The sequence below is a fragment of the Pipra filicauda genome, unplaced genomic scaffold (assembly GCF_003945595.2).
Source record: "Pipra filicauda isolate LSUMZ 115617 unplaced genomic scaffold, ASM394559v2 scaffold238_size1193820_pilon, whole genome shotgun sequence".
Lineage (NCBI taxonomy): Eukaryota > Metazoa > Chordata > Aves > Passeriformes > Pipridae > Pipra > Pipra filicauda.
This window is the reverse complement of record NW_024104352.1, coordinates 213,945-286,033: the sequence shown is the minus strand read 5'-3', so window position 1 is coordinate 286,033 and position 72,089 is coordinate 213,945. Positions and strand designations below refer to the sequence as shown.

The following is a 72,089-nucleotide window of genomic DNA, read 5'->3' as shown; positions in this document are numbered from 1 at the left end:
TGATATATATATATATATGCTCATTTCCCTGGCAGTCAGTCCTAACATGTGTTTGATGTGCAGAAAGTTGTTCTTTCAAGCTGGCCCTGTCTTTTTTGCAACCAGGAGCAACCAGCTTTTGGTCACTGCCAGCTTTCACATGTCAGAATTTGGGGTTGCCCAGCTGGAGGTGCTGAGGCCAGCTCTCAGCACAGACCTATGGTCACCATAGCCCAGTGATCCCAGGACCAGCACCACAAAGCCCTAAGTGAAAGGGGCCAAGCACAGCCACGCCTGGCCAAAGTCGGTGGGAGGGTCAATGCCTGCATAGATCAGCCCCAGGGGGTCTCCAGCAAGAATAACAAAGGCAATTTTTCTTAAATTTATCCACTTAACACTTGTTCTTTTCCCTCTGATGACAGGAACAGGTGACAGGGAAAGCACCTGCAATTTTCACCTGGAAATGTTTGCAAAACCTTCTCCAACCTGGGCAGAGCAGCTGAGACCTGAGCATGCAGTGCAGTTCAGGTTTCTGCTTTTATGACCCAGATTTGCCCACTCTGAAGGCTGGACCTTGTGTTGAGTTAGGTCTGGTGTGCGCCTTCGCCTTCCCTCATCAGTGCTCAACAGCCTGTGAAGAGGAAAAGGCTTTGTTTTAGTGGGAGCAGGTGTTTGATTACCTCGCCTCTCTCTTTTCATATTAAACTTATCCCCGGTTCACCTCTCCAGGAGGGATAAACTCGTGTTTGCAAAAGTGGCGAGGGAAATCACTTGAAATGCGCCATCGGAGGTCGGCTGCCTGTGCTGATGGCTTGATGAAACAAAAGAGCAAATGAGCGAATGAAAAGCGTTCAGAGTATTTTCTGCCTGCGGAGCGCTGCTCAGAGCAGTGCTGCAGGGCTGCCTGCCTCTGCCTCAGGGGGCTGCCTGGGGCTGCACCCTTGGAGATTTACCCAGACAAGGAGAGAAATGCAGCCCTCTTCCCCCTCCATCCCCAGTGCTGTCTCCCTGCTCGGAGGCTGCACTGGTGGCAGGTGCTCTCCTACCCTGGACAAAAGAGCTGTGGCATCCCCTCACAGGACAGCATCCAAGGACAGCAAAGGCATCCCCAAAGGGAATATAAGCTCTGTTACTGCCCGAGCCAGGCTGCAATCAGGCAGAGGTGCCATGCCCAGGCACAATCACATGCCCAGCACCTGAGCTGCCCTTGGCCTGAGCTCTGGGCTCATGGTGCCAACACCTAAAGGGATGGTGGGCTGGAAAGAGCAAATCGCTTGAGATGGATACATGGACCGGGATGGACACATTTTTGGATGCAGAGAAATAACTGATGGGACACAGCCTGATTTCAGTGCACGCCATGTGAACATCCATCCACTTGACTTGGGCCCCATCAACTGAACGAGCAGAGAAATGATAACTAGGTTACATTTTTGTTTCCAACCTGAATAGAAGGCAGCCATGTCTGGGTGAATAAAAGCCCACTGCTCTGCTCTAACCATCTGTCAGGCTCCCTGCCACAGTGTCTGTGTGTTTGTTCAGGCGTGGATAGGGAATTACCCACCTCATATCATGGCAGATTGTCTTTCGCCTTCTCACTACTCCATTCCCCTTTTGAATACTTTGGATCTTTGCCTCCAGTGGCTCAAATGCAGGTGTTGAGTTATAGCCATGGAGAGCCAGGGACAGAGGATAAAGAAATTCTTGGGTGCCTTTGGATGAAGATGAGTTTGGAAGGAATTTAAGTCAGCTCTTCCAGAGTTTTCAGATCCCAGGGCAGCACCAGGATCAAAAGAACCATTGTTCTCTTTGGCATGATGCTGGAGGATGTTATCTAGAGACTGGTCTGGAGTACAGACTCATGGCCAAACTGGAAACATTTGCCTGTTAGAAACATCTGCTATTATCCTCTGCTTCTCATATGATTTGCCAAAATATATGTCTTATACTTGTGCAGCTCAGAACAGCTTGTTATGAGGTTTAATTCGTGATGTGTAATCCTGTGACACATTGCTGCCTGACGAGGTAGGACCTGGAGATAATGAAGGAGGATGACTGGAGTGTAAAAGCATCAGAAAGAGAGCAGTGCCCAGCTTGGAAGTGGTACAAAGTATTTTCATAAGCTTATCTAGCTTTTCTGTCATTAGTCCTAAGAACCAGAGAGAGAGAGAGAGAGAGAGAAAGTTATTGCAGTCAAAGATAAAAGATCTGTCAACAAACATGCCTCAGAATTGAGTGTCCTGCTGAAATTTCAAGAGTTCCTCTGACCTCTTGATATGAAAAATAGGAGTGTAATACACTGGTATCTAAGCTACTCACTCCATATGTGGACATCTAAATACCATCAGCCTCTCTGTGCACTTAGATGCCCTTCAAACCACACTGCTCCCTTCAGAATTCTCCCTTGCAGAGAGTGGTGTACCTTCCCTGCCCTGTCTAAATCCTACAGCTCCTTCAACTCTTCAGTTTAAGCATATTCTCAACTGTTCTGTTAAATCAGAGCAGCCATCAGTGCCACGAATGGTGGGGATGCTCTCACTTTACCCCAGCTCTTTGGAGTTCTCCAGGTTGTCCACCTCCAGAGGTAGAGAGAGATTTAACTCATCCTGAGCCTGAATCTGAAATAGATGGATTCGATCTATTTTGCTCTGTTAGTGTCATGGTGTCTCCTCTACCAGGAGAGGGTACACAGGAGAACAACTTGGAAAGACATACAGTGTTTAGACAGAGGAAGTCTCCCCATCCAAATGCATCTGGGACTTGGTGCAGACTTTCTGCACTTTCAGCCAAAGTGATGTGAATGCTCCAAAAACTTGTTTCTTACTGATTTTTGTGATTGGTTAAATTTAAAGGTCAAATACTAGACATTAACATTACAGTCTTGCTTTATATGAAAGATGAGTATATAAATAGTTTATAAAGGGCAAATGAACAATTAATAGTTATTTCAGGAAACGGATAACCAAATGTTATGGATTGTTATACAGTTCGACAGGTCAATATGTTGCTTATGACCACAGCTGATTGCTACCTTGAGTGACATGATTTTGACCAGCTTTAATACAAGATGTTTGTGCTAAAAGCTGTGTGTGCAACAGCTATTAACTCTTTCTCCACTCTTCTAGAAATAGAACACCCCCCGCATGCCCAGGATTAATGGGTTATGATACGAACATAAGGCTGTGGGTTGTTGAGTAACACATTTGTAGCTCAAGAACTTGATTATAGATGAGCAGAAAAAAGTAGAGACAGATGAATGCAGACTGCAAACAATGAACAACATCTGCTGACTGCACAGGGAAAGCTCTGAGTGCCAGAATTGCACATCCAGAAATCCACAAGCAATGGGGCTTTTTAATATGTACTGGGGGGGCTTTGGGAGGATCCTAGAAATTCCTTCAAGGTTTAGTTGCATGCTTAGCTGTCTATTGCACTGTTTTAAAATTACAGCTCACAGAGCAGGTCATCTACCTACCCCAGATGGGTCTGTGCAAGAGAAATTGTTCCTTCATGATCTCACCTCACTGCTATACAATAAATTCTGCTTTTAAGTAGTAAAGAAGCTCACTGAAGTTGCCAGTTCTGATCACAGTGTGAAATGTCTAACTCTGGTTTACAGCAACCAAAATTGTGTCTTTGCAGACTGAGATTTACTTGGGCTGAGACAGTGTTGGATGAAGGGGGAAAACCAATTGTGCTGAAACCTTCCCGAAGGCACAGACTCCTGCCACGAGACAAAAACACAGCTGGTGTAAGAGTGGCAAGGGCTCACTCTACAACTGGCCTCCTGAAATGCAGCCCCTCACACTGAATGCTGCAAGGAACGCTAAGGCAGGTGCTGCTTATTTGTCCTTGGAGCCGTGAGGACCGAGGTGCGGCCGAGGCATTTCACACCCCAGCGAGCACATCCTCCTCCCCAGGTATTTCTGATCACTGTACATTTTGTTTGCTGACAGGTTTGTGGCAATGTGCTCACTCCAGTTAAAAATCACACACACTGGCTAACAGAGGAACAGACCTTGTTCTCCTCACTTTTACACTGGTTTTGCAATCAGTGTAACTTCAGTGACCCTGTGCTTTGATACCAGAAATACCACCAATGAAATCACATTTAAGAGGAGAGAGACGTTCGGTGTAGCTATTGTAGGAAGGCAAAGATAGGCAGAGACATTTTCCAGTCTCTGATTCTTGCATGGGCCAAAGGCCAAACCTGCCACTAGTACAAAGTGAAACATCTATCAGACTGCTTTAAATGGCCTTGGTTTGTAAAAGCTCCTAGAGACTTATGGTACCCATGGTTTTCTCATCACCATGTGCATCCTCCTCCAAAACACGAGTAGAGATGCTGTTTGAGTGGTGTACAGGCGGGTCATGTTCTCTGTGGGGCTGGTTTAAAGCTTCTTCCACATTGCTCATTTGAAGCCCAACCATGTCAGTCTATCCTCAGAGAGACATTAATATGAGCCACACTCTGTCCCAAAGTACATCAAAGAGTCACTGTTTTCAGGTCTCAGAGTCAATTTTTTCTGTCCTCTCTCATTTATTCTTCCACATGCTGAGTGTTTGATGCCTGATCAGTCTGGTAGAACATGCAAATATTAACATCTTTCTCCAGAAGTGCTGACATGGACAGCACATGTATTTTGTCAGTGGGTGCAACAAGCAGGAGATGTTGCTGGAACCGGCGCTGGGACACTGTCCCAGGGAGCCAACATGACCCCCCTGGTGTCTGTGACTTCAGAGGCAGCTGGAGCAGCTTCCCCTCCCCTTGCATTTATTTGCTGAAGGACAGCCCACAGGGAAAGGACAAGGCCAGGGGGGAGCCGAGGGTGGGAATTGGCTGCATTCCTGAAAGCATTTCAAAGTATCTTGAGCATTCAGGAGAAAATGCTTTGCAGCAAATGAATACCCCTCAGGTGCTTGTGGAGAAAAAAAAACATTCCAACCAACACTTGTCCACAACAGCAGTGGCCAAGTCATTACTGTTTTGGGGGTTTTTTTCTCAATTTTTTTAAAATACTGATGTCGTCCTTGCTTATTTTGCCGTGGACATTTGGGGTTTGTCCCCTTCTTGCACGTGAATGTGGGTAGGAATGGGCTAGGAAAGGAAAACTTTTCACTTCTGTGGGTGATACAGAAATTTCTACATCTCTGCTGTGTTAGCATGTCCGTAGGAAGCTTCTGGCTTCCTTATCCCTACAACTATCTCTCAAGTCAAGGGCTGGTAGTTGCTGTGGATTCCCACCCTCACTCCGTTCCGAGGACATCTTCCCAACTGGCTGAAGCTTATCTAGTGTGGAACGGTGATAAATAAACCCTGTTAGCCTGTCAGTGCCTTCTGGACAGGCTGTGCAGCCCAGAGAGAGCAAGGTGTCTGCCATGCTTGTCCTGGACAATGAAAGGAATAAATCAATTCATGTCTGAAAAGTGGGAACTTCTGAGTTGATGGATGGCACACAGTGATTATTAAACTCCTTTTTTTGTGGATGGATGTTCTCCAGCCAGACAAATTTTGTCCTTTCACACTTCAGGTGAGGGAGCTGCAGCAAGCTATGGCAGTTGGTGAGGACTGGAAGAGATAGCACCTGCCTGAGGCAAGTTTCTGTAGCACTTCCAGAAGCAGCAATCTCTGCTTTAAGAGAGGCTTCAATACAACTTAAGGCTGAAATCAGTTAACTCTGAAAGATCTGTAAATGGCTGCCTTCAGCAGGGATCTCACTATGAGGTTTTATTTAGCTATCCCTTGAAATTCATAAAAAAGGAAATAAACTTAGTCTGTTGTATCCCCCTGTCTAACAGCTCACATGATGTAGGTTCTGCTATTGTGTTTCCCAGGAGATCATGTTCCAGACCTCCTCCTCTCTTCCTGTGACAGGTGATAATATCAGCTTTTATCTGTTAATAAGATAGCATGGGAATTCCTGTACAATTCTTAAATAGAAAAGAGAAAAGCATGTGATTTGTTTCAGCCTCTCAGCTTACACTGTTCCCTCTCAGTTGTGAGGAGGAGAGGTTCTTCTCCAGGGCAGGATGATTCATGTGCCTGCCTGGTCCAAAGGGCTGCAGGACCATGCATGGAGCAAAGAGGGGGTCCCAAGGATGCTGTGAGATCAGATATTAATTTCTAAAGCTGGCATGGTTGAGAAGAAGAAAGCACAAAGCCACCATGACCAAGGCAAGAAATTTAAGGTGAACGATAGAAAGGATAGTGGACCTGCTCTGAGGTCCCTTAGTCCAGCAGGCTGCACCACAGCAGAGGCAGCTCTACCAACACTACTCCAACAAAAATTTCTCAAGCTATTTCCTAAAAATCTCCCTGGGCAATCAGTGCCAGCACTTCATTACCCAGGCATCCAGAAAGCTTTTGTGGGTGTCTCACCACAGAGCTCATTGCACAATCTCTCCTCCAGAAGCAGTAGGCATTAGCAGGTTAGAGCTGAGGATTCAGCCTTTCGAGTGTAAAATTGAAAAAAAAAATCTTAAATATCGGCATATTATACACTCCATGCAGTAGCCCTGGAAAGGCTCTGGGAAGGATGGAGCATTTATAGTTTTCACAGAAAGAACTTAAAGGAGATGAAGACAAGTATTAACTGCTGAAATAAGGGCTGTTATTTTGAATAACTTTCATTATCTGTCGCTGCTGGCCCGAGTTGTGTTAGTCAAGTGGATTTGTGGACTTCTAATCTGAACTGTTCTGCTTGTTATTACCGTGCTGTTACCAAAGGACTCTTCTGTCAGTTGTAAAATAGGAAAGGCTCAATTCTTTCCAAGCCTCCAGGAGCCTTTGGGGATCCAGGGAGGTCTGACTCAAAGACAGATGCAGTCCAAGGAAAGTTTTCCAGCAAAGAGAAAAACCCTGGGGAGAAGATACCAAGCTTCACTTCCTTAAGAGCAGCTGGTTTTGTGGCCAGTGGTGACACAACTGGAGAACACCAGGACTGGACTTTCAATACTCAGAAACTGTACTTTTCAACTTACTTCCACTTCTGTATATTTTCAATATAGGAGAAGAATCAGAGAGGAAAAAAAATTGCTGTCCTAAGACCCAGTTTCCTTAGTTTGCCTTTTTGTGTCACTCTGGGAAGAGAGGGACTTTTTTGGCCTGCGGGGAGCGGTACAGACAAGACAGTGCTAATTATTCCCCAGAATTTGTGTTTGTTTTGTAATTTATGGGCAAATTCTGCTTTGTTGTAGTCACATCAGGCAGCCAGGACCTCAGCTGGCTTCACCAGAGAGACAGAGGACAATGACTTCATACATTGATTACCTTCTTCCCACTCTTGTCAGACTTCAGTATTTGCGATGCATTGAATTACACTGAATGCGTTTTCCAGGGGTTCATTGTAGCACTTACTCAATTGAGAGGTTCTTATTCTACTAATATATTAGTAGGAGCATAAGAGAAGAGTTTCAAAAGCATACAATCAACTTTTCTTTCTCTCCTGAAAAGATGCAATAACATAAATAGTGTAATATCTTGCACATTTTGAAGTATTTGCGATGCAACAGATCTTCCCTGAGTTTTTCAGAGCTGTTTCTAAATGGCCTTGTTGTTATTCTGAGTACTAAATGTTGTTTTACTACCATGTGGAATTTGGGCAGTCATCAATATTTAATCTGTGTTCTGATACTACACATTTGTTTTCACTGATATCCGATTCTTTCTGTGTAATAGATTTGACTTGTGTAAACTTTCTGTAAACTAGAGTTCTATAACTTAATCAGGTTGTGCTTGTAAGGATCTAATGCAGAGAAAACTACAGCTGTAGTACACTACTACAGAAAGCTTAAACCAAACACCACAACAGAATAATTTTTAATTTTTTTTTTCAAAAGAAATAATTTAGATTGTTTCACTGTGCCCACAGCCTGAGTTACTTTATTTCTGTCTAGAATATCATCAGACTGGTGTTTTTCATGTGATTTTGAAAGATACCTGCATGTTCTCACACGTGTTGGCTTTATACCGTCAGTTCAGCATTACAACAATCTAATCCTAATCCACATCACCTCTGCTGCTTCATGGAAAGGATGGAATATTTGGAGCTGATGTTGTTTTGATTCTTAGATCCTTACTGTCCGTTTAAAGAAGTCCTTTTATTCCACTCCATCATTATAGTGTCTGAAGCCCTCAAAAATATTAATGTTCTTGTTGAACCTGTGAGATCAAGAATTTAGGACTAGAAGGATGTTGCAGGTCACACAGTCAAGTTCTCTCTTACTGCAATGGTCTCATACAGCCCTTTTCATGAACTGCCTCAGGGCACTTCTAATTCCTCAGCTGTAAAATGCAAACTATTACATAAGGATTGCTTAAGCACACACAATATGCACCAGAGCTGCACAGTTAAGCAGATGTGCAGACATGTCACCAGAAACCAAGCTTCCTTCCATGCATTTGGATATGCACAACTAGTTTAGGCACATACCTGGTACAAGATGAAGACAGTTGTAACAAGAAAATTTTCTAATTTATTATTCTGTTGTTTAAAGGAAAACAGAAACCACTTCACGGTAAAAGTCTGCGTAGTTCAACTTTCCCTCTGCTGCCTTCCTTCTCAGTCTTAATGTAGAGGAGTATCCAAGAAGCATATGCTTTTTTATTAGCAGAAGAGACAGACTAAATTTGGATATGATTCATGCTTCCAGTTTATGCTTTCTCTTCCTGTATTGTCAATGGCTAATGAGAGGTAATTGCAAAAGCTCTCAGAGGGAGGCACTTTTGGAAGGAGAGAGAAGAATTAGAGGAGGTGCGAGCAAGGTTGGATTTACTATTCAGAGGTTTTTCATGCCACTGCTGGTCTTTTTGTGACTTTCCAAAGTTGCTTCTGTCAGAGCTTGATATGATTTCCAAAAGTTAGACATTGCTGGGATGTATCAATACAAAGATGGTCTCAGTCAAACTTACCTGGGCACAGTTCACCATAGGCACAAAATGGCATCTATAGATGAAAGCCTTGCCCCCTTTTTTTTCAGAGAAGAGTTGGCAAGATTGGGTACCTGAAAAATCTTGGAAGCTGACAGCTATTTCCCAGCACTGGGCTCTGAATTTCATTGTATTACACTGTTCTTAGTTTGATAATATTTATTATTAAAAAACTTTTGTTGAGAAGGGAGACTGGGTTCAGTACACGCCTGTGAGGCAGCTGAGATCAGTTGCCAAGAACCATTAGAAGAAAGTGCTGACTGGGATCATTCTTCATCCTTTATTACTCATTTTACCCAGGGACTTCCCTAAGCAGGAGCTGAGGACCGCCATGCAGGGGTAGCCCCAGTGCAAAACTTTTCCAGGGAACACAGTTTAAGTCTTCAGGAAGCTCACAGGAGCACCGGTCCATGAAATCTCAGAATTCATCAGCTCCCTATGCCAGTATATCTCCTCTCTCCTTGGCTGAGAAAGGAGGGAGTAAGTGCCAAGGATAGGCTCAGATTCCCCAAATCCCTCACTGCAGCGCAATGTTGCATTCAGTTACATAAAAGAACTGAGTTAAAGGATACTGCCATGTGTCCTGGTTGTTTCTGGCAATTTAAATGAGGAAACATCATCACTGCAGGAGGAAATATTTACATGACCAGGCACAGTCAGCTTTTAGCCTTGGACAGCTCCTATATCCGTGCTGTGATACCTCATCCTTTGGAAAGCTGCAGCTCCACGTTGTGTTGTAGCTGCACAAAGGGTTAATGGCTCCTTTGACATGTGATAAGCCAATCTTTAGCCTGACAAACTATGGACAGCTAAACTGAGAACAGTAAAGAACAATTACCGATCAGTGATAAAAATTACTCACTGATTAAAATTATCTTCCTTAGTATCAAAGGTAATATTTTATCATAGTATGTCACATGCATCTCATGAGACTCGTCTTTAACACTTTTCTGCCACAATCCTTTGCCACTACGTTAGTGCACAAAGGTCACAGCCAGTTGCACTGATGGATTCAGTCTAATTATCTCCTTGTACTACTTTGTCTCTCTGGCTCCATCTGTCGTCTCTTGCCTCAGAGTTAAACTGCCAGCTCTGGGACATGGACATTGGGGCTGTGCCTGATGCATCACGGCAGGAACTTCAGGCGTTGGAGAGATGTGAATAATAAATAAAGGGAAGGTGAAATACAACGTTTGTCCAGTATAATCCAGCACAGCAAGATTGGGTTCCCAGGGAATGGCAGTTTATTTGTTTTCCAGATCGTTAGCTAATGCAAAGGAAAGTGAGAACATTTATTAGCCTCCCTCAGAATCACCTTTAACAAGAATGAATATTCACTGCTATAAATAAGACTGTTTCAATTAAGTCTGCACATAAAAATGCTCCATGGTGTTACAGAAGGCTGTGCTATTCAAAAAGAAGTGCCCAGATGAAAGTATTTAAGACTATATTCGAGGACAAATTCACTTGTGAACACTCATTTCCAGTGTTTCGCAGTTAATCACTGTAAGTTATGATGTTTTCATCTTATCTGAATGTCAGCCCACAAGCTGAGATGCAGAAGAAGCCTTGGGCTTGTTTTTTTTTCTACCTGTTAATGGCAATCTGGTACCATAATTGCTTTCTTGTTCAACTTCAGATAATATATTGTGTTGGTGATAAGTTTAGTATTTCCCTGAGTATCACTAACAAAGAGCAGCCACAGTACTGAGCTGCTCATTACAACCTCTGGAGAATGTCACCCAGGATGTACCACAGGGACCTGCCATTCTGTCCTACTACACAGTCTCAGCACACCCCTCTTTTGCAAAAACACACCCATGTTCAATGCTGCCTTCAAAAATCTTTATGAGTCAACACTTTTCAGGATGAAGATCTCTTGCAACAACCCATCTGGACAAGGTAAGAAAATATATTTTAGGCTGTTGAAGACCAGTACAGTGTGTTTCCACTGAAAATGAAATAAAGAGAAAACAGTGGCTCTAAAGTAAAACATTTGCCACAGAAAAACTAAAGATAGACAACAATGTTGTAAATGGGAATACCACTGTTCTTTAATGTACATCCACTCCTTGAAGGACATGCATAGATCCCCCTCTCTTCTTCACATGTGTGAATTTATCCTTTGTAATAATACTCATACTGTTAAGAACTCCAGAGGAGTTTATTATATACCACTGAAAAACATGACACCGGCAATTATAGGGAATCAATGAGGATATTTGCTGAAGTCAATAACCTAAATTAATGACAAAAAAAGTAGCCAGTATAAGCAGTTCATCTATACTTCTCTTAGGATAAAAATTAGACCCTGCATCTAAATACGGTATCAGTGGCCACAGTAAATGTTTCCAAAAGGATTTAGCCAGCAAGACTGCCATAATACAGAACAGTGGTAATCTACTCTGAAATTACAAATTAAATTCAGTTCATGCAATTCAACTAACTTCAGGAAAAGCTATATCAAAACTGGAAACCATGACAGCTGTGTCACCCCAAGTAACAAACACAATGAGGCTTTGAGATGAACACCTACTATTAAGCCAAAGAGAATAATCTATGGGCAGTCACGGTTCAGACATCCTGATTAGCCTTAATTAAAATTCTGATGATCAGGTGGCTATGAAAGGGACAAAACTTTTAAAGAATTTAGGCAAGTGCAAAAGGCTGGAGATAGGGTAATAATTAGGAATAACATCTCTTGTTAAATTTAATTCCTTTAGCCTTGAAATTACCATGACAGGTTTCAAATTTAGTGGCAGTTTTCCAGTCACTAAAAAGAGCTTAATTATATAGTTTAAGACTTTGGGAGAACTGATTCAGATAAAGCTACATGGTGCCCATATCAACTGTGTGCTATGCTTGAATGGACTCAGATAAAGAAGGAATAGATATCCACTTGTTCAAGAAGCTTGAGACATCACGTACCTGAAAGAGGTTTTTTTTGAGACACAGAAAAATTTGAATAACTTTTTAACTTTCTCTTTTAATTAATAACAACCACTCTTGTTCAATATGCCTTTCTACTTCCTGATTTCAGCTGGGACTAAAAGCAACACAGAGATAAAGCAGCCAAAACTCTGAATAGTGCTGATACTAACAGAACTTCTTAATCATTGGAATTGGCCTCTCTCTAGAGCCCAGGAAAGGCATCTAGAAAGACGAGCAAAGTTCACATCTGCAAAGTATTCCTCTGAGTTACAGGACACCTTGTAAAAATCATCACTGTATTCTATTAACTGCTGTTAGTTTAGGAGAAAATATAAGATACTTAAGAAAATGTCAGCTCCAGAAGTTTTGTCAAATGGAGGAAACATTTTTTCTAATATGCAGTTCATCACAAAGCTCTTTTGGGTATTCAGGGACAGGGAACGTTTTGAACGATGGATGGATCAGCAAGATGATGAATGGCCTGAAATACAGATTAAGAACATTTTCTCCTCATTGGATCAAACTCAAGAAGATAGATGTTAATATTATTTTAAAGCCACCTTCATTGGATTCTGCCATCTCTGTGCAGTATGCTTATATGATCTCATTGTCAGGTTAACTGAACACTTTACAGATTTAAAGACATTCATTCTCCCAAGAGCCACATGAAGTAAGAAAGTACAGTTGTCCCATTTTATAGACTTGGAGCTGTGGGACAAGGTGCAACGCAGGGAGTTGAACAGAGCTTTCCCAAATCCCAGGTTATCACCCTAACTACTGTTCCTACATACTTTACATCAAAATGAGTGGTTAAGCCAGAGTCCCTGCACCGTGTTTCCTTCTGTCCACATTAATCTCCACGCACTTTAGCAAACCTGCAAGAGTGCTACATCAATAGGATAGAGTGGGTCAGTGAAAGAAGTGCCTCTTTTTTACAGCTTTTTGATCATGACTGAATGGATCATATGCCTTAGGATCCACTGGCAAAAGGCAAATATTTCCCAGAGCTAATCTTTCAACTGATAAGAATGGGATACAATACCTTTTAAGAGTACAAATGAGCTCTCAGAGATGATAAAAGCAGGTACAGACTGGACTCAATGAGCAGAAAAGGTTCATATTTCAGAAGTTAAATTCAAAAAGGGTTCAAATTAAAAACAAATAAACAACAATATATAAGAAAAAAAAACTACAAAAAGGACAAAACCAAATAACCCAACTCTGGTCATATGTCATCACCGTGGAACAGCAAGGAACTCCAATGTACTTTTTCTAACACTGCTGAGTACCAAAGAGCTCTGGGAAGCCCACAGCTGCCAACCACTCAAAGGAGGGCCCAGACTCCCTTAACTCAGTGGATCACGTTCTAGAAAAGATAATTATTTAAGACAATTCATTCTGGCTGCCATCAACCTCTCAAGCTTTGAGCCATGTGAGTTTCTGTGCCTGTGGGCATTGGAAAGGGGCAAATGTTTCCCTTGAATGTTCTTTGGACCTGATGGTCAAATAGGTACCATTTCTAAGCATCTTTGTGCACCTTAACAAAGTAGGAATGGGAATATCTTGGAGGTTCTCATCTGTCTCCAAGGTGGGACCAACTCCGCTTACGTCATTCCTGAAGGACCTTTTTTCTGTCCTGTATGGTTGCACATTCTTAGCTGATTTTCTTTTCCATCTTTTCAACAGGATCCAAACCAGGGGATGTCTCCTGCACTTACTCAGTGTTGAAACAGGGCTCACAGTCACGGAGCAGCAGTTTTATGGAAGTTTCTGTATATTTTCACCTCAGATTACTGCAAGACTGTCCGCTGCAGACGATTCTTAGCTCTGAGCTGTTTTAAACTTGCTTAAAAATTAACACCTCATCAGGGTCTAAACCTAATTTTTCCTAATACGGATGTGAATCCACCATCTGGAGCTTGGCACAACCACACACCCAACCACTTTTAGGGAATAGATCAAATGTGGAAGTATTGCCAACATGCTGCTACACAAACAGTTTTGTCTTTCCTCCTGGATGATACAAACATTTCACAAACACATACTGCAACATATCCTCTCTTCATGCTAACTCTGCCAGGACAGATTCACTTCATTATGCATGGAAATTGAAGAATTATTCCAGTTACATGCTCCTAATTGCCACCCCATTCCTCTCCTAGGTTTTCTCTCTTCTGTGACCTTTTCTAAGTCAGATTTAAATTTGAGGTTATAAAGTCCTTGGAGAAAATTAAGGTGGCCCAACTATCTTATTTACTAAGGCTGAATGTCTTCATTAATCTCACAGCAATTTCTGCTATGTGATGCTGGAGAGGAAATGATGGGATATTTTTGAGGTACAGTGACCGAAGGAAGATGTGGTAGAAATGATGGGTTTCTCTGTCTCCTCTGACTGCAGTAAACGTAGGATTGCCAGATTGAAAGCCTCTAAAGTGTGGGATAGACCACTGATAAACATGATATCACAAGAACCAGGAAGGAGGTGAGAGACCCAGGCAGGGGGGCAGATGGGCCGAGGAGCCGCAGAGGTGATGATGATGAGTCCTACAGTCCAGTGAGGCTTTTATAGAGTAACATTACCTACTGCCACCACATGTAACAGACTGGGACTAGTTCTGAACATTGCTTCTGCTGAAACCTTTGTCCAAGTAACACCATTTTAACAAGGGGTGCAAGATTTGTGAATGTACTACAGGAAATCCCATTGCATGGGACAGCTGGTGTCGCAGCATGTGAGAGACTGGAGCCAACATGCTGTTTTCCCACCTGGTAGTTTGTCCCATCTCCTTTTACAAGACACCTGTGGCAAATTCACCCCTAGCACAAGTCTTTTCTGCTCCCTGAAAGATGAAGGTCCCAGTCTGTATTTTTATTTGTGTTTAATCAAATCGCTGAACTTTGTGCTCCTCCACTTCCATTGCAGAGCTTAGCCTTCCTGTACCCCATATTTCCTCTCATGGTTAAACTAAGAAGTCTTTATTTTTCTCTGATGCCTTCACTTTCTTAAAAAAAAATCACAGCACCCATTTTCTCATGTGTTGTTCTAGTAAAATCTTTTTCAGTCAGAAATTGGTGCATGACACAGGATGCCAGTAGAGCAAGATCCCAGCCTGATCCAGCCTTTCCATACTACAGGGGTAATGAGACCTTTACACAGTTCTCTGTGCCACCATTAGGAAATAAAAGTAAAGGCTGAACTAAGTTTTAGTGAATATGCACGGTTTAGATCTCTGCCAGACTGAAATATTGTACCCTGGGCTCATGATTAATTATAGGCACACCAAGAGACTTCTCATCCACTAAGATGAAGGAAAACTAAAGCTAAAGCAGTTTAATTCAGAAAAAAGTGCTATAAAGGTATGATGTAGCTTCATTAAATATAGATGTTGATTCTTCTACTCTGCCACTATTAACCACAATGCAGAAATCTCAGCCCTTTTCCTTCACATATACTCACCTATGTGATAATAGCAATAGCAAAACAATTAATGGCACGCTCCCGGAACACAGCTCACTCTCTATCTTTCTTACATAAATACATATGTCTGTACAAGTTTGCTTATTCCAACTTTAATGTAAAATTCACTTCAGTAACCCTTGAATTTATATTTCCATGTTGCTGCAAATTGAGACAGGTCGGTACTCTGCCTTCGCTCCAAACCAGCCCCACACGCAGGGTAGTCCCAGAAATACCAAACAATTCACTGAACATCAAAGATGAGCAGCAATTCCTAATTGTTATCACTTGCTTTCATGCCTCTGACTCATTCCTGAATTTTTGTTCTTAAACAATATAGTTCATCTGTAGTGCTTATAGCAAAAGGAAAGCAGCACTTCTGGCCATCTTTGAAGACTTAGTGGCTGGAACATGTTGACAAAGACCAGAGGCTAAATTGCCATTTGTAAACAGTTCAGGAGAGGAAGAAAAACATTAAACAGAAATATAGACTCCCTTTGATGAAACAGGTCTTAGGTCCTTGATTTCTGCTGTGCTAAAACTCAGCTATTCAAGACAGATGCTGGCAGAGTTATCCTGCAGCCTCTTTATAGAAAAATACTTAGAAGTATAATAACAGCATGATTTTAATATTGACATATTTATACTAGAGAGTACAAGCATGAGAGTTTTTCAACATGAGCTTGTAAGCAATTTATTAAAAAAAAAGGTTGAAACATTATGCCATCTCGCCGCTACGTATTCTGGATGTGCAGCAGTTTGTGGACAAGCTGCTTCAGAGAGCTATTAAATGAATATTTCCAATCTATTCGCTTTCCCCCCTTGCTGGTGCAGAAAGCTGTATCAAAGTCATGAATCCAGCTACTCCAGCTTCAGAGGGAGAGCTAAATTCTCACTGGCACATCACCAAATAAAACCCAAACCTACGAGGACTGCAAACTAGAGCCTGATCCCACCAGAGAATAATTTGATTTTCTAGATTCCTAGAGCACTGAAGAGCCCTAATGGTTCAATTCCCCCTTGCCCAGCACCCATCTGATCCCCAGTAGAGCACAACTGCTTCTGCAGGAGGAAAAGGGGGAGACCAGCAGAGCCCAGGGAGGTGAGAGCAGGAGCCACCAACCCTACAGCAGGGTCTGAGCGAAGACAGCTCTGCCCAAAGCAGAGAAGGACCAGTCTGGCCATAGTACCTGCTGTGTGGACCTGACAAGCCTGAAAGTGCCAAAGCAAAGTGTTGGAAGCCTGTTTACCTCTCCTGCCTTTTCTTCTAAAGCCTTGAGCTTGAGCAGGCTCAGCTTTGTCTTATAAACTCTCAGCTGGTAGCATTTCCCTGAACTGCCTTTGAACCTTGAGCAGAGTATTAACCCCTGAAATCCTTGGCTTTGCCTGGCTCAGCAGGGTTGTCAAAGGACACTGTGAGTGAGATGGGGAAGCCTGGTCAGCAGGTGGGGTGCTGCAAATACCAGGCACACAGGGAGAGCACAGAGCACTCCTGGGCTGGGATGCTTTCGTCTGTCTTCTCCCTTTGCTTGCTCCACAAATGGTAGAGAAATTGCTGGCAGAGGAAGACTGGTGCCCTATGGAGCGTGTTTGCAGGGGCTTGGAGGGTGCTGACCCAGCCCTCAGAGCTTGGCAGGACTTTGACTGCTGCAGTGCTCAGGGCAGAGAGCTGTGTAAGTCTTTCTGCTGCTCGGAAAGGGGAATTTTAACTTCACTTGCTATATTATGGAGCTAGTCTTTGGGAACTTATGGAGTCTCTTTCAATGGCATGTGTTTTAACCTTTAAAAATGTAGAAAACTTAAAAAAAAAAAAAACCTGCATGAATTGAATGTGTTAGGTGAAGTATAAAACTGTAATCTGTGTTCTTATTTGAGCTCTAATTTTATGCCTGCTGGTACTCACTTATTCAGAACTTCAGTAAACATTTATATCTCTCTTAATTATCCCTTTTCCCTATTAATTTCTCTTATGTTCAATAAATGGTCCTTATGCCTGTTGGTTTAAGACTTCCTTACAAAGTTGTTTTTCCTTGCTTTTCCATAAGCCAGATATTTTAATTTCTTGCACTATGCCTCATTTGCCAGTAACAATGATGTATATTCCCCTTCCCCATGTATTTATTTTTACTGAGAGATGCAGCCGTTCATCACATTCAAATGAAGAATTATTACTTAGTTATTATTATTATTGCTAGTGATGGTATGTAAACAACCATAATGATGTGTGGGCTTGTGTAGGAGCAAAGACCACAATAAAGATGTTGCCTCAGGGGGAATGAATGAGGGAAACATGCAAAGATTTAACCAGTGCACCCTCTCCTTGCTGGTTTTGTCTCCAACTGCACTTCAGCTCCATGACCTATTTCCTTTGGTCTTGTTCTCACACTAGATGGGAGCAACTGGTCAATGTGGAGCCCTCCTCAAAATACACTTAGATACTGCCAAGGCAGATACACAAGGACACATGCCAAGGCACTTGAGAACATGAATGACGTGGGAAAAGGAGTTTCACTAATATTGTTTGCATTGTGATGAAAAAGGGGTGATTTGAGTGTGTGAGAAAGAGAAAAAGAGGAGCAGAGATGCATTACAAAGATGGTAGCCCAAGCAAGGCTGCAGGACAGCCTGGAATGAAGCTTTCAGAGGCCACTTCTGGGTCAGTTTGGGTGCTGGGCATAGCAACAGCACTTCTTACTTTGCTTTCCTTGTCTGTGAAATTAGTATTTTTCATATAAATTCCTAATACATAAGCAGGATTGCTCTGAAGGTGTGAGGCTCTGATGTTCAATTCTCTCCTAACTGGAAACAACCAACAATAAATTGTGTATTTGCTCAGCTGCTCAGTGGCTGTTATGTTGCTGCCAGGTGCCAATGACTTTGTCTGGAGTAAGAAGGTAGGTGACAGGGAGAAACAAGCCCCAACTAATTTTTAAGGATTTTAGTTATGTTTGCAGGAAAAAAAAATCAGCAGAAAGCAGGGAGGGATCATGAAGAGAGCCAGAACTGAATGGAAAAAACCCAGCTCTTTGGCAGACCCATAAAGAAAATTCAGGCTAATAAAGAAAGTTGAGTCTTTTTATTCTCTGCTGCCAGCAATTTACTGCCCTAAAAATGAAAGCAGTTGGCTTTAGAAGGAACAGCCTTGAAGACAGTAAAATTTCAGTATCATGTATTAGCCTGGCTTCCCTTTGCACAAGTGGGAGTGTGAGCAGAAGAAAAAGGCATCAACCCGGTCATCCCTGGTCCCCCTGGGGAATCCTGAGGGTGGGTCTGTCCCAGAGCTGCTGTGAGCTTGAAAAAGCTGTTTTCCCAGTTGAAGATCCAGCCTTGCTGCTGTTGGAGCCTTGTTACATTTTCAGTATATTTCTTAATGCTAACCCTTTCCTGGTTCTGTATGGGTTTACTTTCTGAGTTTCTCTTTCTAAAAGCTTATGGGTTTTTTTGTTTGGTTTTGTTGTTTGTTTTTCTTTTCTAACACCAATAATTTTCAACAATGAGCACTGTGAGCAAACCAGCAGAGGAAAATCCACTTAGAATCTCCAAAGAGCTTACCAAGCAGTTTTTGCAAAGAGCTGACAAAAGTGGAGAAATAACTTAAAATATATTTTATGAATTCAGAAGCCTGTTCTGAGATAAATATTTTAGCCTTTCTTCTCTAAAAAGAGGGATTGAAAGTGTAAGTAAGATGGAGAAATGAAAAAATCATCTGTGTCGGGGATATGGCAGATCACTAACCAAACACTTTCAAGATTTAATGTATACCAGAGCCCTAAAAGCTTTCATATTTATTACAGCTATTTTGCATTCCCTACTGTATTTTGAAAGAACTTCCCTAGTTTAAAACACTATTCAGATCTTCTGTCACTTTTGTTCCCATTTGCCTCTGACTAGCTGGAATAATATACATAAAATAACATATACCCACTACAGTTCCTTAGTGCCACCAAGGCACAGACCAGGTCCAATATTATTAATAATGCTAATGGTGCTGCTACTGGATGTTGGCTTCTGTCAGTTATCACTTAGCCAACGTTATCAGGGCAAAGGAAGCAACTCACTCCAGGCTAAAGAAACTCAGTGAAATATTTGGTTTCCTGTGGCTTTCAGGGGACTGGGAGCAAAAGCAACAGTCCCCACTGGCCCTACCCGGCAGGAGGCCAGAACAAACTGCTGCCTCTTGCTGCACATTCCAAGAGCAAACAACAAAATGCAGAGGAATGGGGAGAGAAAAATAGCTGTGTCTAAAGGCTGCAGATGATGGGAGTTGGGGGACACAGATTGGTTCTCCTTTGGTAACTATACCTCCAGAAATTGTCCTAGTTTGGTGATATTTCATATAATATTCCCCACGTTCTTCTGTTGTAGCTTTGCTACTTTTATTTAACTTTTTGGCACTGGTTCATGGTTTTTAACTCTCCATCCCTGCCTCCTAGAAAGACCTTTCTCAGTTTGTTTGTTTGTTTGCTTGTTCCCTTCTGCAAGATCCTTCAACAAAATCACAGCCTGTCAAAAGCAAGGCGCTTTCATTTCTGAGCCCTCACTGCTTTGCCGGGTAATTTATGAAAATGGAAGAGCCTGTTTCAGGCGTAATCCAATTTGTTCTCTCTCAGCATCATAAGCACATTTGGAGCCAGATAAGACAATTATCACATGGATCTTTAATACCTGCAATTTATAGCTAAAAGCTTCGTTCTGATAACTTTGTTTTCAAGTGCCATGTGCTAGAGCACAGCGACGGGGTCTCTGCGGCAGTGAGACAGCAAAACCCTCCCTGCAGCAGTCCACCCAGCAGGTGTGGGGACGTTTTTGGGGAGAAGACATACTCAGAGCAGCAATGTAAGAGCACAGGTTGCGTTGCTCCTCGGGGGGAAGGGGCACAGGGCAGGCAGAAGGCAAGGCTCGACTCCTCGCTGTGCGGTGGCAGGTGGCTTCCCCATGAGCAGGGATGGAGGTGCTCAGTGATCTCACCACCTTCAGCATGGAGAAGGGTTTTGGAAAGCACACACAGGGAGAGAGAGAGAGAGTGTTGCTACTGAAGTGTGTTTCCATAATCACCTAATTTTCAGTTACTAAATGTGACCTGCATATGTAACCTTGAGCGCCCTGCAGAGCAGGGGCCCACAGCCTCACCAGGGACATTCCGGGATGAGCACCAAAGAGTCAATATTTTCCAGAGAGCTCGGGGAAGTTGCTAGCAAGCCTGCAAACATTTACTTTTTGACAATATGCTTGAATACTGATATCACAATGAATAGTTGCTCGTTAAAAAAAATAATCTGATTTCTAATTGAATTACTGGCTTTTTATCATTATTTGTGACTCAGTGTGCAGAAATGAAATATTCTAATTATTTCATGATAAGAAATTAAGATAGGAACTTAGGATTTCATCATGTGGAATGGTCTGTGACAGAGTCTATTTTCAAATGATAAGGTCTGATCTGATAAAGAATTAGCTTGTTTCACTTACATGAGCAGGAGTATTTTGAGAGCAAACATCAGACACTCTTTAGATCAATTTGATGTGCAACCTTGAGCATTATTAGTGTTTGTATTTGGTCAAGAGTGAAAAATCAAGTATATTATGACCACACACTGTAGATTTGCGAATTAAAAAATGAGATATTTTTGTAAGGCAAAAATTAATTAATTTCAAAATGTTTGTAATTCAATAAGACAAAGTCACAACAGTTTAAGGCCACACTACTCCTCATAGCTATGCATCTAGGGCACTATCCTACTTTCTTATCAGTCCAAACATAAGAATATTTTATAGCAGTTATGAGTTAAGACTCTTTGATGTTTATGTGCTTCTTTGGTGAATCTTACTAGAAAGATCTTATATCTAATGCTATTTTAGCTATCTCTTGATATATCCAAGCCATCATAATATCTCAGCTCAGAAGATCTGTGGTGCATTTCTTTAGGGACTTCATTAGTGGAAGATATCCTGACTCAGTATATGGGCTACTTTTGATGCATCATTCATACATACAATATTCAACTCTACATCATAGGGCTGTTGAGGGTGTATTTTGTGTAGCAATTTATTATAGTTACCCAAACAGTGCTTTAAAATTAAAAGGTTTTATTTACATATGTGTAACATTAACTAAAGACTTTCAAACAATAAAAACCTTGCTATCAGCTCATGCCCATATGTCCAGTTAGCTTCTTCTCCGTAGATAATTTGACCTGAAAATCACCCAGGTTGTTCCAGAGCAAACAGTCTCATGTGTGCCTGAACCCAGAGAGCACGAGTCAGGGTGAGTGCAGCAGCCAGGCTGCAGGAGTGCACAGAGGGGTGAGAGGAGAGAGGGGATGCTTCAAAGGAAGGAAGAACTGGTCAGATTTGGGATAACTGAGGAGTGGTTACTGAGCTGCTCAGAGGATGGTGCCTATGCCTTTGCCTTTTCCAGGAAGTGCAATGGCTCAAAGCATATAAAGTCCATGTGTTACCCTGCTCATCCCAGGGGAAATTGGTCACATTTAGCCAGAAATAAAAATTTCAATGAGTAAATGAAGAAACAGCAATTTTACCTTTTGTGGAAGATGGTATTTGGCCCTAAGATAGATGGAGATTATCCATTCTCTATGCTTCTTATTTATAACTTGAGGAGCTGACAGTTCTTCTAAAAGCAGACTGAGGGGGTTTAGACAGTCTGAGGTTTAAAATTAGGCACTGGAACTAATAGGCTGTTATTGTCTCATAATTATATTTGACATGATGCTCTTAACTCTTTTCTGAAACAGCATCCTGTATCAAATGGAATCAGGATGCCATAACTTTGTCTGCAGCAGCAGACATCAACCACAGCATGCCATGGGGGTATCATGATTGCTGCTCTTCCCAGCTCCCTCTGGGTGACACACAGAGGCCCCAACTCAACTGAAATAACCTACCTGGGTGAGAGTACACTTTTAGCTGCATGCTGCTTAGGATTGCTGCTTGGAGACCCCTCTGAGAGGTGTGATTCCCATCCTGCTTCTTCCATGCACTGGGTGCAGAGGAAGCAATTTGTTGTTGGCCCAGTCTAGCAGCTCCTTACAACACTTCCAGCAGTGGTTCAGGCATCCTGGCCCGAGCAAGATGCCTCTGCAGCTGAACCACACCAAGCAAGGGCTTGCTTTCCTCTGCTGTCCTCCCAGTGGTGCAAGAAGCTGTACAGACCTTTCCCTCTTCCTTTCTCGTGGCCTGGGGATCTGAGCAAGCACATTGTCATCACAGAAGTCAGGCAGGCACCAGCCTCCTGTCAGCAGAAGGAAAAATAAAGGGTTGCAACTCAACTTCCTTTAGTTACACAAGGTATTTAAGAGGTTCAGGTTTGAGGGTTTTTTGCCCAAGCTGCTGGAGCTGTGACCTTCAAGGTATCGCCTTGACAACTTGTGCTTTTTAATAAAGCACAGTCTGGTGGAGGGGAGTTAATTTACATGGGTTTTCATTCTCTGAGCTCTTTCATCAGTGCACCAGCCTCACTTATTGAATTCCCCTGTCGATAGAGCAACCAACTGCAGCACATTCACATCCAAGAGCCCAAATGAAGCACCTGTTCTCAGTTACTTGAGGATTAATTTCTCTTTTCCACTTAGTTCCCTTTCTTTCTCTGTTTTTGGCTTCTGGTTCCCCTGGCACCAAACCAAATACTAGGAGCTACAGTTGGGGATGCAGCCACCTTAAACAGCCCTTTTATTTTTTTAGTACCTTTTCTTTATTTGCCTTGCTGTGCTCTTTCCGCTGCCTCTCTGTCATAGGAAGCCCAGTTCAAACCAATCTGTGCAGCCTAATGCAAGCCAACACGATTTTTTATGGTAGAGTTGTATAAAGCCAGTAAATGAAAAAGGAAAATAACCATATTCCAGGCACGTCTCCTAGACTTACTGGGTTCTGCTGTCAGAAGTAGCATCATCCAGGCAAAGCTCTTGAGCATATGAATACCTTAAAGAACCAAGAAGATCCTTCAAATCCACACCTTTACCTGGGCTATGTAGTCCCATGGGTCCTTAGGTACCTCCCAGATGAAGAGTGGAGGACTCACTGCAGCTTTTTGCAATGCCAAACACACAGGTTGTGGTCTGACCCAGAAACCATCATTTGTTGAAGCCAGCCATTGTGCTGGGATAGAACGAAGAATGAGATCTCTTAAGTGTCTAGGAATGGGTGTTATGGGTTAATTAATGCTTCAACAGAGGTGATATATAAAGGAGAGTTATATGCATGTTTAAGGTGATTCATGCTGCCTCACTGGATTTAAGTCTAATGGGAAACTTATTTCACTGTATTTATGGGTAACGTCCATCCATATCCTAGATATCTCTCCAGGGAGCCTTCTCTCCACGGCCATCCAACTCCTCTGAAGAAATATGGACTCCTCAGTACCCATCTTGGCTGTAAATCTGCAATTAAGAGAATGGTCCATTTACTTCTCTGTGATGCCGAGGTGCTGCTAAACTGTGGCTGGTTCCTCCAGCCAAACAAGCCCCTGCCCTGCTGCAGCCCCACAGTCTGCCACACCCACCAAGGGCAAAAAAATCCTTTCACAGGGGAGCTGCATCTCCCCAGGCTGACTTTGCAGCTCTTTTCTCTCACTTCTCAGAGTCATCAGACACGCCGATGATACAGATCTGAGCCTGAGTTTTGGCTGCATGAGTTGCTACCCCCTCCCAGCACAGCCAGTGCTGCCCTGCCCCACATCCCCATTTTCCCTTGTCCTCCCCTGAGGTTTGATTCACTACTGCCCTCAGGCAAAGCCATTTTCACACTGGACCTTCAGGGTTAGCTTTTTTATGTGACATTATGTGATTAATTTCCCGCTGAGGTGGCAGGAATAGAACAGTGACATGACAATCTGTTTAAATTCCTTTCTCTATTTTCTTTTTTCCCCCTTTCTTTTATTGTTTCTTGGCTTATGCTAAGCCTCAAGAAACTGCTGTCTAGCAACCCTCTGCCATCTGCCGTGCTGCTGTCAGAGAGGAGCCATGGCCAGAGATGGTTCGTCTTCCTTCTTTTTTCCTTTCCCCTCTGCCAGGATTTTGCATGCTCACAGCCCTTTTTGGGCCTCTTCTGCCTCCACCAATTCAAGGGCCACAAGGGTCTGGGCTGCTAAATTAACATGCAGAAACATGTATGTTAACATCAAACTAGTCAGAGCCCAGCATCATCCTATGTATGTTTATATCATATATGTGTATATATATCCATTGTACAGAAACGTAAGAGTGCCTGCATGCAGTCTTGTACAAGAGCATGTAAACAACCTGAGCACGTGTTTGGGGGCAGAGAGAGGCAGAAGGAAGGGAAAACAGAAATGCAAACTCTGCCAAGCTCCATTGCATGGATCCTGGAGCAACCCTGAACCAGAGCCCTGACTACAGAATGGCTGGATCCTGAATCAACACAGAACTTTCTCTCACTGGGATCAGAATTAAAAACTGCCAATTTAGAAGACTTCCTTGTCTGAAATTAAGCTTTCAAAAACAGGGAGAAAACTCAATTGTCTGTGTAATCTGAATGCTTCCACAAAGGGTTTTCATTGCATTAAGAAACACCTTTAAAACCCATTTTTCCCATGAGGCAAGTAGTGAGGATGCAGCAACAGCCTGGAGGTATCAGTGATGCTTTTGAAATATGCTGGAGACTTGGTGCATGTGAATGTGTCTGTGCCTTATGGAGCACAATAGGTTCCTGACCTATTTGGATGCTAGACATGAATATATAAATATTAAATAGCGGTTAAACTGCTACATCAATTCAATATCTTGACAAAAACCTTTGACTGAGGCTTTTTCAAACCAGCAAGATTTAGGCTGTTTTCCCTTTGGGACAGTTTTATCTAAGTGTAGTGCCAAGTTTACCACATTAGAGCTCTTTGCTGAGTCGAGCTCATGTACGTGTTGAACAAAGGGAAGTGCAAAGATTTCTTAAGGCAACAGAGACAAATCTTAGTCTAATCATGCCCCCATTACTGCTCTGCCTGAGCTGCAGGAGGTGACTGGGCCCAAATGCAGCATCCCAGCTCAGTGACCACCAGCCACAGGCATGAGCTGGGAGCAGGAGGGCAGTTTGGCAGCTGCCAAGCAGCTAAAGCAAGTGGCTTTAGCAACAAGCTATGTCTGCCCTCCCTCCAGGTATACAGGGAACCACAGTGGTGCAGATGGCTGGGAAAGGAGAAGGAAAAACAATGAAGAAATCAACTAAATATACATATGGAGAGTGGAGGAAGGGTGACTCTACCCCACATCAATGTGGCTGCAGGGGCTTTGGAACATCAAGGTGGGTTTTGCTGGAATGGAGTGGACATGGGGATGTGGATTACCACATGCTAGAGTATTTAAACCCTGTTTGTCTCCATTGACTCTCTGCCTCAGTTGGTCCCTTGGCTTATTTTCTAACCTTAGACCTTGTGTCTGACACCCATACTCAGACTCACCCACAGCTCAAATACCCTACATCTCACTGGTGCTTCCCTCTCCCTTTTAATTCTGTATTAGTACAGAAAGTTGTTCCCCAGGATCTACAAGGCTGTGTCAGGTCGACTGTAACTGGGCTCAGTTTATTGGGGGGGGTGGAGAATGTGAAGAGAAGGGAGGAGGAGCAGTGAGGAGCAGTGCAGGAGGGTTTGCTTGCCTGTGCCACTGACTGTCACAGCTGCACCCGTGCATTGCATGAGACACTCCCCTGGCTGCCAAACCTCCCTTTACCCTTCCCTATCTGCTCTGGACCAAGCCCTGGGCCCATTCTCCAGCACAGGTTTGTGACTGGACCTGGAGAACAAGGTGGAGACACAGTGATTCTGTGGGCATCGGGCATTTCTCTTCCATCCTCGTGCTTTGAAGATGTACTCGTATTTAATTCTCTTGGGACAGTCAGTGGCAAAGTGCTCTCTGCATACAGTCTTTTCTTGGGAATTACTTTGGAATACTATTTACAAAAAAAAGTCCTTTCAACAGCTGCAGCATGAATGATGCTTTTCAGTAGTGATGAGCTGCACAGTTTGAACCCAACACCAAGACAAGGCACGCTGATGAGTTTCACAAGACTGTGTGCACAACTAAATAGAATGATGACATTACCAGGTTCACTACCAGATTTTTCTGAATTAGTTGAAGATTTAAGGTCTCTGTTAAAAGATTCTTGTGAACTGAATGTTATGGAATATATAGTTTTTCACAAATGTTTCCTGTGTTCCAAATCCAAGAATGCACCAGATCTTGGATCAGTCTGAGATACTACAAACTATAATAAGAAATTACTTGTATCTGAGATACTCTTAATAAGTTACCCAGGGTGGCAGAAGTGGAATCTCCCTTGTACAGCAATTCAGAGAGATTAAATGACTCGCCCAAGGTCACGCAGGAAGCCAAAGCCAAGATTTCGATCCAGTTCTTCAGCAAATGCCTTAGCCTTTAAGTCTACCCTTTCCTTCTCAACACAGAGGGAGAAAAATTATTACAGAAATCTCAAGTTCAAACTACTTGCTACTTGGAGAGCAGCCCATGTCCTGGCTGCTTTATCAGTTTGTGTGGAAAGACTCCAAGACATTACTTATATTGACTCAATATTAAATGGTAATAACCACCACAACAGATTTACTGTCTGGCGATGTCTTCCTGTCTGCTACAGTAACAGTAATGATAAATTTTTTCCTCATTAAAAGATTTAGGTACTTAGTCTCTCTAGCAACTTTTTGAATTTTCCTGTTCTTGGGAAGATCAAATCCTTACTCACAGTGTTTTATCAGGGAAAGATCACACCTGGCACTATTCTACTGCACGAGGCAGGTTTTGCCTGGGAGTGATTCTGTGTTTGAAGGCACCAGTTGACTTTCATGCTGTCAGTGCCACGTGGCAGCAACCCATGGGCAGATCAGGGATGCTCTGGGAGGACACAGTCAGCAAACATCTGCTGTTTCCTGGGAAAGGTTCAGCTCCAATACTGAAAGAAGTCATGGTTAGAGGCAATGAGAGGCTCTGACATTGCTGTACTGGCAGAAAACCAGCAGGATGTGCAGCAAGAAAAAAATCTTAGTTATGGACCTACAAAAAAGCAATACATTTTCACTTTCTGCTGCCTTGGGGAAGGTCCAAAATAGTGAAAATTTTTTGGAACCCCGGTTCAGGATTTCATTCATTGCACCAAACTAGGACTTTAAAGCTGTTATGTGTCAGGAACCAGCCATAGCACTTGGGCCCAGGTCTGAAGGAGTGCTGCCCATCCCAGCCTTCAAAGGCAGGGCTTTCAACCATGGGCTGCCACTGAGAATGTAGATGGAACTTATTTCCTTGAAAATCCTGCACCTACTGAAGGTAGGTTGTTTGATACTGATTTCAGCAGGGCCAGGCCTTCAAGCTACGGTTGCTCATTAATTTCTCTTGCCTTTACTTGCCTAAGTAAGGTGCAGGTGACTGAAGTGATGAGACCATTTTAGTTGTTCTTTGTTTTTTGAACTGCAAGTTGCTCTGATCTGTTGTTGCCAAACCACACAAATACTCATCTAGCCTGCTGCAAACATCAAAAACAGCCTAAAGGGCTCTGCTACAGGCAAGAAAAAAATAATATTTTGGAGGGCTGTACTTGCAGCACTTGTTTGTGCTGGCTCCCTGTGTGAAATGCTGGTGCAAGGAAGCTCTTCGTGGCTGAGCCATATGCTGGAGAGAAGCGGTGGGAAATGCGAGCTGAATGATTTTTCTGACACCTCCTCCTTTCAGTGAGGCTCTGTGAATCTCACCTCTCTCATCACTGCTGTTGCTCTCTCATTAGAAGCAATCACCAGACTGTTCATACCTCAGGGGAGCACGGTGGCCTCTGCTCTGCAGCACCAAGCTGTCCTCTCACCGGGCTGCTTTTCTCCCACTCACCTCTTTTTAAATCTACATATATATTTATTTTTTTCCACACACATCAAAGGAGGAAAGGGAGAGAAATGTCAACAATTAATCTCAAGATTGGTGCTGAAGTTCTGCTTTTCCATGGTAAATGTCAGAATCCATGTCCACCCCTTCAATAGATGAAACAAGTCTAATGAGCTTGCGGTGCAGGAAATGTGGTTTTGTGCCTGATCCTGGAGGGACAGAGAAACAGGCACTAGAGGAAATATAACTAAACACTTATTTGCAGAGTGCCTCTGTTCTTTAACCACTCTTTGATAATGGGATGTCTCATTATTCTGTGCTTGTTCAGCACAGAACTGCTTCAGAATGGTGCTTAAGCATGTGTTTAAAATTAATGTTTTTGCAGGGGTTCAAATACATACAGAAGCACCATCCTGAATAACAATACACTGCAAGAGGGGTAAGAGAAAGAGAATCACCTATGTTATATGAGTCAGAATCTCATAAAGAGTACCTCTGTCCAGGCTTTTCCTTCTTTGTTGACCTCAAGTACCTCACTTGGTACCCAAATGCCACCCATCACATCTAATGGGTATTGCAGGTGACGAACACCTGCAGGCTTTCATGGAGAGAGGCTTTCCAAAGCGAGCAGGAGGGGTGCCTGGGCTCAGGCAGTGATCCCAGCCCAGGCACACAGAGGACACGCTCCCAATGAGACCCTCCAGCATTGATTGTCATTACCACAGGATATTTTTTTCCTGCATAGGATCCCAAGGCAACTTTCCCTCCTTTGGCATAATACGCAAACTAGTAACTCTGAGTGAGGGACTTTGCTGCACACAGTGCATCAGGCTGCAAGGATAACCCAGCAGCGAGGTGGGCACCACCACAGTCCTGTGCCTGGGAAATGAGTAAATATTTGCACAGTATTTTGAAGAGGTAAGGTAGGAGTGAATTATTCATCCCAATTAGATACTTTGCAAATGTTTCCCTTTTCATCTCATCTTAATTCATTTCTGAATGAGCTTGAATTTCATTTGATGCATTTCTTGTAATTGACCAGATGCTGTTTGGGCACACAGTTTCCAAACAGCCCGGGCTGTCTCACAGGCAGCGCTGCCTGACTCTTTCCCCCCACCCCATGCTGTTCTTGATTATTATTCCAGCTATATGGCTGGCCATATGTATTCTTTCTCCTTCCTAATTACTCTGAAATTTTTCCAGGGGAAAACCGAACAAGCTTACTTTTGTTTGATTGGATTTTTTTGATAGAAGTTCTAAGAATTATTCTGAATAGGAAAAAAAAAATCCATTCACCCAAGGAGCTGTGAGTAATGAACTGCAAGGGGCCAAAAAACAGACTGAGCTGCTTTACTGGGAAGAACAATTCAGCTCCACTCCTCTCTTTGTCCTCTACTCTTGATTTTTCACATGTTCAGCCTTGTAAAAATGAGATCCAAGTTCTGGAAAGTGGGAGATTCCGTGGTTTCCATGTAGTTTTGGATTTACACTGGAGTTTGTCAGTGATGTTGGTGAGAAATGTGCAGCACCCACCGCAAGGCAAGGTCAGGCGAGGCGAGTCATCACTTGCATAAGCTGCAGTGTCCTTGTGGCAAAGTTTAACCTTCTTAATAAGCACCAGCAGTTTGACTTCACCAACGCTAAGTGATGCCGGCTGGATTCCACCCGGGGTCCCTGCTGCAGGTATTCCAAAGCTTTGATGGGAATATTGCTATTAATCTACAATGAGGGAAGGTTTTTGCTTGATGTTAATGATACCAAAGTTGCAGGCACTTGCTTGGGATTAGAGAACTTTTAACTGCTGAATGTGTCTATTCTTAGTTTCCTCTTCCAGCACAGCAGAAAATAATGATCCATCAACTCCAGTGGAGCACTGCTGATTTACACCTGCTGAGCATCCAGCCTAAGGTGTTTCATTTATTCCACCATTAAAAAAAAAAAAATCATGGAATCATCCCAGTTTAGATTATGAAAATGTGTTCTTTCTGATGGAGCATCTGGGCAGCACATTTAGAAGAGTTTCTCTTCTCCTGCACAGTACCAAGTACTGGCATTATTTTGTATCATGTGATGATTTTTAAAAATGTATTCGGCTTTCGCCTTCTATTATCTTGGATCATTAGCCAGCATCCTGTTATGCAATGTGATCAGTGAAGCTTGGTGCAGTATCTCACAATGTGATATCATTTCTCAAACAGAGCATGCAGTGGGGAAGAAATTAATTTCTCAAAGCTGCGGCATCATTACTGACACAGTGAAATCAGATGGCTTTCCTAGTTGTTTTAAAGGGTTTAAATGCTCAGGCTGAACACTGAGCTGAGAACATTGGAGAGTTATTTAATGGATCCATTTCCAGGACAAGAGGGTTATTTTCTTCTAGGATGTGATTACATCAGTGAATGAAACTTTCCCGTGCTCTCCTTGGTTTCCCTTTTATTTGGACCTGTCAGAGCAAACTCCATTTTATGGATATACCCCAGAGACAAGGGAGACGAAGACACAGGGAAGATCAGATCTCGATCCACAGCCTCTCTGATAACCTCCTACCAAGCAATAATTTAATGAATGCCTCCAAGGCATCTCCACTGTCCCTGGGCAGCCTGCAAGCTGGGAATCTGACTAGCCATGGATTAATCAGGCAAGTCAGTGCACTGCATGTATGCCACGCAGTCCCAGAGCATCTCTCTCCAGAGCACAGACAAGAGACGTGGGGTGCAGCCTCCCCAGCCTGCCTGTTCTGCCAGGCACAACACTCTGCAGTCCAAGACAGTCTTTGCCCCAGGGGAGGATGAAAACAGTTGTGTAATTTTCTCCTGAACAAATGATAAACTGGCCTTCCTTGGATAAGCCGCTGGAAACAGAAGAAAATTGCCATACTTCTTTGTTCAAATGCCTGGACCCCTTTTGTACATCCACAGTTTAGAAGTATGAATCACTCATGCAGAGGCATTCGTGCAGATAAAGTGCTGTACCACACTTTGAAAAATTACCTCTGGAAATATGGTTCAAATGATGCAAATCCAAGGGATGCAGTATGGTGTTGAGAACTCATTAAAATCTTCGCTTCAAGAAGCTTCCTTAAAAATTGTTGTCTGTGCTAGAAACAGGCACAGTTTGAGCCAGAAAGCAAAATTAGTTTGTTTCTTCCTTGGGAATGGAATAGCCAAAGTTCATTTCGGATACTGCTTTGCACTTCTTCATCCCTAAATTGTTATCCACAAATAAATTAAGTAAAGAAGATGTTTGTCCTTGCCCACTAGCCCAAAAAGTGTGAGAGGACATCAGTGTTACTGCTTCAGCTGTGACCTGCTGTGTGTGCCAGCAGTTGGTGGAATTGCCTCTCTGGAGTGAAGAGGACACCTCCCCATCTGCTTTGCATTTATTAGCCTTGACTTTAAAGAACAGACACATGTTTTGCAGCAGTGCAGCTGGAAAACTAATTTTTTGTTAGAGATATGTCAAACTGGAATCCAGATAAGTGCCCCAGTGTCGTAACAGCTTCAAAACGTGAGTACAGAACGAAGACACTGACCCAGCCCAGGGGACCTGTCCCTCAACCCGTACATAGCAAAGCAGAGACAAGCAGCTCCCACCAAGGTAACCACAGCAAAAGCCTAATTCTTCTTCATCCAGCCACAACAGCCTCCTCCCTCTGCTCTGGGGCCAGTAGAGTCACAGGATTTCTGAGGATCACTCATGGCAGAAGATGACAATGACTCCTAAGGCTCCCCCTGTCACTGCTGAGCCTGGGTGGCCTGGTCCTCATGGGATTGTTTCCTTAGACAGCCTGGGCTCCAGATCACACAGCAGCCCCCAAAGTTACCCAGCAGGCAGCAAAGCCCTGCTGCAGGTCATGGCTCCACACTGACATCCTCCAGAGGCCCCAAGCACCTACTCTACAACCTCCCCAGTCTTGAACACTGACAGTCCTTGAAATTTTCTCCAAGGGGACTCTGGAAGCTATTTTCTCCCGTTATTTGTTCCCTGCTCCTTTAGGAATATAGCATTTGTGAGCATGTGCTTGCATTGGGCAGCACACTCTGAACACCAGCTTCTGCAATGAGTTCTGCCTTTCTAATGCACATCTTAGGGATGCAAATTTTTGCAAATGAGAAATGTTCTCTAACATTATGGATACAGTTTATGCTTTTTGTGGAGATCAGAGAATCTGGCAATGTTACACAGTGATGACATTATTCCAACTCTGAAAATTCAAAAACTCATTTAAATACTGTCAGTTGTGTATATAGTTTTTCTGCTGCCTGTGATTACCAGTTGGTGAGAGGAAGGGCACAGATTACAGGCATATTCCAAATGTTTGTCTTGTCCCTGCACTTTTTCAAAGGGAAGCAGATTTCCCTTTTTCCCATAATATTCAAGGCCAGCTAGACCTTCAGCTGCTTTAGGAAGAATTTGCAATGAACGCAGCTGAAGCATGAATTGCAGATATACCAAAGTTTTTGCCTTTCTCTCTCTCTCTTTCTGCTACTATTGGACAAACTTTACAAATGGTGCAGTTACCAGGTGTCTAAGCAATATGACATTACTACTTTATTCACCTTGTTGCCCAAAGCTGTGCTTGATGGACACATAACTCAGTGCTAAAAGGAGAGTGATACTGCCTGGGTATTTAACTCATTTTTCTATAAAATTGAACCCATTTCTATTATGCTGTATAAAACCCCTGACAGCAGAGAGAGGCAGGGAAGGCAGGTATTCATCCTTCAGCTTTACAGAAGAAGAAACAAGGAAGGGAAGTTTAAATGACATGCTCAAGGCTACACAGCACGGGAGTGTCGAAGTGTAGGTTGAAACTATCAGCTCGTGGTCCCCTTCCTTCACTTAACACTGTTGCCCATTGCTTCCCCAGGCCAGGAAAGCTGGCATTTCCTTGTCTGCAGCCTGTGTTAGAAATATTAATTGAAGTTTCAGTTATTCAGTTTATGAACAGAAACACTAAAGGGAATGTTTGCAAGCCATTTCCTGAAGCAAGCATGCAAAGCAACAAAGACTTTACACTGGCATATGTCATGTCTGCATGAAGGACCCAGGGAGTGGCTTAATGAAGGACAGCAATTCATTTCCATTCCTTTTACTTATTTTTGCCTGTTTACCCATAAATCTGTTCTTTGTTTAACATAAAAAATAGAAACACTTGGGATGGCAGCTTTAGATATGAGAGATTGATGAGCTGATGGGCAGGCAGCTGAACATGCACTCCTTCACTGCCAGGGAGTAACTCACTGAGCAACTGGCATGTCTTCTGCCTCTAAGTGAGAAAGGTTTGCAGTGTTTTAAGGATTTTGGAGTACAACATTGTTTCTCATATCCACATGCATTGAGCCTATGAATACTGGTAGGTAGTTCACTCTGGTTTTGCAGTAGTCAGGAGGGCTTTCAGCAGGAGCAGGGATGTTGACTCAGAAGTGAGATGCACAGGTATGAGGATGCATTGTTGTCATTGCATTAGAAAGGAGGCTTTTCATATTCATCCTGCTGGTGAATCTCCAGTAGCTTGATTTACACGGAATCATCAACACTTCATCTGCAAGTATTGCCTTGTGCATGGTGAGTATTTAATGTAGCAGGGATAGGAATGATGAAACCTGGCTTGGAAGCACACAGGAAGATTCAGAGAATTTCTCTATCAGTGAGTAGCCCTTAGTCATCTCTGTTGTCTCCCTGAAGGAAAACGGCCTCTGAAGGAAGGACAGTCCCTTTGTCACTAAAATCAGCTTGCCTGATAAAAAGTTTGCAGAATCCAGTTCAGAGCCAGGCAGAGGTTAGTAGATTAAATCCTACTAATATCATCAGTAAAAATTCCATTTATTTCAGGGGTTTTAGGCTTCTTGTCCAGGCCCTGAACCAAAGTCCAACAAAAACTATTGAAAATGTCTTTTTTTTTTTTTTTTGATGCTGTGCTGCACTTTGTTTGTAAGGAGACTACACAAATGAAGTGCTTGTCAAGTCTCTGAAATTCATGAAAAAATTCCTATGATATGAAGTGATTGCATCACCCATACTTGTTTCTCTTCCTATGAAGCTTGTGAACAGTGTTGCTCCAGGAAAGTATGAAAGGAAAGTTTGCCAAGAGCCTTATTTCTGTTCTTGACATTCACAGATGGTCAAAGAAATAACTTCTGCCAGAAGGATGCACTAGAACAGCTTTGAAAACCAGGGCCTGTGTATCCTATCTTCTGAGTTCATGAGCTTATTAAGTTTTTTAAACCAACTCTGTAATTCCCTTTAATTCCAATAACCTTTGCATGGATTGTTGACACTTCTATTGAAACTGCCAGATGCTGTTAACTGGAGTTGCCAGTCAGTTTTACATGTGCAGGTGTTGCTGTTGTGAGCAGCTTTGTGCAATTAATTCAGCTGTCACAGAGACTTTGGAAGCCTGTTGTGGATCAGATTGTATTGGTTTATTTTAGGCCTGATCAAGAATCCTCCCCAGCCAAAGGTAATCCCTAGGTTGACTATATAGGCATTAAATCCTAGCCCACTTCCAAGCACAGGGACTGCTCCCTTTCTTCCCCAAGCACTGTGGCCAGAACAACCAGTTTGAGAGAAGGAAAGCAGCTGCTTCAAGGGTTGGAAGAATTTCCCTTCCTAGTCAGAGGCTAGGATAAAAATGCCCCAGGGCAGTAATGCTCAGCCTTACTCGGAGAGTTACTTGAAGTTGACAACACATCATCATCAGGCATTTTGCTCTGGATCCATCTCACCTAACATGAAACTTCTGCAGATCCCACTTGAAGAAAGGCATCCAGGTGTGCAAAGATGCCACTGGATACACCTCACTGGGCAGCCAGACTACAAAATCACAGAATATTCTGAGTTGGAAGGGACCAACAAGGATCATCAAGTCCAACTCTTAAGTGAATGGCCCATAAAGGGATCAAACCCACAACCTTGGTGTTATTAGCACCAGGCTCTAACCAACCAAGCTAAATCTCAGCATCTACCCTGTGCCAAGTACCCTAAACCTTTCTGCAGTAAATCTTCAGAGCCAGTTTGGCTCTCCTGAAGTTTCTGCTGCTTTGTGTCCCTCTGCTTTGGAAACAGATTGCCAGCCCAGACCCCCTGTTTAGCTCTGCCAACCTCCCTTGGTCTGCCTGCCTGCATCCAATTAATGTGCTGCTCGACGGTGGTTTTAAATGGAGATTATTGACCAAATGCTTTTTCAGCCTGATAAATTCCCAGATTGATACAGGAGGGAAACCAGTATCAATAAGCACTAAGGATCAGCACAGCACTTCCCACCACGGGACATTACCGGATAAATGCTAAGTTATTATTATCATCACTGTCTCTGGAGTTAAGCCTTGCTCCACTTTTTAAAGCCTTAGATAATGAGGTGGGAAGATAAAAATGTGTAATGAGAAAGAGAGACCGTGGGTCTTAAGCAAACACCTGGCTGAAACGGGAAAGGTGGCTCCAAGACTTGGTCACTAACCTTGAATTGCTCTTTGCTGCTCAGTGTGGGGGTGACTCATCCTCTCCGTGGATTCCCTTAGGAACATCTTCTGTTCCTTGCAGTCCGCCAGGGGTCAAGTTTCCACTGAGACCCGCGGATATGATGGCACTGGCTGTCACCAGAGCTGAAAACATGGATGGCCGACCACCTTAAGCTTCTTGCCTTTATTAATCTCCTGTCATTAATTGCAAGGGAATTTCTTCTGCTGCAATACACTTATCCAATATCACCAACTCTCCAGACATAAACTGTTTCAGAGTAAAGACGAGGCAGGGGTCTCATGGCTGTCATGAAAGTGCACTTCTAAAGTGGATTAATAAATTAACCCTTCCACAGCTCATCTTTTAAACAGCTGTCACCTGGGATTTTACACTCAGGGCACTGCTATTTTTCCTCTGCAGGGCAACATGAATGAGAAATACAACAGTCTGGGGGAACAAGTCATTGTGAGTGGGGCAGACAAGAAAGGGCCCCTGTAACATTATGTATTTGAGGAATTAGGGAGCATCCTTCGTCTTAGCAAGCTGTTCTCAGACCTGGGCTCCAAGTTTATTCTCGGTATCAGCCTACCCTGTCACCTTGAATTAAACCCTTTCCTGTGCCTCCACTTCTTCCATTTGATGATGATGGTGGGGATGATACAGAACTCCCTCATTCAGTGCCCCATACATGTCAAGTATGTCATATCACATGGCTGTGAAGCAGCTCTCAGTGCTCCCAGGCCAATTCTGACCAGGTGACAGTCCAGCTTCCCCGATGCCTCCAGCAGGCAGCTCCTCCCAGTCCCCCACTCCAGGGTGAGACTGAGCAGAACTGACAGGTAGGTGGGTGGTGGTGCCCCTGTGCTGCAGTCAGGGGTGGTTTGTGTACCTCTCTCCTCCTCTTAATAATTACAGAATATTGTGAAACAAAATAAGATTTCTCACCTAATGTCTGTACTTCATAAAAGTGTGTTTAGACAGATGGTTGATAGAAGAGGGTGAGTCCTCCTACCCTGCAACCTGAGATTTAACAGCATAAGTTAAACAATGACACTTATTCCTCAGTGAAACATTGAAAAACCATGAGCAATGGAGCTCTGACATAACATTTAGTCAGGCACAGCACGAGTTAGGCAGCAAACCAGCAGAATCAGCATATTTTCCTTTGTTTCTCTTACAAACTCTCATGTCAACAGTCTCAGCAGTTGTTCTTTGGAGGGCATTTATACTGTCGCAGTTGCATTACACTGCTATTTATTCTTTCTTGTCTTTGTGAGAGGAAAGCAGAACAGCAGACAAAGGTTTGTGGAATTAACACATCCAAGAGAGCAATTCAGGGAGTGAATATTAAAGCAGGAGAGCTGTGCAACACACCATCACCCTGAAGCTGTAGGTTTTTCCAGTGAAGTAGCAGTGCTGCTGCCTGCATGGAACTCATCCACTGGCAGCAACTTGATCCTAGTGGCACATCAATTCGATGAATGCTCAAGCAAAGCATTGAGCAAAGTCTCCTTGTCTGTCTACAATATGAAATTAAGAACAGATTCAAAACTGGCTGTATGAACGCTGATCACTGGCTATGTTGGCACAGACCTACCATACACAGGCACAGTGAAAGGTTTCAGCTTGCATTCCCATCACATATCCTATCAGGCATGGCATCAACCCACCTTGTTAATTGAGTTATGTTTATACATGTTTGGCCTCCAGCACTGACTTTCAGATGAACACAACAAAGTCTGGAGGCTCCTCTCCTAGAAATTTTTGTTCTCTTTATTTTGTTTTTTCCGCATCCACACAATGCAAACCATGCTGGTTTTTCAGTTGCTGGCCCAGTATTCCCACCTGGGCCAGTACTATGCAGCTTGGGATTTTCCTGTTTGGCTGACAAAGCAGGCAATTTCTTTCCTTCTCCCAGCAAAGCTTCAGTGGCTGCCACCATGCAGCCAAGCACAGCACTGCCACTCCTGGTCACAAAAGCATGAGAACACCTCCCTGGAACCCATCTCCTACCAGCTCCTCCCTTGTGCTGTGGGATGTGGGGAATCATAGTCCTGAGTTCACTTCAGCAGCTGGATCTGTGATTTTGTTTAGTCAGTTGTATTCCCCCATGCTCTCTCCTCTCCCTATGGGGAGTTCCAGTCTCCCCTCAGAAAGCAGCAGTTCATTACCCTCAATTATTTTGCACTATCCATTTTCCCCTGTTCATGGACCCCAGATACAGGTACACAACAAACCAAATGGCCAGAAAATGACCCTTACTTCAGTCCCAAATCAGTATCCCTGGCAGGCTGACACCTAACCCAACATTTGATACATTCATGACCTACAGCAATGACAACATCCACATGAGTGGCCTGCCAGTTTAAAGAAAAATTTGCAAAGCCTTACAGGTTTCCAGCACTCTGCTGACCGCAAAGTGCTCCTCTCTTCTCCTCAGACCTGGGAGTAACACAAATTTACCCAGAAAGTGCCATTCTTCAGGTAAAATAAGATCCGGATGAGAAGCAGTTGGCTCCAAAACAACTGAGACAAGAGACAGCCGTTGGTGAGCAGCTGAGACCATGGCAAAATAATGGTTACCTCACCCTGTGCTCACAGCATCTTCTCTGTTTAGGAAGATGGATGGTCTTGGGGTCATAGAAGCCTCATCTGCTATGGTAACAGCCATGGCCAAAAACAAGTGCTGATTGCTAAGTAATTTCCACAGGCTCCTTTTTTGCCAACTCTCTGAAAATAAAACACCTCATACATTCATGGGTAGGAGTGCTCAGAAAGCATGGAATTTGGGCTGCCTGTACTGTGGGGTGCATTGTTATCCTGCCACCCACACCTCGTATACCAGGTTGTGGAGGGAATTATCCATCTCCCCCCTGCTCGGGTGATTGCTCTCCCTGCAAGTGGCAGAGGTTTATCTCCTTCTCCCACAGGCAGCAGATGGTCCATCTGCCCCAGAGAGCTGGGGGAACATGTGCTGGGCCAGTTGCAGGCTCTGCCCTCCCAGAGCAGGGAGACAGACTGAGATGCCAAGGCTACATCTCTGGTTGCTCCTAAGGCAGCCCAATGGATTCCCCTCTCTTGTTGTCCAGCTAGTAGCCATTTCTCCATGGCAATGACAGAAAAATATGTTGTAGCTTTGTTTCCGTAGTGTAGTGGTTATCACATTCGCCTAACACGCGAAAGGTCCCCGGTTCGAAACCGGGCGGAAACACCGTGTTTTTTCTCTGTAACAAATGCGGATAGAGCCTATCCCAAATCTTCGTTCACGAAGCCCAGCCATGAAGAGTGATGAAGAGCTTTGATACTGTCGTCAGCCCCAGACTTTTTGGCCAGGCAAAGCACATGAACTGTCCTGCAAAATACAAAATGGGGAAGCTGTGACAAGTACAGTGTGACCAGACCAAGGGGGTGCATATAGGACTTAATAATAAGCAAAGCAGGAGTTTTAAAATGCAAAGAGAAGCAAAAGTGAATTCAGCAAACAACTATCAGTTGTGTTTCCTAAGGATGGCTTTAACTATCTCCAAAAGTTAAGATAACATCAGAAAAAGATATGCATGAGCACAAAGATTGGAACTTCTGTTCCCTTTTAGTGTCCTATTGCTGGGTTTAGGACTGACAGTAAATACATTCAGAAACTGCAGCTGATCCAACGTGTAACATCACAGCTGTGACTTGTACAGGCTGGGAAAGCATATTCTGTCCTGTTCTGTTCTGCTCAGTTCACATTTCCTGGCACAGGAATTCCTATCCTGACTCTGTGCCCTACAGCAGCAGCATGGAAGTGGAAGATTCTCTTTATTTCTTTATTTCTTTATTTATTTGGAATGAAATTTTTCTTGTCTGCTTCATAGAATCAAAAGACTGGAAAGAACCTCAGCATCTCAGCAATTTACTAGTCCCTTCCCCTGTGAAAGCTCAACCATGGCTATGACACTTTTACTTTTGATAAATATTTATCCAGCCTCTGTTTGAAGACCTCCAGCTGTGGAATCCCTACAGCCTCCCCAGGAAGCCCTCATCCTTGCCATTAGAAGGTTTTACTTCCTATTTAGTCTGAATCTTCCTTGCTGAAGTTTAAGCCATTTCTTTATCCTGGAGAGAAGAAAAGATTATTTTCTTCCTTTTCACAGCAACTTTTATAAGTCTCTCACATTAAGCAGAAGATCAGGGAGACACAGCAAAGGCTGAAGCTGTTTCTGCCCATTTTGGCAGTTCTCCTCATTGAAGGTAATTAGGTGTAAAGAGGTTCTTTCTCCCAGTGCAACAGGCATGTTGCTAACATGCAAGTAGGCTTTGTGCCATCTGAACAGATGCATATGTATGTAGGCAAGAAAAGGCCATGTCTGAGCATCAGGCATGAAAAAAGAATTGAAATTTAGACAGAAACAATCAGGCTGTTTCTAGTGTCATAGTTTCACCAGAGATGAGCAGAAATTCAAGTGGGTACATCATCTTATCAAACCGTGATATTTCCTTCCCCCCCCCCCCCTTCTTCATCATTCACCTCTTTGAAAACAGTGTTCAGTAAGTTATTCCCAGCACCCAGAAACCAGACTGGAGATGCACCCAAACCCTGAGCCATCAGCTGGCAGAAACTTCTCCCAGATTACCAAAGTGCATTTACCTAGGGATATCTAGCCCATTTGCTGCACATTCACAACCACAGCCAGCCTGTACCCACACTGGTGCAATGCTGAGCTCTCCTACCAACATGCATCAGTGCCCACACCTCTGGCTGCCATCCTCAGGAAGATGGTAGTACTCTCTGACCATAATCAGGTCCCTCCAGCCTTACTTGCTCCAAGAGCTGTACGGAGCTAACAAGAACCAAACATGCAGCAGGTGGTTCCAGCTGAGTTCATCACATCTTTGCCCAAAATAACCTGCTGGACAGCTGTGAGGAGGAGAATCTCATCTGGCTGAGAATCAGCATAAGGAGGGGAGATAGGATGTGGAGTCAGGCAGAGAGGCTGTCGTGAATTATTGATGGTTCTCAGTGGATGGACAACTTTCCTAAGTTAATAGCCCTGCAGTCAGTGCTTTTTTTGGTACTTTGAGAGCAACAAAGCACATCTGGTCTTGCTTCTCAGGCTGGTAAGTACTGAATTGCTAGGGAGATAGTGTCCTTGGTGCTAAGAGGACTTTTTATCTTATTTTGCAGTATATACCAATATAATCAAGAGGCAACACTGGGGAAAGGTTTGTCTCTGCCAGAGACTGCTGTATTATGAAGCTTTGAGGATGCTCTTCTCTGCAGGGCTTTACCAGCAGGAAATTGTCTGTCTTAGCCTGAGAGCTGCAGGTTGTGTCAGACCAGGACTACAGAGGGCAGAGAGCAATTCTAATTAAAATGTTTTTACATGCTGTCACACACACAGAGCTTTTCCTTTTGTCATCCCAGATTTCTGAGGCGGTCCCCCATCTTTGGTGTTTTCCTTGCAAGTCTCTTCACAGAGTAGATCTTTAGCCTGAATCATTCCTGAAAATAATTCTTATTCCTAAACTGTAGGAGGAGATAAAGGAGATTTTGAGTTTTAAAATCCCAAGGGTCACAGTCAAACTATTAAGGCTTCCCAGAGTTTGGTTTGTGGGTTGGATGGAGCACCCAGAAATTATCTTCTGTGCTGAATAAGCTGTTCCTATCACATAACATTTCTGTGCATTAAGCTGATCTATGTTGACATAAGTGGGATATTGGGGAGTATATACTGGGACTCCTGATACTTTACACAAAGCAGACATGGATAATTGAAAAAGATGCTCCCTTCCACAAAGCACTGCAGGCCCCCTCATCATCCCTCTCTTTCTGTTCCTTCTTTATGGCTAAATTGAAAACGAGTGCACTGTTTGCCTCCTGCTGCTCTTCCCACTGTCTCTCTTTTATGCCACTGGCAGCAGAGCTCAATGTTGATGGATAATCAAATGGGAGATGCACATTATGCTTCTGCCATCAAACCATGTCACAGTGGCTGGGAGGTGGGTGGTCATAGAGGGCAAACCTGTCCTCTGATAAAGCCCAGGTGAAGACCACCGGGAATCACATCTTGCTCCTGAAGGCAGTATCTGGATCCAAGTTTCCCTTCCTTATGGCTTCTAAATGTTTCTATGCTTGCATTTCAATAACACAGTTCTCATTGCACACATCCAGTTAAGAAAGCAATCCCAAAAATCCCAGGCCAGTGGTCAGGGATGCAGGACAAGAACTAGGACCCCCGTTGGGTGGTCACTCCAGTCCACTGGACCATTGTCTGCACCCACTTATTCCCATCCTCTGCTCAGTGACCAGAGTAACTGTGCTAAAACAGAGGGAGAGAAAAGCAGAAACACACAGCCCAGCACCAAGCTGCTCCCATCAGGTGCAGGGATAACCAGGGAAGCAGCTGTGTAGATTGCCACTGGGATTTCCAGGGGATGCTGTGAAGCTGGTACCATTTAAGTGCCATAATCTACAACATCAGCCCAGCCTTGGCTCTGCCTGGCCCCTATTGATCCACAATCTGGGCTCGAGGGAGCTGCAGCTCTCTTCCAAGACGATTCTGTGCTGCGTGTTTTGACTGGAAGGTATGAATGTCAAAATGTACTGAGGGGTTGAGGTATAAATGCAGGGGAGATGAATGTAGTGAGACATGCTATTATTTAAAAATACCCTGAATGATTTATGCACCTTCTGCAGCCCTCATGCACCCCCTCACTAATGCTTATGCATTTATGGACTTCAGTTTTCAGCGAGGTGTTTCTGCTTTGAGGAGGAGAAAAAAGATTCCTGACACTGAACTGAGGCTTGTAACCACTATAAACCCAGCTCTGCATGTTCCTGGCCTCCTTCCACACTTCGAGAACTACGAGGTACCCAGCAAAAGGATCAGGCCACAGGTTTACAACAAACAGGAGGAAACATTTTTTTCCCCCGCCATGCATAACTGAGTGACTCTCTGCCATGGGATTATGGAGATGGATAGATAAATAAATTCATGGACAGATTAGACAAATTTATAGAAGACAGGACCAAGTAATGGCCATTAAGTGGGATGATCAAGATGCAATTTCTGCTTAGGAAGTCACCAAATTCTGATTGCTGTAAACTACAGCAAGAAGGAAAAGAGAGCTGGATGCTTAGGGAAGCGCTGGTGTGCACACTCCCCAGCTCATACTCTTCTTTAAGCATCTTGTTTAAGGGAGGAGTTGGGGATGGAGGGATGACTGGTCTGATCCAGAATAGCTATTATCTAAGTTCCTCCCCCAGCCTGGTCACCTTCCCCCAGGCAACATCCAGTCCTGACTCTGACAGAGCCCAAACCTGTGGTCTGAACTGCAGTGGAGTCACCTGGCACCAGTATCAGGGTGTGCATCACTACCAGCGAGAGGCTGCTCAGCAGCAGTGAGCATTAACTTTGCGAGGAAAATAAATTATAGTATTCATTTTGGGGGGTTATAAAACCAGTTCATTCTGCAGATATAAACATTATAAAATAAAGCATAAAATAAATCATTAAAAATGGGAACACAGCGGGAGAAGAAAGGAAGTAAGGAGAAAGGAAAGGAGAGGTAATGAATCTGGAAGGACAGATAAGCAGCTGAAAGATGTAAGACAAAAATAAAATCAGAAAACAGACCTGCAGTGGAAGGAGGGTGTCACAGACATTTGAGGGGCAAGTTCACTCGGTGACTACAGTCAGTGGATTTAATGTTGCCTGCAGATTTTCAGCTTAAACTTTCAAGGAAATAAACTTCTGAGTGATTACAGTGTCATCTAACCTCCCAGAAACATCACCAAGTGGTTAATGCATATATACACACATAATGTGTGATTTTATTTATGTATACACACACGCACATGCATATACTATTTTAATATATACACACAGAGATGTTATTTTTTTAGGACTCCAGAAGGAAAAAAAGGCTCTTTGTGAAAAGCATCAATGTTTGCTGTTGTCAAAGAGGGAAAGCTACATACGTTTCATCTGCTGTTATTTCCTAGCCCTGCTGGAGGTGTATCGCCAACAAATGTTACCCAACAAAGCTTGGGAATGTGACAACTGAGTGAAAGCTTTGCAAAAACAGACTGAACAATTTGTAAATTAATCTGAAATGAGACGAGTATGTCAAAAAGACCCATCCACAAGCACAACGAATTTTAAAATTCAGTGCTGTCACCAGTGATGGCAGTTTCTTGAGAGGCACAGTGGCAGGAGGAATGTGCTGTAGCCACAGTTCCCTGCACAGAGCTCCTGCCTGCGCCTGGGCTGGAGCTCGGGGTGGAGAGAGGAAATTCTTGTGCACACACGCTCTGTAAGTGCATAAAAGCCATTACTTTATAGCAGCAAGGCTTTCTCTGACCTTTAGATAGTTCATATCAGAAAATGGCACCTCATTATGCAGTAGCTGCAAGAAGTTGGAGTAAATGGGCTTTTCCCACTGTAAAAAACAGAACAAAAATAAAACTCCCAAACCAAACAAACAAATCCAAACCTGTCCTACAGCCAAGATGTATTTGAGTCCTTTTCTTGATTCAAAACCTTCTCTGTGGAGTAATACAGCTCAGTGAATGCCCCTCCTTCCTAATTCACTCCAAAGTAGAGATGATTAAAATTAACCATTTATCATGGTCCCCTCTGCACAGGGCAAACTGCTCTGAGCTGCGAGGAGGTGTAGTATTGCTTAGCAAGGAAATTCCAACAAGGACATGGCACAGTTTCTTAGGACCAAATCCAATTAAAACATTTCCATTTTCATCTCCTGACCACCCAAAGTAAAGCAGAGTGCATCTAGCTCCAGAGCACTTCAAAGCGCTGTTTAATTGTATGAATATTTTAAACGTAACACAAGAGAGACAGATCCTCTGCTGCTCTCAATTAACGCAGCTTCACAAAGTCAGAGAGATGCACACCAGTGAGGAGACTGGCCCCAAATGGGGTTTAAGGAAAAAAAAACAAAACCCACAATAGCGCAGTACTAAAATTCAGCTTTTGCAGAATGTTTACGTATTTCTAGTGTTGCTCCTCTGAGTGATGCTCTACATAGTGCTAAAATTTACAAGGGTCTGATTTTAGATATCATCCCTGCCTGGCAGGGCTAACCTTGCTGGTACCTGGTGAGGATGCAGCCTCAGCACCCAAGTCCTGCAGAGCCGAGCATCCCTGTGTCCTGCCTTAGATTCCTTGGCTGTATGGGAATGTGAATCCCCACTGACGTGAGATTAACCATTTCTGAAAGTCTTAATTCTCCAGGCTTCAGCAGAAAAGAGAATTTGAACACCACTTGTAATGTGGTACTGAGTACTGGGTGTTGGAAGGCAGCCTCATCTCCAGCATGTCCTGGGGCTCTGTGCAGTGTTTCTGGTACAGCAGCTCTTGGAGTTGTCTCATTTAGGGAAATAGAACAAAATACCCTCTGAAAAGAGCCTTCTGCTGCTGAGTCCAGTGTTCAGAGCATCCTGAGTCTGAAAGGGCCAAGGAGATCATGAAATAAGTACTTGTGTTTCCTTTTATGTGGAACAGTGCAGTGTTTCAGGATCTCAACGGGAAAAGCTACACTTTACAGGAAAACATTCAGTAGAGTTTAAGAGATTTATGTTCCCACAAGAGACCTATTTTGGATGGCTAAACCCCCCACAGACAGAGTCCAATTATCTGGGGTTTTTCAAACCTTTTCTGTGGAACCCTGTTAAATTTTTATAGAATCCTTAAAATTCCCACTCTGGTGAATCCTCCGAGGTTTTGTCATTAAGGCAATTCCTGGAAGAGCGCTCTGCTTTTAGAGGGAGGAAGAAATAAAGAGTGAGTTGCATCCCCAAAGAGCCAAGATACACATGGAGCATATTCACAGGGGCTGCAACAAGCAACCTGAAACTGTAAAAGCTGATGGCACCACATCCCTAATTCGCTCTTTAGAGAACTTTGCAAAGTCTTGTGCTTGTACCAGTGATAATGAAAGTGATTAGCACAGCACGATTAAACTCCCTGTAGGACATTTTTTTTTCCTTTTAAATTAAAGGTTGGAAGTTAGATTTATCCTCTTCTATAATGACTTTTGGATTATACTGTCTGAACTGCATGGTTTTAACTTGGTATAAAAATATTAACCCATGAGGAAAGTCACAGGGGTTAGTGGTGTTATCAAGTCATAGAATCCAATCTAAAAACTTTTCTTCACCACCTTTTTTTTTTCTTACAGAGCTTTAAAGGAATACATAAATCTCACTTTTATGTGTTTCTTAACCTCAAGATATTCAAAGCATTATCAAGTACAACTGGTGTCCATAAGGTCCAGCTCCCTCAGCCTCAGAAAAAGGTTGCGAAGTTAATCTAAGAATGGAAGGAAGAGAAGTTCATATCTTAAACAAACAAACAAACAAAGGGAAACCACAAAACCAAAACCCACATGCCATCTCAACCCTTAGTAACAGCTTTCTCAAGGTGAAAATGAAAATCATCACCCTGGGACTGGTCACTTCACCCACCACATGTGAAAGAGCCGGAGCTGGACGGGGGGTCTGAGGTCCCCACACTGCCCCGTGCAAGGGGGCTTTTGCGTCAGGCTTGGCAGCTCCCAGTCCTCATCCTGCCAGCCAGGAGGGTGTTCTTCCTGAAAGCCTCACAGCTAAAGCTGGGAAAGGGTTTCTAGGAGAAATCCTTCTCCAGCATGAGGCTGGCAGCCCCTGAAGGTCTGCAGAAGCCCCACAGGGCACCTTGCTCCCACGGAAAAGGGCTTTCCACCCACACAGCTCTGCTGCCTTCTCAAAGAGCTACTTGGCAGCCACAGCTACAGTGTGTGGATGCTATTGGGCTTTAACACATCCATCTTTCTAACAGTTCCACATGTCACTGACAGAGTAACCTATTTAGTTTCAAGGCCTTTGAAGAATTAGCAAGTGCCAAACCCACGGCGTTAAACAGACTCTCTGAAAGTTAATGGGTGAAAAACTGCATATATTAAGTGCTGGGGAAATTGATTTGATGTCAGGTGAAGGAAATTTTTCCACAGACCCTCTCTTTGGGCAAACAGCTAGAAGGAAAGACCTTGGGCATCTCCCATTTCATATGTAGTGGATCTTTTTAATCCCATTAATAGGTGTGCTCCCCCTGCAGTAGTGTCCCAAGGACTCCTACTGCCATCAGGCCAAAAGTAAAGCCCCAGGATGAGGCTGCAGCAGAGTAGAGCACAACAGCTGCATCCCACAGATACACACTCAGAGAGTTACGTTTCTTCCCATCTCAGACTAATTTTATATGTAGTGTACTTCTAAGATACATAAATTTATTTTTTTTTAGTATCCTGATTACATTCTTTAATGTTAAATTAAATTTCTGCCAAATTTCAGGATCAAGTGGAATTTTAAAAATAAAATAATAAAATAAAATAATTTCCAGTGGCCAAATCCTCTCCCCTATCTTTCATATTAGGATCTGACATATTTACCTGTCCATTGAACTCTAAAATACAAAACTTGGGGGGCAAGGTCCAATATTTACTGCTCAAGAAAGTGAGAAGATTCTTGTTGGATAAATTCTGTCTCTGAGTTTGAAAACAAGTGATTTACTCCCTAAATATTTGTGTAAAGTTTTGCCAGTGTGAAAATATTCTTGAGACATCACACTTCCCTAATATTGTTCCTGAGAGTTCAGCTTTTCTTTACTGTTATTCATCAAATCTGCCATTTTCTACTCTCTTGACTTCCACTGCACAATGCCTCTCCTAGGAGGCAATTATATATGCTTTTTTAATATTCTTAAATGTTATAATCTGCCTCTGCAAAACAGTTGTCAGATATCTTAAAAAAATCTAAGGGGTTGTTGTTTTGCTTGGAGTGCCTTTGCTTATAATAAATCAGATTAACAAGACTAACTAAGTGCAGTTTAACTCTCCCCACTGTGACTTGAGACTTTCCCGAACTACACACACTGCACTATTCAAGCTGTGCCAGCTATTTTTACCCATTAACTGAAAATGAATTAGGGAAGAAGCTCTCCCTAACATACTTTTTTCCCTCAAATCAGCATGAGGGATGGGCATGGTGTCTGGCAGTTGTCTCAGCACACACCTCTTCCCTTGTTAGACCTGTGAAAGGGGTTGACAGACCAAGCAGTAGGTGGGGACAGTTTGGGTGCTTGAATTCAGAGTGATTGTTCTCAAAGCTGCCCTCAATAAACACACCAAACTCCTTCCCACCCTCTGTTTTGCCCCTGTGGTGGTTGCAGGCTGATGGCATCCTGGCAGGGCAGCTCAGAGCCTTCCTCCCATCGGAGAGGCTCAGCCTGGGCAGTCTCACCCACAGCCCCCCAGCCCTGTGCCATGGAGGGAACACCAGCAGTCCCAAGACACCTACACCAGAGCACACAACAGTTACTAAAAAGTGAGCCCAGAGGTCTCTCTGTCACCCAAAAAGTGTGCTGGGAGAGGGGAGTTCGAACCTCCTCAATCACGTGGGGACTTTTCCCTTGGTCTTTGCCATCCCGGGCTGAGGTTCAGACACAGCACTAAGTGTAACCAAGAGGAGCACCTCTGCCTCCTTTGGCACCAGCCAGTTCCATTGTTCAGGACCTGGGGCTGGAAGGAGACCCCAAACAGAGCAAGATAAGCACCCTAGATTAGGAGTTTAAGGCACCAGCAAACAAAGAGGCTACAGAAACATCCCTCTCCAGCATTTCCTATTGGATCACCCAGGCAGGTCTCTGGCAGTCTGTGGACCACTCTCAAGGGAATCTCTCCTCATCCATGGATTAGAGGAGCTGCACAGAGCACCAAGGATCCCAGGCTGTCAACAGCAACCTTATTAACCCAGCAATTAAGGCTAAATTTGACCAGCTCTTTGCCAGGAAAACACTTGCACACAGTGCCTGGAGTATTTAACATTCCTTGATCACTGCATAGCTCAATTAATTCGTACCACTCATTTCCTGAGTTTATAAAAAAAAATAAATAAATCAATATACAGCTATCACCTCTCATCTGAGAAAATGAGCAGCAGCATCGCTGAATTTAATGTCCTGAGATGGAAAAGAGCAGAGAAAACAGATCATAGGGAAGGGGCCATAAACACATTACCATCTTACTGGCCTGGAGAGAGGAGTGGAAATTAAATAGTAACAATTAACAGCAAGACTCGCCTCACTTGAGAGGGGCTTAGATTTCATCCTGCCTCTTTCAGAGCACAGAGCTCAGACAGAGGATACAAGAATACCTCTCCAGAGAAGCACTGTCTTTTGTAACACAGAAAAATGTGCATTTGTAAGGAACCAGATGTACAAAACTTAGAGCTACTGTTTTCCAAACAAGCCACTCTCATTGAAATTCCTGATGGATTTGTGTTCCCATGTATTCTCTCAAAAAACATGTCACTGTCAGCAGGGGAGTGACTGGGAGGAGAATGCACAATCTATATCCTAAATCAGAAGGATCTCAGCAAATGAGCTGGCTAAAGAACAGCACAGGAGAAATGGGGCATATGACGAAAACACATAAATCTGTCCTCCAGCAACCTTGATGTCACAATTTCCAGACACCCTCTAAGAGGGCTGGACCTCTGGTTTCCAATTCTTTTTCAAGGGTAATTCAAATTCATGAAGTGGACTGAAAACTTCAGCCAAACTTTTATCACCTCGCCATCTCAAAAATTCATACGGCTTTTGCATTATGAATCCTCATGCTAACTGGTGTGTCCATGGGTGGCTGAGCCATCTCTGGCCCTGGAGCTCAGCTCAGAGATGCTCAGGTGATTCACAAGTCAGTAAGTTACTGTGAAGAAAATCTCTGTAAGTCTATTAAGCCCTCTGACCAGTGACACGTGGAACAGTAATTTTAAGACAGGGCAATCCAAATGGCAGACACAGTTATACCAGATCCAGGCTGCCAGCAGATCTCTCCTCGACCTTCCCAAGGTCACAGCCCTGTGACATCTCCTGTGGTCAGGTGGGAGACGCTGCAGACCCCCAGGGCACTGCACTGAGCTGTCTGAGGCCACCCCAGCCCTACATCCCACTCCCAAGGTGGCTGGCACATGTGTTGCTACGTGTGATGCCAGAGTCCCCATATGGGTGGTAACCCACCACTCACCTCCCTAACTGCCCGGCCCCAAGCATGAAAAATAAGGATGAGAACAGAGCAACAGTAACTTTTTAATGCACTTTTCCAATATAAAATTCACCAGCTCATTTAAAACTTGCATCAGCCACAGAGAAACTTGCATCAGCCACAAAGTCTGTTCCTTCAGGCACAGTAACCCAGTGAAAAGGTTAACTTGGAAAAACTCACTGTACAGAATAAGCTTCCAAAGATTTTCCTCGTCTCTCACCTGGGCTATTTCCTACTAATTGCTTAATAACAGCTCAGCCACCAGTGCTGTAATGGGTGCCACGCTTCCATAAATGCTCTGAGCTGAGCCTGGCCACAGGCTCAGAGCTCACTGAGAACAGGAGTTAGACCAACTGTTTGTTTGACCTGTGTATTTTATTTTTTTTTTTAAATATGCAATTGCAAATCTTATCTTTTCTACACATATGGCTCTTCTACAGAAAATGCTCTTTCTGCTAAGAGAACCTCCGGGGGCACAGCATTAGCTGCAAGCAAGCAATGCAAATACTGAAAGGCTTTATCACCATACAGAGTACAAACGCAAAAGCCATATTTGACCCAGAGATATCTTTCAAATTATTTAAATTTAGAAAAAAAAAAAACAGGTGACTAAAGTCTTCTGTAGGTACATCCAAATAACAAACAGTACAATTTAAATAGCAACTGCTTACGGACAAACTACAGCCAGTGAGACACGGTAATCAAAAACTTAATCACAAGTTGGGGCCGTTTACCGTATTTTCACATTTTCCCTTTCCCTCGAGTCTTCAGATAACCTGCACACCTAAGTAAGCCAGGCAGAAATCAAAGACAAGGGAGAGCTGAGGCAGGCTTGCTATGGAAAACTGGAGGCAGGAGGCTTTTGGGAGGTAAACATCCTGCTGTGCTACTTGCACAGATGAGAGTAGAGAAACAAGTTTTCAAGGAAAAGTAAGTTTTATACATGAACACAAGGCTACTCATGCAGCCTTTCCCCAGGAGACTAAATTATTGCACTGCCTGGGAAAAAATAGATCAAGCTTAGTGCAAGCTAAGGAAATTCCGAGAGCAGTTTGGAGCAGGAAGTGATTACTGCTGTGATGTGGGCTGCTGGAAGCCAGAGGCAGGGACAGGGACAAGGGATGCAATAGCTGGATCATGTCAAAAGTACCATAGATATCTAACACTTTCCTGTGGGCAGCTGTACAAGATGCCACTTCAGCAATTCTCCTGAGAATTTTTTTACTGGGTTTTGGACTGCCATGTGAACTGGCAGTAAGTTTTTCATGGTAAGTTTCTGAGTTCATATAAATGATGATTTGATTGAACCCATAAACTCAGCTGTAACTGCTGAGCTTCACCCAATTATGAGGTAAACCAATGTAAAATCCAAACAGTGTCTGGGCAGCTGAGTCAAAGGTCAGAATTTATAAAAGTGAGCAAACCTGAGGGAGTTTCCTGCAATTTCAGGTTTCACAATATTTCTGACATTGCAGAGAGAAGTTTTGAGCTACTCTTACAAATTGTCAACTTTTTTAAAAATTATTTTAATATTATTTTAAGTGTCTTAACATCTCTGAGTACTTTAGCATCTTTTTGGTACCTCCCATTACCCATCTAGTTTTGCAGGAGACACTTCTGCATCTCTTTGGAGTCTGGGTCCAGTTGGATTTATGCAAACACAGCCTCACACTTGGTGAAGTCTGTTAGCTCAATGGTTATCACCAGCACTGCTGCCCTGTGATTCTTGGCTGCTTTTGTTCCAGCTGGGATTCCCTGTGTGTCGTTATTGAGAATGAACCATGCATTGACCATGCCATTTAGACACCCAGGATTTAGCAGAGAAAGAGGAGTTATCCATTTATAGGTGAGCAAGGACACCGTAAGCCTTTCTGGGGTGAAATTTTTTCCTTCTGCTCATTACTTTCCCTCTCAATTTATCTCCCACACACCCTCTGCATCTTAAATATAACACTGTGATCTTGCCAAGATTCACTTTGTGAGACTAACCTTGCTTATTGGACCACCTTTCCCAGGCACTGGATTATTATTGCTCTCTTTCCAGGCACTCTCCTTTCATTGCAGCCATCATTATGTGCACAGGAGAAGTCCATAAACCTCAAAAAGAATCATCTTATGCTGAGGCTCCACGCAGCGTAGGATGCTGCCTAAGCAAACCTCTCCTCTTCAGTACATCTATATTTATTTTTCTAAACCACTGAGGAGACTCCGACAAAATGCAAAACCCTCACAAGTGATTTTCTAAGATAAGCGAGTTGTCAGCTTTGCTGTTAACATCAGGTTTGACAATCTCAGGTACAGGCTGAGCTTTTGCTCTGCTTTTAGATTATTTCTGCAATCCATGAGAGGCCTGCCAGCAAGCTTGACTTTGATAGGTAGCGAGCCTGGGTCATCTTACCGGCAAGTTTTCACTTGGGCATCCTTTCTAGGATAAAACATCCCTATTTATCATGCAAGAAATGACATTTTTTGTTATTGCAGTAGTTGGCTGACTTGGTACGATCAGAGGAACAACTGAGGATACAAGCTGCCTCTCCTTTTAACTAGGGGAAAGAGCAGCAGAGAGATTCATGCTCTCATCAGCTTTTTTCTGATCTGCAAACATTTTGACATTCACCAAGGTGGGAAATGCAGAAATGCTTTTCCTCACAGTAAAGATTGCACCATCACCGATGATCACTGAGGCTTTGATTCTTATCATCAGCCATACTGAGTTCCCTGGCCAGACAACTGTCTCATCCCTGGAGGGGCAGCAAGATTGCTGCAACCCCTGGATAAATCTACACAAATAGGAATGAGGAATCTGCTTACATCTTTATCTTTCTGGACAAGAAGAGAAAAAAAACTAAAACCCTGGCCAAAGCAGGGACTTACCCTGCAGCTGCAGCAGGAGAGATCCCGAGGAGCTCCTCTTCCCAGGAGCAGTGCTCCCATCCTTCTTCCACCATGCTGGGTCAAGCAGCCTCAGCTGCTGCAGATCAACACAACACAGAGGGCACAGCTCAGTGCTGTGTGCTGGGAGACAGCCCTGCATGTGTTTTCATTTATGAAACACCACCTTGACTTGTGTGTCCTGCCCAAACCAGTGCTCTGCTCCAGCCCAGAGCAGCCTGTGACTTCCTGTACCAAAATCTCTTCCAACCCCAACCTTCCCAATGCCTCAATCATGAATTTCATGTTACACACCTTCCTCTTTGACCATCCCCTCTTAATGAATGTGATATCCCTTTTAGATCCTCCTATTCCACTTGGTCTCCCTCATCCTGGTCCAATCATCAGAAAAGCACTACCACATTAAGGTAGTAGAAACTGTTTTGAAGTTTATATCTTAAACAAAACTTCAGTTATATGAGTGATTTCTTGCTTAAACCCCTTGTAGGATCAGGGGGTGAGAACATTAATGATGCTGCCCTGCTTAGAAGAGAAAAAAAAATGTCTGGCTCATATATGTGTGTCTGCTCAGGCACGTGCATATCAGGGAGAGAATATCAACCAAATAAATAATGATGCTAATCTTTTCATTAATATTTAAGAAATGGAAAAGCTGTGTACATCTTCAGGGAATACTTAAAGCAAGATCTTAGAGTACATCTGGAGTCCAGCTGTAATGGTGTGAAGTGCCAAAGGGAAAAGCAGCAGATTGGATCTGGGAGTTCTGAAGACAGCACCGGCTCTGCAGAGCCTGCAGTGCCTCACTAGTGGCAAGGAGCAGATCCAAGCAAGGGCCTGCAGGCTGGGTATTATTTATATTTTGCAAACTGAAGCTGCCCCTCGGTGGCCCTGCTCCCCAGATTCCCACACCCACAGGGAGATGGAAGGAGGTGTCCCCTGCAGCAGCGATATTCTCCCACTCCCATGGGAAAGGTGTGTCTGTTCCTCTTCTGGGTTACAAATCACATAGACACTATCTGCTTGTCTAAGGTTTTCCAGGAAATCTCAAGGAAGGACTAAAGCCGAATTTAAAGCTAAATGATTGATTTCAACCCTGAAGTGAAGGTGCTGAGCAAAGCACCAGGTCAGCAGGACCCTGTGTCTCGCACTGCTGGAGAGGGTGGGGGATGATATCCTGAGTCTGCTGAAGTTATTGGTAAAAAGTCCCTGGTGACCAGGATTTCACTTTCCGAGCTTTGCTGGGAGTTTCATGCTAACAAGCCAGGCTGTTGGTCCTACTGCTGTGTTACACAACAACTTCTGTCTGAGAGGAAGTCCATACCACTCTCCCACTCTGCCCTGCAAGGGAGAACACGGGGGATACTGGCTTCTTCCTGGCTTTATGCAGGACTTGGGATAATGAGATACCTCTTAGAAGAGCAGGGACGAAGCTGTTCAGAGATGTTTTCAACAGCCACTACAGAACCAAGCGCTCAGCAGTGTCCTGCAAGCACAGGGATTTTTGCAACATCCTCTGAAAGATAAAAATTATCTGTGGAGGGAATTAGAGGGAGTTTCTCTGTTTTCTGTCTTGACAAAAGCAAACACCACTCATGTTTAAGAAAGATGTTTCCTGACTGCAATCACACAAGTCAGAGGTTCATAAACTTTTATTAGCAACTCAGACAAGAAATCTGAAGTATGTGATTAGTGAATGCTGCAAAGCCGAAAGGGGAAACGTCCTCTCTTTGCAAAAACACATGAGCATGTAAACATAAATCAACCGTTTTGTGATTTTGGAAGTACAGTGGGTTGAAATATATTTCAAAGGAATTAACATGGCCAAACTAACGCATCAGAATGTGTTAGGAGAACAAATTGTATGTATGGCTGGAGAGCAAAGAAAGGGGGTTTAGCTCAAAGGGAACCAGTGCCTCAGTTTTTCCTGCTGTGCTCCACAAATCCTCTTGTTTAAACACAGGGGTAGTTAAGATTAGTACTTCTATTTTCTGTTCCTAGCTATTTGGGTTGGGGCACTTTTCCCCTCATAGTGCAGCATGTGAATCACACTGCATAATAAAACCCTGCTGTAAAGAGCAAAAAAGTAATTGTTCAATGATTTAGTCGTGACTATTGGAGAAAAAAGTTCACCCTCTTCTCTCTCCTCCCTTTTAGCCCCCAGATGTGGGCAGAAGAAAGATTCACTTGAAAAATGCAGCAGCTCTTTGTGTGGTGAACTGATAGAAATAAACCTCACCTGTCTTTGCATATGTTTGCAGTTTAAAATGGATTTGTATTTATATTAGATGAAATATTTACCAAAATGATTATGAACATTTTTCATTTGCAGAAGTCATTGAATTATATCTCTAATGCTGTTTGAGGGATTGGTGTATTTTTTGCAATGAGAAGCAATGCTTTGGTAAAACTAATTTTTCATATAGTTAAAAAGTTGGCTATTTTTAGCAGAAAACTAGTATCAGACAAATATTCAGATCAGTTCTGATGGTTTCTCATTATCAATAAATACTAGAGCCTCAGTTTTTAACACCTTTGCCACTTACTAAGAAACTCAAGCACACAGCTCTGCATCATTAAAGCTCAGCCCCACTTTCTAATGCAGTGGGAAAAATAAATCCCAAGAGAAACCTGTTTCTGTCAACAGACACACCAGAGGAGAGAAAAAAGGGAAGAACAAACACACTTAAAAGCTGAAATATCCACAACAAAGCCAGACTCCCAACTGGTATAATTTGCTGTACATCTCCAAAGCCATTGGAACATCATGGTGTCCCAGCAGCACAGGATTTGCCCACACTGCCATGCTTATGCCACACAGCAACACAGTATTTCTTCTCTGGCAGTGACTCCATCTGTTGTGGTGTTACAGCATCTGAATTTCCTGATGTACTGCCAGAAAGGATGTTTTCTTCTCTCTCTGGAGAAACATCTTCCATATGATCCTTGACCTACAGAGCATTAGGAAGCCACACTGAGATGTCCTCTGGAGAGAGACCCACTGGGAATGTATTTTGCCAGCCTTTATCTGAAAAGATGGTTTGAATTCTCCAATCCAGTTTTGACTGGCCCCAAATCTTCACCTCTTGTGTTCATTTGAATGGGATACTCACAGGGAAATCTTATATATTTACGCTGTCCAAGTGTTGTCCTCTGCTGTAGGAATTTATGGTGGTAATAGCACCATAAATGCTTTCTTCCCAGCACCGTTTATTACACAATATGTCAGATTCCTTACCTTAGTCTTCCAAAGGGAAGAGGTGCTTAACAGTACAACAGCAGTGTGGCAGCATTAGGGATGCTGGAATAATCTTTCTAATTGTTCTTAGAACGGGTGGGCAGTGATTTCCTTTGAGTGATTTTCATTAGCTGAGCTCTTTGTTATTGCTTGGGTGTGGGTTATGAATATAACAATTTTCACATGAGTGTACCTTCAGTTCAAACACAGTTCAAACACAATAAAATCTGCTTCAATGAAGAGGTGGAAGAATGCAGTTTTCAGTAGCATTTCATTAAGTACTGGCAAACCCTTATGCATGTTAATGCTTGATAAAAATACAGCTGACCCAGATGCAAAACATTGTGATGAGTTAAGGCATATGACAGGTGAAACAAAATATATCCAGTACTGCATGACACCCACCATCCCTTCAAACTCAGTTCACAAGCACAGGGAAGTGGAAGGGGAGTCTGTGCTCCACAACGTTAAATTTTGATCAACCACTTTTTAAAATGTTAATCTCACTTCAGAAAGGCTGTTTTAAAAACCCCCACAGAATCACCTGATTAGACATTTGCAAGTGGATTGCATCTTGTACTGTTGATGAAGTCATTCTGTGGGAGACCACTGACAGTGGGCCATTTATTTCATATTCACATTTAAAAATGCAGTGAGAAGAAAGGAAAATCAGATGTTCTTATGGCCTATATATGCTTAACCCCACAATTTCTTGTTATTTGACACATCAGTTTTCTTTGTTCACTTTTGGTTATATATGTAACTTACACAAAAATGAGCTTAGGAAACCACTTGGTGAAGCAACCACATAGTTGTTTGTCCTTGACCACAAGCAGACGAGAACATGAGCAATCACCTACCTTGAATGACAGCTCTGTGATCACTTTAAATCCATGTAAGCTGTTCCTGCCACCAGAACAGCCATTCCTGTCCTGCTCTGCTTCATCCTGTCCCATCACTGCTTTTCAGTCCAGCATCTCTACAGCTCCATGGCAAAGCAGAGCAAGGGATCTGATCCAGGTTCAAACTAAACTGATGAAAACCAACAACTTTGGCTCATGGTGATGGTGGCTCTAAGGCATTAAGAAAGGCATTATTCCATCTTGGAACAAAATCTTACAGGGTCTTTCCAAATTTATCGTAGTACAGAATTTTCCATGCCTGTAAGAATAAGATATTTCTATTTTAGCTGTAAATACTAATCCTTCTGCAAAACCAGTTCTGGTTCCCAATTGTCATTGTTCTAAATTTCATACCACAGTGCTGATTTCAGAGCTCTGTGGCAAATCTGATTTAGTGTGACCCTACACAGCTCCCCCGGAATCTCAGGGCTGGTGCTGATTTCATTGGGGATGTGCAATCACGCAGCAGCTGGCACATGAGCGTGAGGCTGTGCCCAGCATCCATGGCACTCACCTGTGACTGCAGCCACCCTGGGATAAAATCCATGGGTTTCATGGGGTTACACCAAGAAATGCCCTTAGCCCTGGAGTTGGATGACAATACAAGTAGCCTGAGCTGCAAAAGCAAACAGAATTGTCAAGCATTTCAGAGATGCTCTTTCAGACAATTGTTTTTGGTACATTACCTCATTGCCATTTTTCTTCTCCATTAGACTGTGCTGTTATGACTCTCTCATATGGGGTCATTCCAGGTCTGCAGGGTATAGCATTGGAAATGGAGAGAGGGGACTATTTTTACGTTTACTGTAGGAAGACATGAGTAAGCATGGAAGTTTACAGTAAAGCTAAAGAATGGTACAAGGAGGAAATACGAAAATAAAAAGATGTTGCTGCACATCACCCTTCCCTGAGCTTACCAGTAATAGCAAATTCAGATAATTTAGGCAGGAAGATCTGGGAGCTAGGGTGGAGTTGAATCTAACTCTACCACGCACGACCTGCTGTCCCAGACACAGATGCTTTTAGCCATGGCAGAGAGCGGTGCTGCCACTGGGAGTCCCAGACGGGATCCATCAAACAAGGACCTTCTGGGGGATCATATTTGTCCTCTGTACTGAAATGCAGCCAACATTTGCCATTTGACTTCAGCCTGTGGAAGAGAGTCATTGTGAGAAACAATCACTTGAGCACGTAACACAGTCTGCCCCTGCATCCCCAACAGTCACTAGCAATTAGTTACCCAGGTTGTGAAATTATTCTGTCTCAAATTCACACCTTTGTGAACACAACTAAGTTTTGTGCCCTCGGTGGTAGATCCGCTTAAGTCACTCCTCCCTACACCCACTTTCTCACTCATTTGCTCTTTCCCTCTCCACCCATGACCGAACACTCCTCTGGTGCTGACCGACCTGTGGAAAGCTTCCATATGCCACACTAGATGGATGAGTCAAACTAAGGTCAGCAAAAACTCTTTGGGAATTTTTTTTTTTTGTGTGTGTTGGTTGTAACATATGTGCTGAAGGGAGCCACAGAAAAGCACCAACATCACTAAGAAATTGGAGATGTCTGGTAGGCAGGACTGACTTCAGTCAGCTCTCCAGCTGAGACCAATATGGATCTGTGCCCTGGTTTAATCCAAACTCCCTTCCCAGCACAGTGAATCCATAGAAAAATCACCACCAGGTCAGCATCTGTCATAACACTACTACAAACACCATGTTCTGCCCAAGGTACAGCAGTTTTCACTGTGTTGCTTAATCAGTACTGCTTTATACTGCTGCAAGCAGGGAATGTGGGTTGTGCTAGTGCTTTTGCTGCATTCCTGCTGCAGGGATACTGTACTGGTTACACGCAAAAATCTTCACCACAATGACAGCAAGAAACAAGGATCTAAATGCCTGATGGTATTTTCACAGTGTCACTGGGAGAATGTGCAAGAGCAAAAGCAGATTAGTTCAATTTGTATTATTTAGGAACTACTTGAAACACTGCTAAGGGACTATGTGATATAATTAGGTATGAGGTCAGAAGAGCTCCCATTACAATAAATAACTTAGTTTTGGAAACATCTTTTCCTGTTCATTAGGAAAAGCAAGTGTTAAGCAAGTAATCTATCTCTTCAGTGCAATTTCAACACAATATATGTCACGACTTGTCTTACAAAATGAATTACAGGGCTTTCTGATAAGGCTTCATTTTACTAATAGTAAAGTGGCTCCATACACCCAATAGGGCTTTGTTAAGAAGGAAGCATATTGTAGCACTAATGAAGCATGAGTTCAGCCTAATTAACAGAATGGCAACAGCAATCATATAGCCCTTTCATTCACTTTTATACATTCTGTCAGAGTAACAAAGTTGTGTTCAGCACTGCTGGAACCCCCTGGCTTTGCTCCCTGTTTGCACGCCTGCTAATCCCACTCCTTTGTTCAAACGGGCCCGGGTCCAGCCAAGCGCTAAGCCCGTATAATCACAGATAATAAGGCAGGGCCCCTGGGCAATCACACTGCCCACCTGCCAACTCCCACTCCTCACATTTAACGTCAGCACGAGAGCTGATCCCTCGCAGAGCCACTCACAAATTTCCAGTTAAGCACATACTAAAGTGCTTTACTGGATTAGGGCCACAGATTCTATTGTAAGAGGAAGAGTCATGGGCAGAATCTATTTTCCCAAATGACCTGTTTTGGTCACACTGGAAAACAATAGCATTTTCATTACCCACTTCACAACTCACCTGAATGAATAGGAAAGGCTCCTTGTTTCCAGCTGCTCTTTCATTTGGGCTTGTAAACTGAGCCTTTGAAGGGCAGTCCAGGGCAGACCATATCAGTGAGTTATTTGTGTCTAATGTGGGTATGATGGAGGAGATGTCCAGAGAGAAACTAACTTTGTTTCATTAATTTCGACATATTCCATCCCAATCTCTCATCTGAAGAGCTGAAAATAAGCCTGCAGACGGAGAGCCACAGATCCTCTGCCTTGGCCTGGCTCCAGCTAGGGTAATTACATGCTGTCTGGCTGAATCCCCTCATATGGCTTCAAACAGAAAAGTCATTCTCCACTTTTCCTCTTGAAATACTGCAATGTAACACAGCAGTCGCAGAGCAGCAACTGAGCAGTATCTGCATTTCAGCAGCGGTGGGAACAGCCTCTTATAGACCAAATGAAGGCTGAATTGCTTCAGTAACCACCACAGCTCCCCTGGAGAAGATTTTCCTGCTTCAGGGTATGACTCCTGGCCCATGAGACTTCCAAATGACTCAAAATGTAGGTGTGCAGACAGGGCTGGTGGGAAGGTTAGCGCCGAGGTACTCCCTATACCATACAATTTTGGGGAAAATTCATCTCCAATTCTGAAATAATGAAACCTGAATGCAAAAGGTCACCTTTCGACTTCATTATATTCAGTGGTGTGGCCCTACTGTCAGGCACCTGGGACATCCTCTCCACATGAAGTGCTCCACAATCATTCAAGATCTACACATGACTAAAGCTCAGAGATTGACCATTTCCTGCCTTCAGAATGAATTTGGTTGAAGTAAATCACACACTACATTTTTACATAGAGTAACTTTGTAAGCAGCATGAAAAGAGGTGAAGGAAGCTGTGATCAAAGTCTCTGGTAAGACTATAGTCATTGAGGGCATCTCACAAGTTGCCAGATTCTGCTCTTGTTCTAAAGTGTTCTTCAGAAGCTGCATTTTCGTTTGATCACACATTTAAGTAAATCAGATCACTGCGGCAGAACTTACGCTTGAAGAATTTTATTCTGTTCCACCAGTTACAACGTATGGCCAACTGATAAGAGTAGGAAAGATAACCCACTGTTACTGGGGGAAACTTGAATAAAACAACATTCAGGCAGAAAGGCTGGACAGCTTCATAGGCTGACAATGTGTAGGGAAATCCTTGCATTTTAAGTATCACAGTGACTACTGGTTTTTACTACAAGAAAGCTGGGTCAGGACAAGAAGAGAGGTGGGACACTTTGGCCATGGAGTGACATCTCTCAAGTCCTGTTCTTTGCTGGACTGGTTCTTGCCCTACAACACAATATTGCACCACAACACAGAAAGTGTTGTATGTTCCTTCTTTGCAGTGTTTCTGAATGGTTATATTTTATCTGCACCTTTTCTGAAATATAAATATTTCTTTAGCTGTGGCACTTTACGTGCTTGAAGAGTTTTAGCAGTATCACCTCAGCTTCCTGCAAACATCAGCATAATAAACACATCTCTTCCCATTGATTTCATCATACAAGCTAAATACTGAATAAGTCCAGGCACTAGATTACCCTCTTATTCCTAAAGGTTTGTAGAGAAATTCTTCCAGAGTAGAGATACATGATGACAAAATAATAAATGCAATGCTGTCCTTTACTTGCCCTAAACATAGCTCTTCAGTTCCCAGGAGGTTCTTTCCCTTCCATGATTCTAATTTACCTAAAAAAGATATAGTTCATTTGTACATAGTGAAAAATAATTCTCATATACTAGTTTATCATAGAATAAGATTAAAATTCCTTTCTCTGGCTATTTTTTCATTACTTTTATGGTACAGCAGAAATACCTGCAGTGAAAACAAGACGAATACCTCCAAAAGTATTAGTCACTTAAAGGGTCAAAAACACGTGAAGAACAATTTCTTTCCAAGTGTTTCAGATTGTACTAATCTTCCAGGAAAGGAGCACAACGAGCAAGTCAGAGTTCAGGAACACTCAGGGCATTTTCAGCAGCAGGCCCTAATACAACATACATCTTTATTTGCAGGTGTCTTCCCCCACATCTGGCTGATAAAGAAATACTGGAGAAATCCAGGGAACAGAAGAAACTGATTTGGGTACAGGATGTAACAATACATTACAATGAAGCCTTTTACAAATGGATGTCAAACCATTTTTGTTGATTTGAGAAAAATATTCAGCACAGGAAACCTCATTAGAAATTAAAAACTCTGAGACAAAATGTGTGCAAGCTCAAGACACAGACAAATAGTTACAAAATGGCTTTATTCTCCCAGGGAACATAGCACCATCAGCAACAAATATGCTGCTTGTCTGTATTTATGTTCCAGACAGTCTTGTTTCCTGTAAATCATTGGTTCTACATTTGCCTGGGTTTTCTTTTTCTCTTTTCTTTTTTTTCTGAAATAAATCATACCCCTTAACACATAATGGCATGGGACACGTTCCCATGCATAGGCAAAAGTGTTTCTCTCAAATCTGTCTAGATACCCCACTCCCAGGTCATTTTGACTTATGTGACAGTGATGTTCTCACAGCATCATGATCAACTCAGACACAAAATAACCGGTTTTCTCAACAAATGCTGCCTGTGGAGATGGAGTTGGCAGGTCCATGGCTGAGGAAAGAAGAATATGAGCTGTTGTGAATGCTAAAAGGTCACGTGGTGATAGCAGAGAGCACTGAAGCTGTAAGGAAAGTACAATTCCTGGTGGCTGGATCTGAGGACAGTCTCTGCTGACTGAGTGAGGATGAACTGCAGGGTGCTTTGGGTAAAATACTGTCTCTTCACAAGTCCTGGGAAGTAGGACTTTAATGGCTCCGGGATTTCACCCTTGCCACTGAAAAGGCATTGATTTTCCTGTTTAACCTATTTCTTCCTGAAAATAAAGCAGTTGCACTCTCTCTTATTTGAAAATAAAATTTTGAAAAAAAGTCTCCCCCTTATTTAAAAAGATACAGGGAAAAAACCCAAGAATTGTTGAAAATACCACTAGAAAAAAAAATTGGAAGTAGAAATGGGGAAGGTTACTCAAGTAATGTTTTAGTAAGAAGAGCTCCAGCTCTGGACATGGATGTACAGATCAGCAGATGGTTAATCATTGCAATTCACCAAACCTTCTTTTGGGAGAGGTGCTCAGGTGCTGTGAGCTGAGGTTTCCCCATCTCTCCACCCAAGCAAGTCCTCTGCTGAATTCCTCTTCGGCTTTACACTGACCCAGCTCCACTGGAGCCAGCAGACCACAAAGAGAAGCAAGCAGACAGACAACCTTCAAAACTGCTGGTTGTCATCTCAGTTCTTTTGCTTTGAAACCAAATTTCAAGTGGGAAACAGCTAGGGCAGACAGGAGCGGGGACAGTTGCTGCAAAGACGAACCCTGCTGCAGTCTGTGGGATGGAGCAAGCTGACCCATCCCATCTCTCACCAGCAGCATGAACATAAACTCCTGCAGGGAAAATGACAGGGGATAAGGCATTCAAGCTCATTTTTAAAAAAGATATTTCCTTTTTCTGAATTTTGCTCTCCCTCTATTTCAGGTAGCTGGTTGAGGAGTGTTCCCCTTTACCCACAGCTGGAAATAAGAAACCAAGGAGGAAAGCCCTCATTGCCAGTAGATGGCTCAAAGACTTCCCCAGCTGGGGACCAGCCAGGGCAGGGGGATTACAGTAACCAGCATCAACAGATTTGCATATTCAAAGACTGTAATTGAGGAATAAGCAGTAATGCCATTATGCAAATCCCCAAGCCCTGCGTGGCCAAAGCCAGAGCTCAGCATACGGTTTCCTTACCAAAATAAACCCGCGGATGAGGCAGCGCGGGGGCAAGCACAGCCAGGGAGCAGGGATTGCTAACAGGAGGAAAAGGCACTATAATTCATCAGTAACTAACTGTGCTCAGCCCTGAACTCCAGTGGCCAAGCCACCTCCTTCTCCCCTCAATATTAGATATATTTGAGCTCACAGTGCTCCTCTGGGTCCATAGTGAGTTAGAGGGCAAAATTATTGCCTGCAACAGAAGAAAGGCCATAGAAGTATATCAATAAAACACCATTCTTTCATGTGCTACCACTGAGCTAAGCAACCATTATCATGGTTCCTTTCTTACTTTTTTCTTAACCCTTTTTCACCTCCTTATGAGCAGAATTGAATTTGTATTTCATCTGGAGGATAATTCTTCATCAACTCCACTTGTGAACTCGTGCTTCAAGGTCAAAAAAGGTTATGAAGAAAGGAGTAGTTCAATTGGCACATTTAAAAGCAATCAGTAATTACAAGAACTTGGTTTTCTGTCTTAAAATACCTGAAATACAGCCATGCATTCAGAAGGATTCTGTTAAAGTCTGACACACATTATTTTTCACAATATCTGGCTGACTCTGCAGCAGCAACTCAGTTCACCTTGATTCATGAATAACTATCCGTCCTTTCCTACTGTAAGTACAATTCTAAACATATGGGAGAGAATTTATAGTGAATTAGGGTTGTACATTATCACTGTGATTAGCTGCATTTGTTACCCAGCAGATGTCTGGGTAGTAAAAATCCCCCATGAGTACAGTATCCTGGAGTTTCCCAATTCCTTGATAACTAGTCCAAGAATTTCTCAGTCCTGCTGTGCTCTGATCCTGGTGGTCCAGAGCAGATGCTCGCTGTCTGCCCATCTTCTGCAGCACTAATCCCACTTTCCCCACGCTCCAAGCAGGGCATCATGCTTCCCCTGCTTTTCTCTCTCCTGTTATCTTCCCCAAAAAGCTTTCCCAGTGACATTCATAATTCTCACAATATCGAAACACTTTTGACAAGCTGAGCCAAACACCTCCCTGGTGTTGTACCACTGATTACCACCAGTTACAAATGTGATGACTGACCTGCCTTTAACTATTTACAATACTGGTAATGCCATCATGAGCAACAAGATGATGCTTGTAAGATTTCTGAGCCTATGTCTGACCCCTCTTTTCCTGGGCATCTCATGACCCCACAGCGAGGGACAAGCTCTGTTCCAAGAAAACACCTGAAGAGAGACGCAGTGAATAACTGGCACAAAACTAAAGCCTGCAGAGATCAAGTGACTAGTCCCAAAACATGGAAGACATACGGCACTGCCTTGAGAGCTTTCACATGAGATTATCTTTCCCACTGCACTGCTTTTTCCAGCCCAGGGATGCCTTACTTTTGTCAGCTCACCTCTTCCAGCAGAGAGAAAAAAGTGTCATAGCCTCCCCCAAAAGGCTCTTGCTTCTAAAGGCTAAGACAGTGCAGATGCTCCCATCCACAAATGGACATTTTTGTCTTCCATCAGATCTTTGAGGCTGCTGTCACTGATCACTTTGCCAAGTGACTGTTGGGCATGAGCCCAGGATCTGCTGTGGTTGGAGCCCACTTTGTGGGACCAGTGGGCTCACCAGTGTGACTTGGAGCTAACCAGACATTTGCTTGCCCTAGAGCTCAGCTCTAGGCAGGCACATCTCAGGTACATCTCAGCTGCTCAACACTTCATACTTTCCTTTTGAGCCCCAAGGGATTGGGTTTTACCCCTAACACTACCATATGGATATGGTATTGCACTACCAGATCCCAAACATCAGGATCACAAGCATTGAGCTTTCTTCTGGCTGTCAGACAAAGCTTTGAAGAAGAAAACAAGTGCTGACAGATACCATCTCAATTCCTGTCTCAGCACCCTAAAAATATTCCTCTAACCTCTTCTCTTCAACCAGCACCTGAGCAAGTCCTCATCATCAGTTGTCTTATGTCATTATGTTATTAGGCCTTCAACCTGGAATACCAGATCAGCAACTCTCTTTAAGTTGGTAAAAAGGCTACAAAAACTAATCCATCCTTCTCACAGAAAGTGATTTTTTTTGCATAGTAAGAAAATGAAAGTCTAAATGTAGACAATGTCAATTAATTTATTGTTTACTGAACAGTTATTGTTCACTGACTCCAAAACAACGCAGGGTGTAACTCACGGGGTAACACCAACATCCAGTTCAGCCTCTTCAGATCAGAGTCACAGTCAAGAGGCACATTTTTAATCCACTGCGTTCAGAGATATTTGCTTTTGAACCTTGGAACTATGTGCTATGCAAAGGTGCTGAAACCCAGCTGAACCAATTCACAGGGACAAAATTTTGAAGGCTCTAATTGCATAAACAAAATATATATAAAAAATACATATTTTTGTGTTGTGCATGTACCCTTTTTTAATGTTTACTTGGCAAATTCTTTCATGGAGGTCTGTTTCAAGGGATTAAGAGCGATAAGGTGAGCAAAGCACGAGTCCTGCTTTGTTGAACAGCCATTAGCCAAACTAGAAACTGCACCTTAATATTAATTTTGCAGCCACAAGATACTGGCCTTGAACAGTATTAATGCATATGCACACATTTGCTATGCAGTAATAAATTTTACTACTGCAACTTTATGAGCCTCTTAAATGGTAACCATTGCAAAAAAAAAAAAAAGACCAAAAAATAAAATAAAATTAGTAACAGGAAAAGCAGGGTAAAGTTCAACAGCAATATTTCATTACCGAGACAAGGAAAGAAGATAAATGACTCAGCCTCCTTGGTTCTCTCCTCTTCCCTCACCGTCACATGAGGAAAAACACACAGCACAACGCAGATCTGTGTTATTGCTGGAAGCATGGCAGCCTGGCAGATCAGGAGGATTTTTCAACACAAGCAGAGATTCGTTTGTCACTAAAGCAGAATTTACAGCAAAGCTTTTCAACAGGGACCATATTCCCCATTATTTCCAGAGACAGAGAGAATAGTTAGCATTTCTCTAGTCACTCTTTTCATCGTACGTAATTTCCTTCCCCCCCCACCCTTCCAGGGGGACACCTGCTGTTGTGGACACAGGCTGGAGCCTCACTACGTGCTAGGGGACAACACAGCACACTGTATACAAGCTCAAAATAAGCAGGGAAAAGAGAGCAATTTTGTCATGAATAGCAGGATTTGACATTTTTCTTAAAGTACCAGCAAACAGAACTGCATGTTCCCACCCGAGGAGTTCACCCATTTATTTTCATCCTTAATAAACGAAACCAGTTTTCAACCCCCCGATTGTAGAGATTAGCAGGCAAGTGTGACTTCTACAAAGCCCAACGTGAAAGCAAATGGGGCTTGTCTTCATAACCCTGCCATATCCAGGGTGGTCTCAGGATGCTTTGGGGGTGATGAGAGGAAGGGCCAGGTCACATTTCCTTAAGTGCTGTCAGCCTTTCCAGTGGGACAAGGAGAACTCAGACCCCAGGGGCTTTTTTTTTTTAGCTGAGGCCAAAGCATCAATGTCTGGCAGAAAATTCCCTCTTTTTACTAAGGAAACCTGGTTAACTTCGAGAAAAGGCAATATATGAGCCTGCACTGTACGTCTAGAGAGCTGCTTAGTGCCTCAGAGGAATATCCCAAAATCCACAGACCCAGGGTGCAGGAGGGCAGGGAGAAGCAGCATTGGGGATGGGAAATTGCTGCCACAAAGCTCTTAACTTCAAAAGCCTCCAGCCTCAGCAGAAGCTATGTCTCCAGACACCCACCATTTCCTCTACCTTACACTGTATTAAGGCTTGTAGAAAACTTCTCTGGTCCAGAAGAGAGCTTTTCACACCTCCTCACATCCGACAGGACCAGCAGTGCTTTGTGTGCCACACACAAGCCAACCACAGTTGCTTTTTTGTGCTGGGCTCATCCAGGACCATGACCTAGTCTTCCTTGAAAATCTCAGTTTACTGCTACTGGGAAGGTTTAGATGTACTGTTGCTTTTGGAAGAGCTTCATGGCTCTCCTACACATGGTGGGTACTATATTGAAGAACGTAAATAAAACCAAAGGAAACTTACTGATGGGAGGAGTTTGGCTGCTGACAGCCCACTTCTGCCTTGTTTGAACATTTTGCTCCAGTGTCTAAGTGAACATCACTGATTTATGTAACATACTGAGTGGTCCATGGTCTCAGAAGACATCCGAAGTAGCCAAGTTTGTTGTAGAACTAACAGAGCAGCACTTCACAGGATACAGTGCTCTTTCCTGAAAAGACAGCAAAGAAAAAATAAAATTAAAGGAAGTACCTCATCTTCATAATTACTTCTACAAGTGCTTGCCTTATCCCAAAGTGCACACAAACACAACTGACCTTTCCTTTCAATAGGAGCACTCTGCTATGCTCAGGGTACTGCCTCCTTTCTCTTCTTCCATGTGCAGATTCAATGGGATGCACACAGGAGCACCTTAAAGGGCAGTATAGAGCCCCAAAATCCAGTATTTGGCTTGTGACTCATTTGCGCAACACACAGAGTCATTCACCAGATCTAGACCTGAAATAAAGAATTTATTCAAGCAGTACAATTGATAGCTGTGAGAGATACATTCAAAGCAGCAGAGCTCATGAGGCTGGGTCTTGGTCACCAATACAGCACGGAGTGTAGGAGCTTTCTTCTACCTTGAGACTCAGTGACTTATTCAGCAGACAAACCTGGCAGCTGCTCCATCTTCTAGCACAGTGATGACCCAGATGAGATCTATATATCTGATATAGGCAGCTTCATGACTGAGGAATGCTGTGCCAGAGTGCTTAGCATTTTTTGGCATGAGCCTGATCCCACTTAGCATTTTTATGAATGTTCCTGTTCCTGGATTCATGCTGTAACGTAAAAATCGAAAGAGCACTTCTACCTGTAAGCTTCTGCATTTGATGGGTACAAGAGAAAAACCTGAAATTAATGCAAACCCAGGCTACCATCTCCGAAACTGAAACCAATCCTAAATTGTGACTCACAGTTCCTCCCAAGGGGACCTGTGATGGTTTGCAGCCTGACTCACACCATGTGAGCACCTGAGGTTGGAGCTGGTGTTCTGGCCCCGCAGAGAGCACTCAGCACTCCCCATCCTGACCAAAACTGCCAAAGCAACACATTGAAGGTGTTTATGCAGCAGAGAGGAGGAAATCAAGATCTCACATTATTATGTTTTCATGTCATTGCTCATTGTTTATGTATGTCCTCTTGCACGGCTGCCCTCTGCAACCTCTGATGTTGGATTACCTTTGGTGGTAGGCTCAGCTCTACCTGTGTTTCAACACTTGGCATTTTAAGACAACCAGATTTTGCAATTAACAAGTCAAAAGCAACAAATTAAATTCATACACACATCCTAAGTAAACTGGTTGCCTGTTCATAGGTGACTATAAATACTTACAAATTGTACTGACTTAAAAGAGACAGTGGTTGCACAAACATGTAAGTGAAACAGATACCAAAATATTAGCCATGACCTTGTTAAAACAGTTGATATGGCAAACCTCAGTCGTGAAATAACCTATAAAATTACGTATTATGATTAGTGTCAGGAGCTAATCTCTCAGAAGCCCAGACAATGTGATGCAAAGGAGCTTTTAAAAGAAACCCAACAAACTTTTTTTTCATTATCTTCTGCCATCTTATTATTTCACAAGTGAGAAATCCATTAGCAATTCTGCCAAGAACTAGATAGCCTGCTTAGTTATCTAACACTGAGACACTTCCATCCCATGGCTATCTTGATGTCCCTGGGAAAAAAAAAAAACAAGAGGAAAAGCAATGGAGTAATAAATTATTATAACTGTTTCATTAAAACTTAGGATGCTGTAATTTTCAAGTTTATTTGGTGTTATATTTAAATGAACCAAAAGGCAACATTGTACAGTAACATTATAAAATAAAATTATTACATAGTACATTAACCAAAGCCCCATTAAAAAAAAACAAATCCTAAAAAGTCATTTGGGGACATATCCTCCTCTTGCTCTTCTGCACACATGATTTATTAAGCTCATTTCAAGCAGGACTCTTTTTTTAGAAAAAGTAAATGGGATTTGCCCCCAAAATGGAGTATCTTTTCTTATAGTTCTTGCAGTTTCATTTTATCATGTGTAATATATCAAGTTTATAAGGCATAAATACGAAAAACAGTTCAATATGCTCATCATTATTTTAATTAAGTAATACAATCTAGGACACTTTTTTCAATCACACCAAGGATTACAATGTACCTATAGCTTTAATTTTTTTTTATACAAAAGTCTATCATATAGTATACAGTGTATTCTAGTTGGTAACTGGTTCACAAGATTGATCACAATATTCTTGCAGGTTAATATGTCAGGATTTCACCCAGTTTGTACACTCTGTTCAGAACCACAGGGTCCCTCCTTCCCCAGCTGCTTTCCTCCAGTAGCAGCATCCCATCACTCCATCTCCATGCCTATTTTAAGAAGGGCTCTGTGCCAGATCAAACCCCACTGGGAATGGCTAGGGATGCACATCCCATGGTGCCAAGCAGCTGCCTGCAGAGGCAGCCAGGGAGTGGAGGAGAACAGCTCACAGAGGTATTTGCAGAGCAGGGAGGCAGGGAACTGGGCTCCCCCAGCTTCCCTCAGGCTCCTGGCACCATGGAAATGTTCCCAGAGGCTGCAGGAGCCGAATCAAACCCCAAGAGGGAATCCGTGACAAACTATGGTCTGGTGTGTAAGGAAACCACTGCCCCAATGGAGGTGGGTGCCACTGGCTGCTTGTGCAAAGTAAGGACGGGCAAAAGCACCTCAGTAAATTAGGAGCAGCATGGATGCTTGGGATGCTGAGTGCTTGGGGTGGGCCAGCTTCATGTCACCCACGGCTCCATAACCTGCAAAACCCTTCCCAGGATTCTGGGTATCTCTTATGCAAACACTCATCTGGTGCCAGCTGGATGAGTTGCACAGACAAATTAAAAATCCCTGCATGGACAAAACCTGTGATCAGCAACATCTTCTGCATCTTTCTCGTATCTCCCCTTAGATAGTCAGATATTTTCTAAAATCAGATTGCTGAGATGCCCTAGAGAAAGTGCTGCTGATTTGGGGCTGGGGTCAGCAGGGTCAGACCACTTGTGCCTAGTGCAAGAGGGGTTGGTGAAGGCAGGGGATCTGCCCAGCGTCCATCCCTTCTCATCCTGCCCCTCCCAGGGGCTTTCACCACCCATGTGGGCAGAAGGGGGTCTGCCATCCCCCCTGGGGCCACGCTGTTCCTTCCAACAGCACCCCGTGCTCCTGTCACTGGCCAAGGAGGGGTGTCAAAGGGCTTTATGACATTACCTGGAACCAGGAACAGGTTTTTTTAATATATACAATCAAGCTAAATTGTGCATAAGGTAAACTGCAGTGTCCCCCAGAGCATTTTCACATGTCTAATATTAGATATCTTGCTGGCAGCTCTGAATTGTCCCCAGGGGTTTCTCTACCTGTCTATATTTACTACATATGGATCCTGAGCTCCTGCACTCAGGTATTCTGAATCATACCATAACCAAAGGCAGCCTAAAATAGACAGTGTGAATTGCTCCCTCCCTGCTGTGACTCTATCCTGCAGCATCTGGGAGGAAAGAGAAATTATCTTGGTAATAAGAATGGGCCAAAGCTACAGAATTTGGGTCAGGATTCAGGCCAGGCAGGCACAGATGTTGTCTGGGGGCTTACTCTTGTTCTCTATTTGCTGATGGGACACCTGACCCTGTGCTTACACTTATTTTTCTGACAGATCAACAGTCCCAGGGATCACCTATCCCGAAATAAAACAGCACGCGAGCAGCGCATAAACAGCTCTCCAGCTGCAGGAAAGAACTGACACACATCTAAAGTCACAACAAAGCCTTCGCCTCCCACACACCCTTTCCTGAATACTTTTTTTAAACCAGCCAGAAACAAACAGTGAGTGCAGCACATCCCAGAGAGCCAGAGAAAGGAGCATCCGAAGCTCTCCTAGCAGCTGTGTCATCGTGTAGGGAGGCTGCTTCTGAAGAAACCAAATTATCCTACATAAAAAGAGCATTCACTAAAAGAATTTCCTTTCCCTTAGAGGACCAGCAAGATCACATTATTTCCTGAAAATACTTTTTTTTTCCCCCTCCCATCTATACTTGACAGAAGAGTAATACTGTCTGGGTATCTGCTTTCACTAACCATGACAGGAAATTTCTGTCCTAGCCTGAGAATTCCATCAAACCTGCTATTTGCATTTGGGATAAAGTATCAAATGGACATTTCCAATGGGATACAGACTTCTTGCTGTCCAGTAGAGTCAGCCATTATTCTTAAATACATCAGCAAGAGGGAAGCAAAAGATCTCCCCATGCCAAATGCATTGCATCAACAGCAAGTTTCTACTAATGCTGAAAAATTGTGCCCTTAATATAAGTGCTCAGTAACCACCAGCCCTGCTGCTTGAGGAGCACTCGGAACTGTATAGAAGGCTTGTGGGAAAAGAACCTCCACTAGTACCCATTATGCTGTGAATTATGTTATGGGCTTAAAATAGTAAAAAATAAAACAGTACTATTTAATCTACAGTCTAAAAAAAGGCACAAAGACTTTGAGAAAAAAATTATAACTGTTCAGATTACATTTCCAAGAACTTTAACAGAGTGTTGCTTTGATTTGCCAGCTTTGCTTGCTGGCAGGAGTGAAATTGAGACAATTTCACTGTCTGCAGAGGTAAAGAATACCCTTTTGGCAAGGCAAGCTTGCCAGCTCTATGCAAATGTTATTCAACAGAAGCAACTGAAACCTCTTGTGATTGCTTTAAAACATAATCTTTTTGGTCTGCAGCACATTGCACTT

The 72,089-nt window shown here is 43.2% G+C and overlaps 1 protein-coding gene and 1 non-coding gene across 4 annotated transcripts in view; one reads left to right on the top strand and one right to left on the bottom strand.

Moving 5' to 3' along the window:
• Window positions 1-38,743: 38,743 nt before the first annotated feature.
• On the top strand, window positions 38,744-38,816 carry TRNAV-AAC. The gene has a single exon. It is a non-coding gene; the product is annotated as a tRNA-Val (tRNA).
• Window positions 38,817-69,049: 30,233 nt separating this feature from the next.
• Window positions 69,050-72,089, bottom strand: part of MINAR1 (membrane integral NOTCH2 associated receptor 1) — an 18,556-nt gene continuing 15,516 nt past the window's right edge. For all 3 annotated transcript variants that reach the window (XM_039381726.1, XM_027746201.2, XM_027746202.2), the window contains exon 4: window positions 69,050-72,089. This exon is cut by the window's right edge and continues 832 nt beyond it. The gene's annotated coding sequence lies outside the window, so the exon portion shown is untranslated.